The sequence below is a fragment of the Nymphaea colorata genome, chromosome 8 (assembly GCF_008831285.2).
Source record: "Nymphaea colorata isolate Beijing-Zhang1983 chromosome 8, ASM883128v2, whole genome shotgun sequence".
In the NCBI taxonomy this organism is placed as follows: domain Eukaryota; kingdom Viridiplantae; phylum Streptophyta; class Magnoliopsida; order Nymphaeales; family Nymphaeaceae; genus Nymphaea; species Nymphaea colorata.
The window spans coordinates 2464684-2536772 of record NC_045145.1 but is presented as its reverse complement, the minus strand read 5'-3'; the positions used below and the strand labels follow the sequence as shown (position 1 = coordinate 2536772).

At 37.1% G+C, this 72089-nt stretch overlaps 2 protein-coding genes and 1 long non-coding RNA gene across 7 annotated transcripts in view; all 3 read right to left on the bottom strand.

The window, feature by feature from the left end:
- Positions 1 to 15902: 15902 nt before the first annotated feature.
- LOC116259112 (indole-3-acetic acid-amido synthetase GH3.8-like) lies at positions 15903 to 29483 on the bottom strand. 3 transcript variants are annotated; one of them, XR_007574118.1, is made up of 5 exons: positions 29083 to 29480; positions 25974 to 26078; positions 23939 to 24741; positions 19339 to 20139; positions 18963 to 19234 (listed from the first exon to the last, which is right to left on the bottom strand). XR_007574118.1 is itself a non-coding variant. In XM_050079275.1 (5 exons), exons 1-5 carry the CDS (start codon positions 29400 to 29402, stop codon positions 20094 to 20096), a joined length of 1374 nt encoding a protein of 457 aa, XP_049935232.1. In that variant the 5' UTR covers positions 29403 to 29483; the 3' UTR covers positions 19954 to 20093. The 3 variants fall into 3 exon arrangements, 2 of the variants coding, with proteins under 2 accessions (XP_031492615.1, XP_049935232.1); XM_050079275.1 differs by lacking the exon at positions 18963 to 19234 and adding an exon at positions 22179 to 22278 and having other exon boundaries at positions 19954 to 20139; positions 29083 to 29483; XM_031636755.2 differs by lacking the exons at positions 18963 to 19234; positions 19339 to 20139 and adding an exon at positions 15903 to 16199 and having other exon boundaries at positions 29083 to 29473.
- Positions 29484 to 47552: 18069 nt separating this feature from the next.
- On the bottom strand, positions 47553 to 64494 carry LOC116258689 (probable indole-3-acetic acid-amido synthetase GH3.1). 3 transcript variants are annotated; one of them, XM_050079274.1, is made up of 7 exons: positions 64262 to 64494; positions 63825 to 64156; positions 61590 to 61694; positions 59554 to 60298; positions 59161 to 59224; positions 55515 to 58045; positions 54790 to 55233 (listed from the first exon to the last, which is right to left on the bottom strand). In XM_050079274.1, exons 2-6 carry the CDS (start codon positions 64142 to 64144, stop codon positions 57513 to 57515), a joined length of 1767 nt encoding a protein of 588 aa, XP_049935231.1. In that variant the 5' UTR covers positions 64145 to 64156; positions 64262 to 64494; the 3' UTR covers positions 54790 to 55233; positions 55515 to 57512. The 3 variants fall into 3 exon arrangements, 2 of the variants coding, with proteins under 2 accessions (XP_049935231.1, XP_031491852.1); XR_007574117.1 differs by lacking the exons at positions 54790 to 55233; positions 55515 to 58045; positions 59161 to 59224; positions 59554 to 60298; positions 64262 to 64494 and adding exons at positions 47553 to 47799; positions 47880 to 47976; positions 48054 to 49346 and having other exon boundaries at positions 63877 to 64014; XM_031635992.2 differs by lacking the exons at positions 59161 to 59224; positions 64262 to 64494 and having other exon boundaries at positions 59538 to 60298; positions 63825 to 64252.
- A 5735-nt stretch (positions 64495 to 70229) lies between these two features.
- Positions 70230 to 72089, bottom strand: part of LOC116259230 (uncharacterized) — a 6936-nt gene continuing 5076 nt past the window's right edge. Inside the window, exon 3 of the long non-coding RNA XR_004173891.1 lies at positions 70230 to 70719. This is a non-coding gene — a long non-coding RNA (uncharacterized LOC116259230). The remainder of the gene's footprint in view (positions 70720 to 72089) is intronic.

Genomic DNA, 72089 nt, shown 5'->3' with positions numbered 1-72089 from the left:
TAAAAAAAAAAACATAGGTTTAAGCAGAGAATTAGAGGGATGTCGACTCCAAATCTGCAGGTCTGATATCCTAGTGATATCATATTATCACAGATCTGAGATGGTGAAACAAACACATCATTAGTGAGAAAGAGTGGGGAGGAACACCCAATCACATCATTAGTGAGAAAGAGTGGGGAATGGCAACCCTCAACCCAAATAAATATTCTTTAATAACCATGAAGGGAGCATCCTCCAAAAATTGAACCAGGTGCAATTTAGAGAGAGAGAGAGAGAGAGACCAGGTTAAAAGCTCGGTGACAGGTTGGGCGGAAAAAATGGGTGAAGGATCACCATTTGATATCCTTTGTACTGTTGGGCAGAATGTCTTCGTATTCGCTGATTGGCTGCTTGGACTTAGAGGTTTTCCTGTCTATACTTCCACCGAATATCCCATGCCTCTGTAGGTAGTCAGCATTGGCATTGGTGGAAAGGATGTCGTTCAGCACCATCTGCTGCACCTCATCCACATGACTCCTCATCCCTTCTATGAACTCCAATGCCTCCACCTCCTCCTCCTTCATCGCAATTCGCTTCAACCTCAGGCTCCCTTCTTTCTCCATTTCTTTCTCTCTCCCTCTGAAATTTGAGCGGAAAGGGCAGTTGATATAGAGGAAAGGATATTCCAAATATGTAAGAAGATCAGCACATGGTACTGCCACAAGCGTCAAAAATCATCCAGACAGCTTCACCTTTTTTAAAAAGACGGGTATAATATGGCAAAGTTGTATATCTCAAGAATAAAACGGGGGAATCTCAGCAAATTTAAAAAAAAATAAAACATTTAAAAAATCCTAAAAAATTCTAAAAAAATAAAAATCATAACAATATGAAAAAACGCAAAAAAAGGGTATAAAACAGGTATTATACGGCTGACTGTGTTTTGCCATATTATACATATCTTTTCCCAATATGACGTGTTTTTTATGACAATTCGTAAAATGCAAGATTGAAGATAATAAAGACGCCCACAATGTTTTGACAATTTACAGTAGGCTTGGGTGTTATGACTAGTGGTCCACCTAGAAGAAGATAAGATCAACGTAAGGGGAGCTTGTTCAATGCTCGTATTGGGTTCCTTAAAACATGCAGATGGGCAACCAAGCTTTTCCTTTTACACTATTTTTTATGGCCCCTCTAGCGAAGCCAAAATTTTTTTTTGTTGGGGACACTCATTCAATACCTTTAATTTCCTTGGAGCACTTATATGTATAACAATCAAATATATCAAAATATTAATATATATATCAAACTAATTTTGTCAGGATGGTGTGGCCAACTGCCCCTATCTCTGACGGCTCGAGCTTGATTTTAGAACATCAGGTTTAAAAATGTATTTCCAAAACCCCTTGTTTGAAAAGGCTCTCAACTCTCACTCTCTCACAGATCGTCAGATTTAAAAATGTAGTTCATCAATCTCTTGTTTGAGAAGGCTCTCAATCCTTTCTCTACTTCACCTCCTTGTCAAGGTTTCTCTCTCTCTCTTTACACACACACACGGCCAAAAGTTTTGCAAGGGATTCGGTTACCCGCCTGATTGAAATTTTGACAGCCCGGGCCCAGGCCCAACCATCATGGGTCAACCTCAGTCGGCCCGCACCCTGTTTTGACAGCCCAGGCCAGGCCCAGCCTATAATAGTCATGCCTATCCCCACCTTGGGATGATAAAAGATATTTAAAAATAAAAAATAATATTTTTATTGAACCCGACGCAGCCCAGAATGACGTCTACTCCGTCCCGTCCCAAGCCCATTGTTATGTCCCCGACCAAGGGGCCTTGTAGCTAGAATGTCCCCTGACCCAGTGCCCAGCATTACTCATGTTGACCCAATAAGTCTTCCCTTACTATCTCTCAACCGGCATTGGAAAAAGAGGGATCAAAACCCCCTTCCCACCAGAAAACAGAGGGCATCAATGCCCTCCTCTTTTCCGGTAGAAAATAGGTTCGAGCCCATTTATCTTCCAGCCATTCTTTTTTGCTGGAACAGAGAGACAGAGAGAGAGAGAGACAGAGAGAGAACCCTCAGTTGTCTGTGGGCCATGGTGGGGTAGGTTCAATGAGTTGACTACCTAAAGTTCCTCTCCAGTTTGATTCAGATACACTCGGCTTGAATTCCACTTGTTTAGTCAACGAGTCCTGTTCAAGTTGAAAAATAAAGTTGTATGGATAAATGGGCCGAGCTCGACCAACGTACGTTAGACAATTAAAAATTGGCTCATCGAAAGTGCACACAGCCTATCATGATGGAAACACCTGTCCCTGTTTTTTTCCTCTTTTTACAATACTTGTTTAATCCAATGGGGTTTTACTCCTTTCATAAGTTTTCAGGGTTCTCTTTTTCGATACAAACACTATCAGTCTTCCACTTTGTGTCATGTACTTGCCTCTACTTTAGTAGATGGAGGCCTTGTTCTCACGATTTTCTCATGTATAGCTGGGATGAAATTTTCAGCATACATTTAACAGTTTTTTCTAATAGAAACCAAGCAAAGCTATTGGTAAAGTAAAAATAAGCTATGTTATGGATTCATAGCTCAAAATAACAAAGCTTTGTCTACAGGCATGGGGAATTATTTGCATTCAAAAAGAAAAAATGAGGCTCACATACATTCGTTTTCAGTATTTTGGTACAATCTGTACTTTGTTTCAGGTGAAGGGTGACAGAAATGTTTGGAATTGTCCATATCATCAATAACAGAAAACAGATATTTACTCATGAGGTGTGAAAAAAGTCATGCCAGTAAATATTCATCTTTACTGGCACTTGAGCCAGAACGTCAGTAAATAGTGGATCCCCATCACTGAAACTTTCATATATTATAGGGTCAAAGTTAAACCTACATTAAGATGTATTTCCATATATTTAGTGATTTTCTCTTTCCCAACTCTCTCCTGCACTGCAGTTGAACTAGTAACAAATTTTTCCCCCATAGTCAACAAATTTGCACGTCTGCCTTATGCTACATCACCAAATAAGACCTTTATTTACTAATAACAGATAGCAGATATGAACTTCAGCCTATCTTGTCATAATTCCAACCAACACACCTCAGTTAATCATCAAACAATGCACATGCCACCATAGTGGTAAGAAAGTAATATTATTAGTCCTCTAAGATATTATTCATTATTCTCTTGGCAACTTTTTAATGTGCCTGTCTAATATATAATTGTGACCAATTATATCCCAACTACATGACATATAGTAGGTAAGGTACAAATCATGAAACATGATTGAAATGCCTATACACAAGAATATGGTATACATTGGACATTATGTTCACATATGGCAACAGTAAGTATAGACTTACTCCACGACAAACAATTTCTTGCTAAACTTTGAAGCTGCATATGCCAGAAAAAATTACTGTGAGGGCATACACTAGATGGATGCATAAAAACTTTTTTGCCCGATTCAAAATCATGAGTTATTTGCCCTAAGAAGCCAAAAGTCCCTTTTCTTTTATTCAACAAAGAACAACCAGATGAAGGCACCAGCTCTTGCTTCAATAAGAGCCAACGGTAGAAGGAAGGCCACATTGAAGGCACCTTGCTGCACACACCTCAGTTATCTCCTTCACCTTTCCCAAGTGCCAGAATCCGATAGTTTACAGTCAGAATCTCTAGTGTGACAACTTGAACTCATGACTTATTGGCAAATTTTCATGTTTAATTTCTTTCCAGTTAATATTTGTTGTTACTTGAGGAAGAAACACTAAGCGAGCTGCAATGGTCCAACCTTTTGTAGAGTTCTTTTGCTAGCATTTGAAGGAGAGAAGCTATGCTTTTGGTTCCATGTGTTGTATCAGAGCACAATTTTGTCAATCTTAGTGCATAGCAAAGTTTTTGGGCATTTTCACATTTGTGTTTGTCGTCATTTGAAGGAGAAGGGATATATCTCTTGAGTTTTGCTGTGTTTTGTTAGATGTTGAATGAGAGAACTCATAGCTTGATTCTAGAAGTTGCCAGTAGATCTCGATATTTTTCATGCTTTTATTTTCATCATCATTTGAAGGAGACACTTTATTTTTTAGTGCTTTTGGTTTGCTGTTCTCTTCAAAAGTTTAAAGCGTAGTTATTTATCTTCTCTTCAACAGTGAATTGAAGTTAATAATAATGTTAGGTTTGTTGATTGATAAACATATTTAGCTTCTTAGCTATTTGGCTATCCAGGTATAGTTATATATTATACCAGTGCAAATATGACTTTTTGAAAAAAAAATGCAGTATTATAAGGTGGAAGTAATTAGATATTTTATTTGATTACAACCAAAAGAAAATCTATTTCATTCATAGGATGTCTAATATGAAAATACACTATAATATGTTTTACATCCTACGAAAAAGGGATTGCTTGTCCTTTTCATCATAACACATTTAACATCCTAATTAATGTAGTAGAAAATGACAATATCCAATAAAAAGTATGAAAAAGGATCGGTGTTTTTTTTTTAGATTTACACAAAAATGCACTAAAAACTATATTGAAGGGAATGGGATTTGATTTTACAAAGAGAATTGGGTCTTTATCTATAGCCTACAAAAACATCTGAATAGCTATACCTTGCAAAACGAAATGTCATACCATTCTGTAAATTCCAAAGATGCATAAAGTTGCAAGCTTTTGCTGCAGGAGGTGTCTCTTGAAAAACACTTTACATATCCCTTCATTTTTTGGGTTAAGGTTTTGTGTACTAAATCTAAAACAATAGATTACCGATTAGTATTAGCACATGCTACCATTGGGCACCCTCTTGGCATCAAGCAAGGGTGCATCTAGTGAATAAGGAAGAGATGGTTATGGTGTCCAAGGCATATAATGAATAAGCATTGTTGTTATTCCACATTTATTTAAGTAATACACATTATGGTGATCTTTATTTGTCCGTACGTGATTTTTCCTCTCAGTGCATGCATATATGAATTTCAATTTGTTACCTGGAACTTCTCTTGCAAAGGGGAGTCCCTTGCATAAATGGTCAATTGTTCATTTTATACATCGTTCTTCACATGTGATCTTGTGCTCAGATCTTCAGTTTCCCAGCATTTTCATAAGAATTTGTTGCATGATGTTCCATGCACCTTTAGGCTTTTAGGAGAAGCAGTTGTGTCCTTGAAGGCTAGTGGCACAACTTCAGGCCTTTCACTTGAAATTGCTTTTTCTACCTGGTTTATGTTTCGTAGTGCTATAGGAACCTTTGGTAGGCAACAACCTGCCAAGAAGGTTTCTCCTACTGACTGATACTTTTTTTATCAATCACTTAAAGTAAGCAAATCATTTGCATTTTAATTTAAAATAAAAATATTAGGAATCTGAAAATTTTACTTGTGGGCCTTCCCCTTGAAATTTCTCTTTCTAGTTTCTATCTTTTTATTGCGTTGTAGGGCTTCTGATGGCCAACAGCCTAACAAGGTCTCTCCATGGCTTACAAATCAAACAACTTGAAGGAAACAAACCATCCTTGCTTTAAGTTAAAAGAAAAAAGTGTTGCTAAGCATCATGATTGTAGGTTTCACTTCTTTCATATTCAATAAGCCTAAGAAATGGTTCTGCCTTTCAATTGATGTAATATAGTTCTGCAATGTTGCAATCTAATTGAGCACAGTCATGACAATGCCTATTGCTTCCATTCCTTCTAGTTCCAAACCAGCACAGATGAGATTTCCGTACTCCATATCTTGTTGGTCAAACATCATGTATTATTGCAGTAATCATATCCATATTTTGAGATTCAAGAGATTTTATAGGATGTCAGGATGGTAGATGAAGGCTCATTGGTAGCCAGATGAGCGTTTTCAAATGTCATATATGTCTGTCAAGGAAAATTTTCTGCCATGATTGGTGTTGCAGAACACTCTTTTGCAAAACCTCCTGATCAAAATGTATAAATGCAAATAGATATCAAACAAGTTTGAGTAAACTGACCAATCAATTCTCAAGCTTGAGAAGCTGAACTCAGGCCAGATCCTTTAGGCTTGGGGGCAGGGCTGAGCAAGATTTGAACCACTTCGTGCAATTCCCATGCTTAATCCTTGGTTCATTTGCATTGAATGAACATACTCAATGTGAAAGAACAAAGTTTTTTTCTTTCAAAGTGAACTCACAACAACAAAATATACTTTCAGGAATGGACGGAAACCATTCCTAAATGTATGAACAGCCATTCCGAAGAGTAATTAGTGTAACACCCCAGAAGTTTAGTCCCGTATCGAAGATTGTGAGGGATCTTCAAAGACTTATAAATGGAGGCTTTAATGAGATGATTGTCCTGGTTCCTAACCTTTTTAGGATTGGAACCGAAACTGCTAGGGGGCGGGTTGGGATCCGTCGAACCAGGGGCCCGAGCCCGGGAGTGGGTCGGGTTGTTACAGTGGTATCAGAGCCGGTTTCAACACTCGGACCTGGGGTCCCACACGCGCGGACGCGTGTGCCTTAAGGGAGGTGGATTGTAACACAGCAGAAGTTTAGTCCCGTATGGAAGATTGTGAGGGATCTTCAAGGACTTATAAATAGAGGCTTTAATGAGATGATTGTCCTGGTTCCTAGCATTTTTAGGATTGGAACTGAAACTGCTAGGGGGCAGGTTGGGATCCGTCGAACCAGGGGCCCGAGCCCGGGAGTGGGTCGGGTTGTTACAATTAGGATGGCTGTAGGATCGTTCCTATGACATTCCCAAAAGTAGTGTTGCTAAGTACCTTTAGGAACAGTCTTTGCCATTCCTAACAATGACTTATTAGGAACAGTCCATAATATGTGTTCCTAAATGCTCCAACCAAAATTACATTTGAACTTATGTATAGGAACAGTCACCCTGACCATTCCTAATAACTCATATATAGCTTTTAGTAATGATATGTCCAACTGTTCCTAAGAGTGACACACACACACACACACTAATAAGCCATATATATGAAGAGAGAATCATTAAATAAAAATGATGAAATTGATAATTGACAATAAAATGTTTTCATGATTAAAAAAATCATTACAACTAAACACACTATACAAAAAAATTATAACTTCATCATGACATTAGCTCTAGCTTTAGCTCCTTCATCCTTTTCCGCTTTCATGCCTTCCCACCTACAATGACCATTGAAACCTCGTAGCTGCCCTCCTCTATCATTCATGAAACAAATTATTAAGTTGAAGGAGATCATGAAGAGTTTGATACCCTAAAACATATCTTAGCATAAAAGAAATTTAGTTTCACAATAAATATATTAATCAACAAATACTGCACATAGTACTGTGTGCAAGTTTACACATGCAGCATACTGTTTAACAACTTTAATGTGCTTTCTAAATTTGTAAGATATTCGTCACATACAAATGTAAGCAACAGGAACGCCTAAACAAATAACACATTAGAAACAATGAGAAAAAAATTATTCTTAGGATCGTGACCTAGTGTTTGCATCACCAAAAATCTTTTGGTTTGTTTTTGGTGACTCACCCGTTGGTATGAGGATTGACCGTTTCCGGTGATTTTACCAGGGTAATCAATCCGAGGGCTATCTTTATTATTGATGCATTTTTGTTTTGCCTTGAACATCATTTTCATTCTAAATGTGGTGTAGTGTTTGAAAAAATATTGAAGATTGATATTTCAAGATTTGGAGAAAGTTTTGAAGATTCATTTGAGAGTGTAAAACATTTTGATTTGGGAAATCTTGAGTTGGAAGATCACTTTGGAAACCTTTGAAGATCACCATTTAGAAATCATTTTGGTGTTCTCTAAGACTTTAATAGGTTTAACGTTTTGCTCTAATTCGGTTACTACTTAATTAGAGCTCCATCTTATTTTGCTTAAATTTTTTTAGAGATGTGCTTGTGATCATTTGAGAGGTTAAGAGAATGTAAATGTATGAATGCATTGATCTTACATTATTAGAATGATATCATTCACTCCTACCATGACATTCATCTAAAAGCATTCTTACCACCACATACATATAAGATTTTTGCTTTTTTTTATTTATAAGATTGTCATAAATATTATTGTAAAAAGGGAAGAGTGTTTGAAAATGAAATGGGGTTATAGACCATCAAGCATGATTCTAATATTGGGTTATTACTTGAGTTTTGGTCTTGATAAAGCTGGCAAATAAGAAATTAAAACCATAGCGACTCCGATCACTTCATGCCCCTTCTAGCCTCTTCATCGACTGGCGTCACCAGCTCACTGATTACCGGCGTCTGCTCCATGCTTTCTCTGGCAAACGACGGACCAGACAGCATCACCATCGTTCCACAGTTGCCTTTGAGTAATCCTTGGTCAATTCAAATATGAATCGGCCCTGCATTTAAGCTTGAAACAAGTTCTCTGTTTCTTAGGCAAGTGACCTCCGGTAGATCTGTTTATTCTTCAACTGTTCTTTACTCCGGTGGTATCTCTGGATCCCTTCGTTGGACATGCGCAAGAGTGGTCTCTCTGTCTTGGCATATGAGCCATAGATCGTGGAAATCCAAACTGGCAGCAGAAAACTATTGCGTGGTAAAGGTGCCCCTGTCATTCAACAGGCTCAGTAAGTAGAACCAACGACTACCATGGGAACAGTACCTATTTTGCATCCCCTACGACCCACACCTGTCTTCGATTCACTCTCTCGTTGACTCCATGACGTACCTGAAGATCTTGTGACTCCAACAAGCCTAAGTGCATCCAAATCTGAGCTCTATGAGGAGAGAACCAGCCTCTAGTAGCTGCTGCTATCCATTGGCTACGACAAACAGGAAGCAGTCAGGCGCCCGAACAATGTTGCCGACCCAGTTGTTGTCTCTCCTCGGCATTTCAAATAGACCAGCGGATGAGAGGCATTGTTTTTCCTTCAATATCTCTAGTCACCGGCAACCACTTTAAGATCTTCCGAAGTATGAATTCCTCTTCTAAACCATTATCATTAGAGGTATGTGACCAATATCTCATTCCATTGATTTTTCTTATTTCCTCTCTTCTTCATCTCCCCATGGCCATATGAGATAGCTCTCAAATCTTCTAGTTGGAGTCAGAAGCTATTCTTGAGTGTACTGGGAGCATGAGAAGATAAGATGATATTTCATTTTATGATTAAAACATAGTCTCTCTTTTCTTGAATGTCGCTTTGTTTTGAAATATTGTTCATGCATAGTCGATTAATTTTTCCTATTTATATGTGAATGTACAGCGAGAATGAGGGGTATGGTTTGGGATTCTTCTCTTTATTCTTATGTTAATTTTGAGGTTGGGGCTTGTCCAACCCGATAAAAACCTTCATGAATATATACATGTTAATATGCATTCTCATGTCATTCTTGCGGTTAGTTTCCTTTTTAATCACGCAATTAAGAACCCTAATGAGTGCTTTATTATGTAGTTAGATTTAAGATCTTCCGAAGTATGAATTTCTGTTCTAAATCATTATCATTAGAGGTACGTGACCAATATCTCATTCCATTTATTTTCCTTATTTCCCCTCTTATTCATCTCCCCATGGCCATATGAGATAGCTCCCAAATCTCCTATTTGGAGTCAATAAGCTATTTTTGAGTGTACTAGAGCATGAGAAGATTAGATGATATTTCATTTTATGATGAAAACATAGTCTCTCTTTTCTTGAATGTTGCTTTGTTTTGAGATATTATTCATGCATAGTCGATTAATTTTTCTCATTTATATGTGAATGCACGGCGAGAATGAGGGGTGTGGTTTGGGATTCTTCTCTTCATTCTTATTTTAATTTTGAGATTGGGGCTTGTCCAACCCGAGAAAAACCTTCATGAATATATACATGTTAATTTGCATTCTCATGTCATTCTTGCATTTAGTTTTCTTTTTAATCACCCAATTAAGAACCCTAATGAGTGTCTTATTATGTAGTTTGATTTTCTTCCATAGCCAACGGTGGAAGAAATATATTCCTTTGTAACAAACGAAATAATTATGTTTTATGTTCATATATAAAAATACTTGAAATCAAGTTCTTCAAAAGATTTTCAAAAGAAAGAACCCTTTCTAATGAGGCTTTGGACACTTAGCTTAGGCTCTTGCATGAGCCCAAGTTCCTCTTCGGCCTACATAAAACTTAAAGTCAAATGTTTTAAGTTATTTCTTGATGTTTAATCTCATGAAGGCACATACGTATATACATGTTATATATATATATATATATATATATATATATATATGCACATGATGATTTTCTTCATCCTTCTCTCTCTGTATGTTTCTACATTTTATTTTACAAATTTTCATAACATATGAATACATGTATATATATATGTGTGTGTGTGTGTGTTCTATTTCTAGAATCTTTTATTTGTCTTTTTAAGTCAAATGTCTTCACCTATAAATTATTTCTTATATATATATATATATATATATATCGTATATGTATATCTCTCTCTATTTCTCTCTTTTTCTTTACATTAGTATCTTTTTTTTTATAAACTTTCATATACGTGTATATGTGATAGTACGTACATGTATATGTACATCTTTTTCTTTCTCTCAAATCACTAACTCAGCGAAGGAAGATTAGCTATGACAGTTAGGGTCTCCATCTGAGCCACACATGCAGCTAGGATGAAAAAGATCATATGCATGCTATCAGCACCTAAATTAATAAGATCTAGTTTTAGGAAGAGGACCAGTAGTAACTACATATCCTTCTATATTGGTAAGATAAGGAGACTTGTTAGACGATCAGTAATGACAGCAAAATGATGCCAGAGTTTAACACTCACCCTTGATTGATGGACTTCTTTCCTTTCTCAAGTCAAAAACAAAAGAACAAAAGATTTCTGTTGCATGGATCACATACAGAACTTCTCCAGAAAAGTAATTAATCTGCTGAATCTGATTTGTTTTTGGCCCTAGGTATGCATCAGAAAAAGCATCAAATGAAGCATGTAAACTGAGAAATTTGATGACCAGTCGTTATACTAGCAGAACTATCCACCCACTTTGTTGTGATAGTTGTCACAGGGAGTCTCATTTGTCCTTCAGGGTTCTGGTAACTGAATTAAGACTGCACAATTTAAACCAAGGTAAAAGGAATAGAAAAGGTTAGAAATGCATACGTTGTCTAAAAACTGAATATACACTTGCTGGCTTGCACCTGGTGGCTGCAGGGCTTGACTATTCACTTGGCAAAACATCAAAGAAGGCAGTCAAACAAGTCTTTTTATGAAGACCACACATTTTCCAGAACTTTTTATTCCCTTGCCCAATGACAACATCTGCACACAATGACCCTTTCTGCAAAGTATGTACATAACAAACCAATCAATGTAAAGGTCCAAAATTTATAGTTGGTTATACAAAATTTAAAGGGTCTGGTTTTTGTCCCCAACTTCTGGTTTCTACTAATTTCTCTCTCTCTCTCTCTCTCTATATATATATATATATATATATATATATATATATATATATATATATATATATATATAGAGAGAGAGAGAGAGAGAGAGAGAAAGAGAGAGATTTGCAGAAACCAGTAGGTATATGACCTTTAGGTGTAAGACGACAAAGAATCATCTTGACCATTGATTTTTTTTTTTTTAAGATGAAAAGTTGAGAGAAAGCCAAAGAGAAAAAGTTATTAATTAATGGTAGAATATATACAAAACTAAGCTTAAAATAAAAGTGGATTAGTCATTTTTCTCCTTAAGACAGCTTCTAAAAAAGTGGAGATGATGGTGGTAGAAAAAAAAGGAAATAAAGAATTTGTAATAAAAAAGAAAGAAAGAGGAAATTTGTATGAGATATATAAATACCAATCTTAGGGTGGAGATGGTGATGCTAAGAAGGAGATGGCGATCCTAAGAAATTGAAGAGAAAGAATACAGAGAGGAGACAAGAATTATGTGATGTGATTATAAAGGGTAACAGGTTTCTTCTGTGAATTGTGACCACACGAATCACTTAAAATATTTAAAAGACGAGCATACTTGGAAATTCTTGTTTGAACGTGCAGTGGGGCTAGGGCCGAACATATAACCTGCTTCCAGACTTTCTTGGGGTTTTTGGACTCCTGGATGCTGGTCAGGCAATGCAGACCCTATCCACCTTTCCTTGTGTTTATTGATTAACCTCATCCAGTTTATTTGATGCAGATAATAAAAGTGTTGCAGTGAAGGTGCATGCTACCAGTTTGAAGGCTGATGAATAGAGCTTGATTGCAATTCACCAACCGTTAATTTTGATTAGTAAGATAAAAACTTGAGTTTGTGAAAGCCGTATATTGTATAAAACTTTTATTTTATATACATGTTGTATAATAATATTAGATAGTTTTTTATTCACTGAATTTCAATTTATGAAACTTTCACAATACATAGATAATGCTGCAACTGGAAAGTTTATGCAAGTGGTAATGCATAGCGCCATTTTTTTTACTTTTGTTGCCAATAAAATATGGAGCCGTGCCCAAAAAGTTTTTTGGCAACGGCCACTCTTGTTGCCAGCAAAATATGTAGTCATGCCGAAAAACTTTTTCCCAATGGCTCAGCCCTTGCCCAATGGCTTTTGGAAGAAAGACCTATGTCAAGGGTGACCCTAAGCAATCGATGTGGTATAGGTTATTGTCAAAAATGTATTTTTGGCAATGGAAAGAGCCCTAACCAATACCCATGTTTGTTGTTGTGCATGCAGTTCTTGAAAATGCGTTGACTTCCCATGCTTATTGTCTTCATCATACCATGCTCCATCTGTGTCGTGTACTAAGTAATATGAACATCCCAAACTGAGGAGACCATGTTATTAGGTGAATTGTTCCTCATATTTTAGCATGTGGGCAGAAGGAAGATGCTAAAACACCTTTGTAGCTAGATGCAAACGTTGAATATGGCAATTGGTGAAATCATTGATCAGGAATCTGTGTGGCTATATAGAGTGAATTGAAGCTGCATATATAAAAAACCAGCATGAGATATTTCATTGGGTTGCGGACCAGGGTTTAACAGATCATTCGGATATTCCTATTATAATTTGGTCATCGCCTATCCATTTGAGAGGAACTTGATTTATCTCCAAGAGTCCACATATCAAAATTTCAAGCTGTGTTGTTCCCAATATCAGTTGGCTTGCTCTATATGGGCTAATGTTACGTTGGTTTTCAGTTTTGCTCCATCCTCCTAAATGATACTAAACTAACAAGTAGGATGTGAAAAGAGCTGCAATGTCAGGAGATTTTTGAAACTTTGATTAATTTCTAAGAGCGTCTCCACGAAGCTACTCGTGTAAATAAGGCCGCTTACTGGTTGATAAACACGGTACCAGATGGCCTATATCCGCCAATATTCATCGTTTCACCTCTCTCTCTCTCTCTCTCACTCTCTCTCTCACTATATATATGTCAGACTTGATAGAAATTATCTAAGACATCGATTATGATAAGAATAAATTCCAATGATTAGGTTATAGATATGAAAACCAAGATGTTTTTTTCAAAAGTTTGAAATACTCTATAAAAAAGACAAGTGATTTCATTTAAGAAAATTCATTTTTTTCTTGTTTTGAAGGTTGTTTTAGACTTTCAAATAAACCATTTGACTACCATCTTTGCAACTGAAGATCTATCATGTGATCTCTTTAGAATCCATTGACAAGTTTGGTATATGAGGTTCGTATGTGTGTGCCCATGTGTGTCAATGTATATTGTATAGGCTTCCGTGTGTGAGACATCTGGAAGGCTGGAGAAATCCAAGAACTATATATATATATATATATATATATAGTTAGGCGAAGGGTTAGGGTTGCATCATAGTGTAAGTACAGAAATCGAGAGAGAGAGAAAGGGAAGTTAGTGTAAGTAGAGAAATCGAGAGAGAGAGAAAGGGAAGTTAGTGTGGGATGACCAACTTTCGGGAGATGGAAGCTAAGGAGCGCGGAATCAGAAAGAAACTGGTGAGGGAATTGTTTTTAGTTAACAGAGGGCATGGGACTAGAGTTTTTATTCCAACGGGCAGATTCAATTATTCTATGTTGAACGATGGCGGGCAGGGGAATGGATGTGTTATGTGATTGGTCCAGTCCAGGCTGTTAGATGCTACCACTGTACTAGGGCTCCTCACCCCGACCCCACTCTGACCTCATCTCCAACGCTACAATAATAAAAAGAAGACTGAAAAAGAAGAAGAAAAGCTACCTCTGTCCTCAACATGCTGGAGGTAAAGAGTAAGTAACACACGGGCCCCGCCATCCGTTTCCCATAATCCTTCCTTACAATTAAGGTCGGGAATGGGCTGGATGTCTTGGGGTTTAACTCTTTTTTGGCTTTAGATTCAGTTTCTCTTTGGCATTTCAGCTAACGCAGGTATCTTAGATGTGGAGATTTTTGAAACTTTGATTAATTTCTAACAAGAATTTGAAAATAGCTGACGATGGGCGACGGCCGCCAGGAATATGAGGCCTCTCTCTTCATATCTCAACCAGTTGACTGTATGTGAGTTTGCAGCCTTTTATCATCTTTCATTGAGTTGGTTGATTTTGCATCCTACAAATTTCTGAGGAATGCACTTTGCATTCTTTGTTTGCGAAAGCTTCATGTTTTTGCAGGTTGGGCATTCCTGATTCTTTAGTACACAGGCTAGTTCCACCTCAGATTAGAGCTAGGGGACTGGAGCTCAAGAGGGATTAATTCCTGCAAGGGCTTCATGCAAATGTAGATCTGGTTGGATTTGTTTCTCAAACTATGTTGTTATATTGGACAGGTTTATTTTGAAGTTTCCAGAACATCACAGTGGGATAATTCCGGTCAAACTTTACCCAGAGAAAGAGATTCTGAATGCTGGGTTTTTGGTAAAACAAGAAAAAATATGTTAGGTGTCCTAGGGAGAAGATTTCTAGCATTTTTTGAAATGAATATTCATTTTTTTGCTTCACGGCGGTATCTACTTCCAAGGGATGTGGCGGTAATCATTTTCAATATATGTCGATGATTTAGACAGTACAGTTGTAAGTCTCCTCTCTGACAGTGAGATCAAGTCTTTTATAGTCCAACCTTAGATCATTAATCTTAGGATGGACTGCAGTATGTGAAAATCTGGTTAAACCAATGTACGTGTGTGTGTATTTATTATTTAGCATCCTCTGGTCATCGTTGCCAAAGAAAGATGGGTGATCGCCGTGGCAGCAGTGATGGAACAGGAATTTTGTTTTAAAGAGCACATGCATATATTTCACACAAATGAGTACTGTCATAAGAAAGATGCTTGTACTTTTTATTCTTTTTATTTGCAGATATGTCTTTTTAAGTTTATACAATCAATGTTCTGAAAAAAAACTTAAAGTGACAATGAAATTTAGCACCTTGAGGTTTTATGAAATTGAATTTTGGAAAAATAACTATTATAAATATTTTCTTTAAATTAAAAAATAGACTAATGGCTTTATGTAAATATTAAGAAAATGTTAACCATAAATTTTTAAAATTGATAATATTAAAAAATTATAATCTTAACAAATTGGCAAAATAGTAAGGTATTCAAGTGGATTTTGGTAAAAGGTAGAACTGAATTTAAAATCCAGAAAATGTGTGACCAAAGCATTTAATGCTTCTACTTTTCATTGAAATCAAATGATATTTATATTTATATACATTTCTATGAAATGAAATCAAAATTAAAATAGACAAAATAAAAAATAAAAAGAGTTAAAGGGTTCTGCCTCACCATCATTAAGGCAGTCCCCTACAAGATTGAACGTTTTTCGTTCATTTTCTCGTTCTAGCTTTAAATATGAAGCTGCGCATGCTGTGTCACAGAACGGACGTGGCTACCATTTTGGTGGGCAGTAGTTTGAATGTTTTCTTATATGTGCATTATATGTGCATATGTGTGCGCGGGTAAGAAGGGAAGATGTCCATGTTCATTCATAGATAGAAGCAGACGAAATTGTGTCCAAGTACAACACATACAGACAAGCAGACGAAATATAATGCCATCTTCTGCTGTGGTCAAGGCGACCAAGTTGGAACACCTGGACTAAAATGAGTTGACACAACCCTCGCCTCCAATATCTCCAGCATCCAAGTAGATTTGACACACTTAGGAGGCTTGTATTGTGTAGCAGAAGCACCTCTAGCTATAGCATGGTCCATTACTTCATGGAATGTGCCACCTTTCACAAGCTTGATCTCCAATGGTCCTATTGTTTTGTCGTAGGCACGCAGAGACCTGTAAACAGAATTTAGTGACCGTTCGATAGTGAGACAGCATTGGTCGATTACCCGTGGGAATGAAGAGTTCTCACTGTGATTGATTGGAGAAAGTTCACAGTAAATAACATAATGCCCTGGAATTGTCTTAACATCAGTATAGCAACTGTAGTCAAGAACTCTTGCATTATGTGGCCTAAGGTGAGCCAGTTCAGCTGCCGTTATGGCCTTCTGTAACTTTGTCTCTTCTGTTTTGTCTATATCAATGCTAAGGCAAACATTTTTTCGACCAACAATGTGGAATTGGGGAGCTTTGTTGTAGAATTTGGCAACTCTTAGTACGTCCCCAATCTTATATCGGTAAAGACCTAGTGTGATGAGGAAAAGAAATTCATCTCGTGAGCAATGAGGAAAAGACATTAATGTTGGGATTTCTCCCCATAACGCATATACAAAACCAAACGTATATACCCTAAAACAGCATCATGCTCATGCTAAATCATTGAAATAAACGAAACCTTAAACTGAAGCGGAAGCGTACCTGAATCCATCTGATCTGGTGCACGGGAAGATCGCAGCAGGGTCTTCCAGGGTACGTGCGGCTCGCTTGAGGCCTCTCTCAGATGGGGAAGAGGAAAACCCTAGAAACCAATGTTTCAGGCAACCCTTGCACGACCCCAGGGACCACTACCATTTTATAATAAGGACAATTACGGATTCAACCCATCAAAGAGTCCGTAATTACGTACTGGTATCTATACATTTCAAAATTACCCCATACCATCTAAAATGACGTAATATCCCAAAATGCAATCACTTAAGCGGATATTTACGTTAAGACAGTCATAATGTCTGAAATTCCTCATAGACATATGCCGGCCCACCACATGATCTTACAATCTCCCACTTGGGCCAAATATGTCTTTATACATTCAGACATTACATAAAACCTTAGGAGCTCATAATTGCTATCTTATAAACGTCATTTTCACCAATTTCGTCCATGACCATATCAACACAGAACCAAAGCGGCTTTCGCTATAATAAAAATTAGCTAAACCTTCAATGATCACAAATGTTAACATAATCAATGACATAGATCTGATATGGATGTATAGCATGAGAATTACATGTAATGTGATTACAACATGTCTATTCTCAACTGGTCCAACTTTAAAACCTTACGGAGATCAAAACATAAACACAAAATGGAACCAAAGAACTTTAAACTTTATTCTGCAGAAAACTGAATATGTGTCCATATATAAGAGCAAACAAAATACAAACTCCCACTAAACCAGCACATCATCCAAGGATAACACCCCCATATGAACAACATGTTCATGAAAGACCTTATGTGTTAAACCCTTGGTAAGCGGATCCGCAATCATAGAGTTTGTCCTAATATGTTCTAAAGACACCTGACCATTCTGTATCTCCTCTTTAACAGCCCAAAAACTTAATGTCGATGTGCTTCAACTTTGACAAATTGTGGCTGTTATAAGAGTACATGACTGCTGAATTATTGTCACACAACAACCTTTGTGGTCTTTCTACACCATACATAATGCGCAGCCTCGTGACAAAATTCTGCAATCACAAAACCTGATTGAATGCCATTATCTTGGCACCCAGCAAAGTCAGAATCTGAATACCTAATGATCTCCCACTGGTCTGACTTCCTGTATGTGAGCATAAAATCTTATGTTCTTTTTAAGTACCTCAAAACTCTTTTGGCTGTTTTCCAATGACCCATACCAGGATCACTTAAGTATCTGCCTAACATTCCAATGATAAATGCAATATCCAAACGAGTACAAACCTGAACATACATAAGGCTTCCCACAACAGACAAATAGGGAATCCTTTCCATTTCTTTAGATTCGATTTTACTTTTAGGGCACTGTTTGAGACTAAACTTGTCTCCTTTAGCAACTGGAGTCTTTCATGGTTTACAATCATTCATGTCATATCGCTGAAGCACCTTATCAATGTAGGCCTTTTGTGATGATCCAAGAATACCCCGAGAACGATCTCGAAATATTTGGATCCCCAATACAAAAGATGCACAACCAAGATCCTTCATGTCAAACTTTGTTGACTAAAAATCTTAGTTTCATGCAATATGCCAACATCATTACTTGCCAACAATATATCATCGACATATAAAACCAGAAAGATAAATTTGCCCCCACTGAACTTTTAGTATACACATTCATCAACCATATTAATTTTGAAACCAAATGAAACTATAACTTGATGAAGTTTGTAATACCATTGACTGGAAAACTTGCTTTAGTCCATATATGGATTTCCTTAGTGACACCTCTACTTAATTTTCTTGAGGTTGTTGAGTTTGTTCTTCAGTATGGAGATCGACATCATTGTCTTCTTCTGAATTGAGTGGACTCAGGTCCCTCTTCAAAAGCAATGTTCATAACCTGATCACCTCCCAAACTCAATATCATCAAAGAAATGGGCGTTTTCTTTTCAAAGAAAGACTTACTGAATGGATTAAAAAAAAACTTATAACCCCTTAATGTTTGTTCATTTTCCCTTTATACATTCAGTGCAGACATTAAAGTTTGCAAAATCAAGGGACTCAAGAATTCCTTTTGACATAAGCCTTTATATTCTCTTTTCAGAGATATGTCCTAAGCGCCAATGTCATAACATAGCAGAATTCTCTTTGGCTAATTTTTTTTTAGTACCACTAAACGTAACATGCAAGGTTTCATTATATGAAGCAACCATATCAAGCAAATAAAGGTTATCACTACTAGACAAAGAACCAGTGGAAATCAAATTTGAATGCAGAAACAACTTGAATTTATTTCCTCCAAATGAACAATAGTAACCAAATTTGTCCAATGAGGAAATAGAAACTAGATTCAGTCTAAAAGACGGCACCACATAAGTTTCTGTCAAATTCAAATAACAACCAGTCTTTAACAATAACCGAAAATCTGCTATGGCTTCAATCTTCGCCTTCATGTTATCGCCCTCATAGATGAATCTTTCAGCATCAATTGGCGTCTTACAATTTAGGCAGCCCTGCACAGAAACACTTATGTGAGTAGTAGCAACCGAATCTACCCACAAGTGCCTTGGTACTAAAATTAAATTAACCTCAGAACAAACCAAAGTAAGAATCGTACCTTTCTTTTCATGCCATGCATGATACTTAGTACAATCCTTCTTCATATGACCTTCATCCTTGCAAAAGAAGCAGCTTGATTTGCCTTCCTTATGCTTTTTCTGTTTCTTAATGGATGCGTGATCAACTGCAATTTCCTTAATAGCCTTCCTTTTCTTACTTTTAGGCGTAGTAGCCAAGTGAGCACTTTCTATCTTATCATGCTTCAATCTCTCCTCTTCTTCCACACAGTGCGAAATGAGCTCATTAAGAGTCCATTTCTCCTTCTGACAGTTATAACTAACTTTAAACTTTCCAAACTGTGGTGGAAGAGAAAGAAGAACCATATGCACTATGAAGTCTTCGGGTAACCTCAGACCTAGCGCCTGTAATTTTGAAGCAAGATGAGACATTTCCATAATGTGCTCCTGTATGTTCCCCTTATTTTTATACTTCAGCGTCACAAGTTTACTCAAAAGAGTGCTTGTTTCAGCCTTTTCATTTTAAGCAAAACGTTTTTCAATCTCTTCAAGGAACGCCTTGGCACTAGCCTTTTCAGTAATAGATCCCCGAAAATTTTCTGGGATTGATCTCTTCATGATCATTAGACACATGCGGTTTGAGAGTTCCCACCATTCAAAGTACCGCTTATCCTGATGGGAACTTTGATCTGTTGGATGAGGTGGACACAACTCCCTAAATGCAAGGTCAAGATCCATACAACCCAGAACAGTCATAACAGTTTCTTTCCAGTCCTTAAAATTCGAACCATTTAACTCAGGAACAGTACTCAAATTTGCAGATATCATAGAAGCACAACTCACTGTACAAAGAACAACAAAAATACCAAACATGCTCACAATCAATACATGTACAAAGATGAAATAACAAATATAAATGAATTTAAATACAATGGCCTGAATCTCATGACAAGGTACCGGTGCAACGTTAATATCCAATCTTTGGATTGAAATACTAACTGCAAGTGGTATTCTTGGTCAACAATGAATATAAATAATTAACCCTGTCAAACAACGAGCCTATCTTTGGATTGACTCGCTATTCACATGGAAACCTGAAAAATTATCATATATTCGTTGCCCTGTATACTTAAACCTGACCAAACAACAATCCTCCTTTGGGCTGATCATTGTCCGCATGGATCAAGTATACTATCATCTAATGTTTAAAACAAGCAAATTCGTACAACAGAGGTCACTTTGGCGACATAAAGTACAAACGTACTCATTTCCAACAACAGACATGGCCAAAGATCAAAATTCATAATCCAAACATTCATCTAAAGTACACCCATAATTTTAATAACATGCAAAACATGATACATGAATTAAAATTTACATACAAAATTTGTCATTTATTGAATCCAAAACCTGATGCATAAACCAAATTACATACATGTATGCCCTACATTAAATCCAAAACCAAATGATTCAATGATATGGGCCCAAAAGAGTCCAAAATTTATAAACCGATACCATAATTGTGCTTAAGTGGGTCAAGAACCACTGAGTCGGCCTTAAAGTGGCCCTTATCGTTCTTAAACCGCAACTAGAACACCCACATGCCCTTAAATAGGGTTGAACTGGTCTAAAAATTGGACAAACCGGTCAAAAAATAGACCGTATCGGTTCTAAAACCCACTGAACCGGTTAAAATTGGCTAAAAACGGTTCCAGAACTCAATGAACCGATCTGAAAAGCCCTGAATCGGTCTAAATATAAAGTGAACCGGTCTGAAAATGCCCGCATCGGTTCGAAAATGGTTCGAATCGGTTCTGAAATGAATGAACCGGTTCGAGTTTTTAAAACCAGGCCGTATGGATACGGGTCGGGTCCTACCGGCCCCGACCCGGTCCAAAATCTTTTAACTACGAGGCGCGGGCGTGCGGCAATTTTTTTTTTTTTTTTTTTTTTTTAAACTGATGGATCCGAATCGGGTTTCTCAAGACCCGACCCGGGCCGACCCGCCCGCTCGACCGCGCGAGCGGTCGTGGGCGTCGTCTCCACCGCTCGCCTGCCGAACGGCAGGCGGGCGGTGAAGCTCCACCGGCGGGCCACCCAACACCGTGGGTGGCCACCGGCGGGCCACCCAACACCGTGGGTGGCCACCGGCGGGTGCCGCCAGCGTCGGCGGACGTCGGCCGCCACGGTGGCCGGCCGACGCCCGCCGTAAACCGGCCGATTCTGGCCGGTTTCCCCCCATCGACTTTATGCCCTTTTTTCTGGATGGTCGGGCGGCTGTAACAGCCGTAGGGAGGCCACCGGCTGGCCATGCAACGGCGTGGGTGGCTGCCGGCCGGTCGCGCCAGGACACGGAGGTCAGCCGTCGCCTGCCTGGGCGGCCTGAAATCTGCCACCCCTCGATGCCGTCGCCTTCCCAGCCGTCCCCTTTTCGTTCTTCTTCCTCTTTCATGTCCGCGACGGAGGCGCGGAGGGCACCCAACGGCGTGAGTGCCGCCGGTAGGAACGCGCCGGAGGCTCGCCGTTGCGCAACGGCAACCGACGACTACCGATCCAGCGTCTCGTTCTCCGATCCTCTAGAGTCCACAGACGGCTGCAACGGAAGCCCGACGGCTTCCGTCGCACGCCCTCAACCAAATTTTTTTTTTTTTTTTTTGAAAAACTTGCAGCCGAAGAACCAAATGGGGAACATCCGAGGGAAGAACGCACAAAATCATCCAAAAATTCAACGATTTAACGAAGAACATAGGCTCTGATACCAAATGTTGGGATTTCTCCCCATAACGCATATACAAAACCAAACGTATATACCCTAAAACAGGATCATGCTCATGCTAAATCATTGAAATAAACGAAACCTTAAATTGAAGCGGAAGCGTACCTGAATCCATCTGATCTGGTGCACGGGAAGATCGCAGCAGGGTCTTCCAGGGTACGTGCGGCGCGCTTGAGGCCTCTCTCAGATGGAGAAGAGGAAAACCCTAGAAACCAATGTTTTAGGCAACCCTTGCACGACCCCAGGGACCACTACCATTTTATAATAAGGACAATTACAGATTCAACCCATCAAAGAGTCCGTAATTGCGTACTGGTATCTATACATTTCAAAATTACCTCATACCATCTAAAATGAGGTAATATCCCAAAATGCAATCACTTAAGCGGATATTTACGTTAAGACAGCCATAATGTCTGAAATTCCTCATAGACATATGCCGGCCCACCACATGATCTTACAATTAATCCCTTCTTTGCATGGCTTCATCTATCTGTCTATATAAGTTAATCTCCTGAATATGATTAAACAATACATCTATAAAGTAGATCATAAAAAAAAATGGAGAATGTTTCGAAAAAAGGGCGTGTGGTTGTTCCAAAAGTTACTTTCCATAGTTGAAGACTATTTCATTTACACATCCCAATAGACGCAAACTGTCAAATTTGCCATCGGTATGGGGAAAGGCATGGTTACCAAGCTGGTAATCAAACTGCAACACAAAGATCACTAATTGAGTTTAACTGGCTATTCTTCGCCTAACGCATTTTAGTTGGGCCATTTCCAGGTGAGCGCAATTAAACTTTTTCTCAAATTTAAGCCTGTATTTGATTCATCAATGTTTATTTTCCTAAAGGTAAAACATAGACCGAATTAGCTCAGCCAAAACACTTGCTTTCTTCACCTTTTTTGCAAAATGAACAACCATAATGCTTTCACTTCTTCAGAAACATACATATATCAACACTATTAGCAGTTCAGAAGCTGTCATGTATAGGAACAGCTACTCAGTATTTTGACTTTGAAATGGACCGATATATATATATATATATATATATATATATATATATATATATGAATACACAGTTGTGTGTGTGTGTGAAGAGAGAGAAGGAGAGATCAGTCTCATAATTTATGTTCGAGGCAAATCCAGACATGCTTTAACATGATTTTCATCTGATCCATCTATAGCATAACTTATGTTAGATATGGTGGACCTCTTGCTTTGGTATTTTTATAATTTAATGAAAACCTTGGCTTTAGGAATCAAACTCTTGGCCCTAACATATTTTATACGACAGAACAATTAAAGCATTATATCCATACTGTTAACTTGCTTAAAGAAGATTGTAAATCAATGAGGGTTCTCTATCACTTTCACCATTAAATGTTTCCGAGAGAAAAGTTAGATTGCTTGACCATGAAGCGCATAAAAGATCTTGTAAAATTTCATAATAAACAGCCAAAAATTGTTATAAATACTTTATACTCAACAAATCCTGTTTTCCGGAAAGAAAACATAGTCAAATTGTCTGCACCTGGCAGAAGAACAATGGCCTGGGCATGTACATTTAAAATTTTAAAAGCAAAACAGCCAAAAGCCTCAGCTAGTGGGTACATTAGGGAGGTCATGATAGAGTTATTATATGTGTCTTTGTGCTTGTGTTTCTGTGTGGATGTTTGTCTGGTCAAATCTTGCTGAGACTAAAGGACACTCTCTCATATGATTCATGTTTTATGAAAACCACCAATTCTCGATATTGTTGGCCCCAAGACTAGATGGCAATGCACTTTGCACATAAATACATAGAGGAAAATGCATGACACACAGCCATGTGACTGAAGAAAGCTATATAAAATTTTACCAGAGTAAGTGGTCACAATGATCTCATACTCTTTACCGTCCTCCACGTGAGCCAAATCCACAGGGTCCAGCACTTGCATTGCACTTATCTGGCCAATATCATCTGCAGGCTTGATAGGCAAAAACTCAAAGTAGGCCACGCTAGGCATAATGGTGTAGGCAATGTCCTCAGGCTTAGTAAAAGGGTATAAGTTTAGCCCAAAGAAGCACTCTGATGATCCATAGGCAGTGCTGACCAAAGGCAAGTCTCCACTGTAGAAGTTCAAGCTTGGAATATACTGTGCCATTGATCCTGTCACTACAAGATTCAGGAATTTTGTATTTGGCCAAATCCTCCTTATGATACCCTGAAAATCCCCACTTGAACATTCCTTCCTTATGTGTTCCGCATTTTCTGGGTCAGGGGTTAGAGCGTTTCCTAATGCTGCTCTAACTGCTGTGTCAGTCACTTGTGGATTCACTGTCCCATGCTCAATATCTACGGCAAGTTCTTGATAGTGATGCTTGAGGAAGCGGATAGCCTGGAGAAAGCTTGGTGCAAAAGTTGAACCTATCTGAAAGATAGCAAGCCGGTCAGCCAGGCCAGCAAGCATTTGAGCATACAAGCTTTGGAAGACATCTGTGCAATGGATGGAGGGGATGGAGCTGGTGTAGTTGATGTTAGCATAGTGTTTGCAAAGAAATTGAGGACTTTTATAGTAGCTTGTAAGTGCAGGCCGCATGATAATTCCAGCGGGACTCTTGGTCTCTGTTCTAGTAGAGAAGAAGAATAGGACTTTTCCTTTATCTAATCCTGACATATTCCTGTTGGTCATAGAAGAACCTGGCCATTATCAATATGCTGTAAAGGTTTAAGCTGTAATGAACTTTTGTCCTGTGTAAACCCAAAAATACATGAAGAAAAAATGTGGATAAAAACAGTACCAACAATGGAAAAAGTGAAAAAGAAATGCAAAAAAAGCGTTAAAAACGTGTTTTCTTAATGTTTTTTTTAAATGCATTTTTTTCGTTTTATACGGCAATTCAATTTATTTCATTTTTTTTAAAAAAAAACATGTTTTTTTTCAACTACTTTATACATTCTTTGTATAAGTGACTAAAAAACAACATTAATTTGTTTATCTTATTTGAAGAACATAACAAATCTTTTGACACTCCAGTTATTAATTTTGCAGCAAATCCACCATTTGCTTTTCCTTTCCTCTCTGGCTCATTGTTCCAGAGTCAGGCAAAACTACTTTGTGGCCTTTGGAGGCAAGGTGCATAATGAGAGGTATTGTCTCCTCATTAGCATTCATTTATTTTTCGGTTGTTTTCCTCCTTGCACTTGCAGTAGGTTCCTTCTAACCCAAGGGTCAATAACCAAGAAATGAGCAGAATAATGTGCTTCATTGTCAGCAGTTCTAGTTCAAAACAGAATTTTTCTCATTCAATTCCCTGGTTTGTGATCATTCTCATATTTAGCAGAATACTGTCGGGAATAACAATACTTATTGAAGTGAAAATATAGTGACTAAAGTTCTTTCTCTTTTTATTTATGATCATCCTTAGATTCATTGTTGGTGTTGTTTGATTCAATGATGAATTTCATTTAATTTGAGATCATTATATAATACATGAATTAGTACCATGATGTTTCACATAGTTTAAAATTGATTCAAAATGTCTACCTGAAATAGAATAATCCATGCATATTTAATTTATGCAAGAACGTCAAATGTTACTAAACTTTTGTTTTCATACAAGATCTCGTATAGTTAGGACGACATTGTTTAATTTAGGTCCAAATATTCAAATACCTTAATGTATCTTACTTTAGTCATCAAAAGTTGTTTTTTGATCAGAATGAAATTGGTTAATCCAACAGCATATTGCTTATCAATTTGAAATTCACTCAAATGAATTTTTAAAACGTAGAAAAAAGTAGTGAGGCTACAATTTTGCTTGTAGACTAAGAGGTTGATGACCCATTTCATTCACCAAATAAATGATATGTACTTCAAAGGGAGAATAAAAATGCCAACTTAATCTGTTACTTGTTCATGACTGTGGGAATGAGCCATCCGAAGATTGTATAAATCCCTTCATGATGGTTGGCAATCACCGGGATCATTTTCTGCTCACCGCCTGAAGTTCCGGAGCTGCCAAAAGAAGGGACAATCAACTGAACTGAGAATTTACAATGATGCACTAATGCGCACATAGTTTGGGGAAGGAAGAAGAAGAAAGAGGTGAGACAGGGGTTTTGGTTTCCATTTCCTTTCGCCCTAGGGTTTGAGAGCAAACCTACAGAATGGGTTTGGGAAATACCAAAAGTGAAGCGATATTCAATTTTTCAAACTATACTCTCTCTAATTTGTAAAGGAACAAAATTGTTGTTTTACTGTTAGTTATCCTGAACATCACAGTAAATACGAGAACAGCTCATTATAAATAATTAGCACGAAACTATTAATGATTGTATTTACGCTTTGTTTGGATGGAGGGAAAGGGAAGGAAAGGGAGGGAAAGGGAATGGAAAAGGAAGATAATGGAAAGAAAATGAAAGGAAAGAGGTGATTATAAAGCTTGTTTTGATAGAAAGGAAACAAAATGATAGAATTTATAAAATTTTACAATAATATCCCTAACATTCAAAATGTTTAAAAAAATTGAGAGGGGTATAGATGGTAGAAAGAGGTAGAGGTTTCCTTTCCTTGCCAATCCATCCAATTTTGGAGGGATTGAACTTACATAACATTTTCTTTTCCTTTCCCTCCGTTTCCTTTATCTCTCTTTGCAACCAAACAAACTTTTAATTTTCTTTCATTTCTCTCCTTTCTAATTAATCAACCAAACAAATGATTGATTGTTGAACCCCTCCCTTACCCTCCATCCAAACAGGGCTTTAATTTATGTTAATTATGCACATTATGGTCATGTGGGTTCTATATATTTTTTTACAGGTTTATGGTAAGTAGGTTTTCATTACACCCTATCTTTTAGGTATAGTTTGATCCCTTCAAATTATGGAATTGGAACGTTTTTTAGGAACTTCATTCCAAAAATTGTAGGAATGGAAATGAAATCCACATTTCCAAAACTCTAAATCACAACGGTTGAAGATTAATTAGGAATTTTTTCAAAAATCATAGGGCAGCTAGGTAATTTTGTTAAAAGACAACACGTCATCATTTTGACAAATGAGTGCAAATTGTTGGGGCTGAAATGCAATTTGCCAATACAAGTGTGGAAAAGAGGTTCAGACGCGGCGGATTCATTTTCACCTGCTTCTTCTCTCCACACTTCTCTTCTTCACCGTGAAACTGAGTTGCCGCTGTCAACCAGCAACTGCCCAGCAGTGATACTTGTATTGTAAGGAGGAAACCCAAAAGCATTTGTGGTGGATATATAAATATTTTTAGTTTTTAGTTTTTTGTGACACCGGAAACAACAGTGTTGGCCAGAAGTCGTTTGCGTCGGCCTGTGATTCTCTCTCTCTCTATTTTGTCCTTTTATAATCCTCTATGTGGTTGGTTGCCCTCTGCGTCGGCCAGGTTTAAAAGCCTCGACGCCGAGGCTGGATTTCATCTGAATTCCTCGGAATCGAGGTAGAGGATAACAATAGGAGAGGTGGAGTGAGAGTGGAAGCCTCGAAGTAGAAAAATTGGTTCCAAAATTCTCGTCCGACCCCTCAGGGTGGAACAAGAGTTCCATAAACTTGATTCTGGAATAGCTCGTAATGGGCAAAAATTTGGTTCCTAGTTTGATGCAACCCAAATGAAATTCGGATATTTGAATTTTAATCTCTTGTCTACAGTGACATTCCTGGAAAGCAAACTTGCCCTTAGGATATTAAAAAATAATATGGGAAAAAGTTCATAGTTGTTTGATACAACCATTAAATATATATATGTTATTATTCCTTGATTAAATTAGGCCTGGGCATCGGGCCGGGCTGCCGCCGGCCCGGCGCGGCCCGACTCCCACCCTCGGGTGGCCTCCGGCGCTCGCTCCCCTCCCTCTCTCTTCCCGTCTCCCTCTCCCTCTCTGCTCCCTCTCCCTTCCCGTCTCCCTCTCCCTCTTCCCGTCTCCCTCTTTGCTCCCTCTCCCTCTCCCTCTTCCCGTCTCCCTCTCCCTCTCCCTCTCCCTTCCTGCTCTCTCTCCCTTCCCATCTCCCTCTCCCTCTGCTCCCTCTCCCTCTCTGCTCCCTCTCCCTTTTCCCGCTCCCTCTCCACCTCCGTCCCCCGCTCACTCCCCACCCTCTCTGCTCCCCCTCTCCCTCTCCCTTCCCGTCTCCCTCTCCCTCTCTGCTCCCTGTCCCTTTTCCCTCTCCCTCTCCGCCTCCGTCCCCTGCTCGCTCCCCCTCTCCGGCTCTCCCTTCCCGTCTCGTCTCCCTCTTCGCGGCGGGCCGGGCGGGGCCTGACTTTTGGTGGCCTGGCCCGGTACCCAGCCCGGCAATATTATGGGGCCGGGCCCTGGCCCGGCCCGATGCCCACCCCTAGATTAAATCACAAGCATTTGTTCCAACTCATTTTATAGCGAAAAACGTGCAAGCACCGAAAACGCATTCTTAGGAAAACCTTTTCCATTTTTTGTTTTTAAAGCGTGCACAGGTAAGTTAGATTTATTGGGTTTTGATCAGGCCAATTAGTTCAAACTTGACTGCATGTACAAGAAATCAAGAGAGAGAAAGAGAGAACTAAAACCCAATCAGAACGACCCTCAACTCAAATTATTTTCCCTTGAGGAGTGAGCCGTCTAAGAATGGAACCAAGGTTAGTGGTAGAAAAAATTAAGGTAATGGTAGATAGCTTTGGACCTCAGATCTTGGTCTTAGTAATGTGGATCTTAAATCCACCTTACATGTAAAAACAAAAACATAGATTTAAAGTTCGATGCGGAGCATTACAGGGAGGTCGACTCTAAATCCACAGGTCTGATATCCTAGTGATCTCATATTATCACGGGTCTAAGGTCTGTGGTGAAACAAACACATTCTGAGTGAGAGAGAGAGAAAGAGGGTGGGGAGGAATACCCAATCAATTAGGCTCAAGAATCCCAACCCTCTACCCAAATCAACGTTCGTTAATAACTATGAGGAGAGCATCCTCCAAAAAGTGAACCAAGTGCAATTTAAAGAGAAAGAGAGAGAGAGAGAGAGACCTGATTAGTAACTCGGAGATGGGTTGGGCAGAAAAAATGGGTGAATGATCACCGTTTGCAATCCTCTGTATGTCGGGCAGGATGTCTTCGTATTCGATGATTGGCAGCTTGGACTTGAAGGTTTTCCTGTCTATACTTCCACCGAATATCCCATGCCTCTGTAGGTACTCAGCATTGGCGTTGGTGGAAAGGATGTCGTCCAGCACCATCTGCTGCACCTCATCTACATGACTCGTCATCTCTTCTATGAACTCCAATGGCCCCACCTCCTCCTCCTTCATTGCAATTCGCCTCAACCTCAATCTCCCTTCTTTTTCCATCTCTCTCTCCCTCTGAAATTTGATGAAAAGCGTGGCTGATATAGGGAAAAGAACATTCCAAATATATAAGAAGATGTGCACATGCCGCCATGCTTGGCCATGACAATAAATGAGTACCACAACATCAAAAGAGTTAAAAGGAAGGACGTATGGTAATATGCCAACTATTTCACTCAAAATTTTCCCCAGAAAAGAGCCGTTCAAGAGAGAAACAGCATGGTTTTCTGTAGCTCACTTGGTCATGTCTTGGTATGAATTGATTTATTGATCCCCTCAACTTTATTTTATAAATGTAGATATTTTTAATATTCATTTAGGGTAAACCGTGCTTGTTATGAAACCCCCGATGCGATGCTGTATCCTTGTGATTTTAATTGTTTTGGAACATGGGTGGGTAGACCTATGGTACAACTTTCAACTCAGATGTTAAACTTGCCACTGTTTATATCCTAGAGAAATAACGCACTTGACAATAATAGCTGCCTGGATTCGAACCTACGAAGTTTAAGCAAAACATTTTTGGTAAATGATTCAAAGTCAGTGAAGCCAAACTGAAATTTGGGGGGCAGGAGTGGGGCTGGGGTCGGGTCCGGCAGGTTACAGGCCTCTCATCAGGCTGGGTACACCATTTGTAACCTTTCCTGGCGTTTGGAAGTGTGGCAGAGGTGATCAAGGAGACCAGCCTTTCACAAATGTTGGAAAAAGTCACCCCAACCCACTACTACAACTCTGTAGGTACTAATTCTTCAAATTTATACTTAAACTGTCCAATAAATGCAGAAATCTTTAAGTAGTCTTCCATGTTTAAACTTACAACAAGATTGTTCTCTTCAAAAGCTTGTGCATTAAAATTAAATGCCACATCAAAAAATCCTGAGATAACTCCAAAAACCTATTTTTACAAACCACACCCAACTACTCACGTGCCTTCCACTTGAATATCTCCTCAGGTCACGAGAATTGGAAATTCTTACCCCAATGCCTACATCCTTTTTGCCTTATATCCTTTATCTATAACATAATTCCAGCAACAATAAAATGAAATTCGCAGACACAGATAGTTTAATTTAAGGACTCTGAAGCCCATAGAGCTATTGCATTAAGTTGTTTGAGTGGAGTAGCTCAACCTCGATTTGTATACACTCAGCTCAACCTCTACTAGTTTAATAGATGTGTTAAAAAATAAGCTGGTTTAAATAAATAAGCTGAGCTCGAGCAAGGTAAGCTCGACTCAGTTAGTCTCGATTAGGCTCAAATGGTTTTTAGCTAATTATAAGTTGGCTCATTAAAAGTGCAGATCTATCACAATATTGGGAACGCGTGACCCTTTTTGCTTTTCCTGATCCCTCCTTTTTCAAAGCTTGTTGAATCTAATGGGTTTTAGCTAATTATAAGTTGGCTCATTAAAAGTGCACATCTATCACAATATTGGGAACGCGTACCCTTTTGCTTTTCCTGATCCCTCCTTTTTCAAAGCTTGTTGAATCTAATGGGTTTTACTCCTTTTATAAGGTTTTTTGGGAACTTTTTTTCTTGCAAACTTTTCGGTACAAGGACTATCAACCTTCCACTTTAGTACTGTATGAAAAATTTATTATGAAAGCAGCTTAACAATGATTATAAAAAGGAGTTCGGTTGTCGACTTTAGGTCAAATTATTTTATTCAACCCCTTTCAATTGCCATTTCAGGACTTGAGCGAATCGAGTTCGAACTCCATAACTTCAACCGAGCTGAGTTCGAGCTACTGCATTTGGAGCATGACACTCTCGAGCTGGGTCTTATAGTTCAAGATAGACTAACTTGGCTCTTGAACACTCCTATGGTGGGGTAGTGGAGGACCTACTGCCATAGCTTCCTAGATCTCCGAACTGCTGACTCCATCTCTTCTCATATTTGTGGATCTAAGATTCACAACATATTATACCATACAGATCTCCATAGGACAGTGAGGCAATCTCAAACATGTACCCAAATAGATATGTATATATATGTTTTCATGAAGAAAATTAAGAAGAGATAAAAGGAAAATTACGTTACTTATTTGAACAATATTAAGCACAATCAAAATCATGTGTCATCTCACCCATAGTCTATTTCAAATATATGTAGATTGATGGTGAAATGTCGTCCTGTGTAAGACATTAGCACATGGAAGGGGCCTTGCTCTCATCATTTTCTAGTTAGAGATAAAATCATATGCATATTTATCGGTGATGAATTTTTCAGCGTATATTTAGCAATTCTTTTTTATAGAACCAACTAAAGCTATTAATAAAAGTAAAAATAAGCTATCTTGCTGATTCATAGCACATACAAAAGACAAAGCTTTGTTTATAGACATGGGGAATTATTTTGCATTCAAAAGAAAAAAAAAACGCACAAGTACATCTTTGTTCAGTATTTTGGTACAATCAGTACTTAGTTTCATGTGAAGGTTGATAGTGCTGTTTTTTGAATGAATTGTCCATATCATGTATGATGTACGTAGTCATTGTCATTAATAAAGGTGCAGAAATGACTGGCTCTTGATAGTGTTGTTTTTTGAATGAATTGTCCATATCATGTATGATGTACATAGTCATTGTCATTAATAAATGTGCAGACATGACTGGCCCATACTTTGCCTCGAAGGGATCCAATGGTAACAGAGAACTTCTAAAATCATCCATCCAATGTGGGAACTACTTTTCAAAACTAACTTATAATCATTAGGAGTCGTTACCAACTAGCTTTATGCTGTGAATGTTAATCATAAATTTAAATTATACCATCAAATCAATGTTTCATAAATGTAGAATATCTCCAATGTCATTTGAAATTTTTAAATCACAAAATCTAAATCATAAAAAAGACCAGCCGGGCAGCATTAGATCATCTCACAATGCAGCAACTTCATCACCATCACTTCACAACAACAATATCCCTTTTAGGAATGGCTGAAAGCTGTTCCTAAAAGCACATGTTGTGGTTCCTAAAAGTAATTAGCAATGGTCAAATGGTTGTTCCTAAAACATTTTTCTACTGCTCCTAATTACTTTTAGGATCGGTTGCGATTGTTCCTTAAGATTTAGTAGCACCAATTTTCCATATGTATTCCCAAAAGTTCAAAACTGGTTATATATTAAGGTCCATATTGGAACAGTCACCCAGGCTGTTCCTAATAGTTGATACACCATTTGTATATACACATATATATATGTATATATATATTGTATGTGTATGTGTGTGCGTGGAGAGAGACAGAGTCATTAAACAGGAATATTTAAATTTATTGATCTCATATATAAACTTTATATGATTAAGAAATAGATTACAATTAATAAAGGTATACAAAAAGAATAAAGAAAAATTAGCTTTATCACTAGCTCCATCTACATCATTTACTCTTTTCTTCTGCCCACACTTCCCTACTTATGAGAGTCTCAACACATGAAACATTTTCATTGTCAATGTCCCTAAAAAAAGAGGTTCTGATAGAAGAAAAAACTACAATGCAACATGTGTATATGCAAATATATGAATAAATGATGGCAATGTCATTTGTCAACAATTTAAATACAAAATCATAGTCCTTATCACAAAATGACATGAACAACTACAATAAACCAACAAAGTCTTTGGTAGTAACCACAACATAAAAAAAAAGGAAAATGCAGTGATAAAATTTATCTATGAAGACAAATTGAAAAAAAAAATTCAGTTAGCTAACTGAAATTATAAAGGAATATACAATCGTGCAACGAAGATTCAGCTTGGAGGTAAAAGATTGTGTGATCTTGTGCATTAACTATGTGGTTTCAGTCCTCATGAAAGGTTGATAATAGAATTTCTTTACTAACTAATCAAACTTTCTTATGTATCCCCATGGTACTCAGGTTGTCAATAATGAAATACAAATGATCAAGTGTAACCCTTATCCATTCTTGAACGAATCTCGAATCCGATCACCTTAACCATATACCCAATGAAACCATAGAGTGATTTGATAATTTTTCAAATGGCTTATATCTCACTTGATTTGGAGTTGGATGCTAGACAGAGTCTCATAGAAGTCAAAAGGAAACAGACATCAAAGCCATTTAGTTTTGATTCTCAGTTTCATGATCCTGTTTCTCAAGGTATTGTTGTTAACTCTCTTTTCTCATTATTTTGCTTGATTAAAAGCTGTTGGCTTGATATGTTGTAATTTTTTAGGAAGTAACATGATTCTCCAAAACCATAACAGAAGCACAATAACACAAACAACAAACTGTTCTAGGGAGGAATGGTTTCACCTTTCCAGCTTTTTCTCTAGCATTTGACCGCATCACTTGCTATGTTGAACTGCCGTCAGTATTCTCCTTGCTCATTTTTTTCCCTGACTGGGTTATGTCTTATGATATAAGCAAAACATTAACAAAAGTATTTTTCATATTAAATCATAATTCCTTGGTAGAATAGCTTTTAATATCTAATATCTCCTATTTTTCTAAGTGCTCTTAATTTTGCCTAAGAAAAAGATGATAGTTTCTCAAGCAAAAAAACTAAAAAAGATAAAAATCATGAGGATAATACTGCGATAATAAGAACATAAAATTGAAAAGATCAAAAGTGACAACTTTAAGCAAAAATGTGTGGCCATATTATGATGTCATCACAACACTTGACTGAAGTAGTCACATTGCTATAAATGAAAATTCCCTAGAACATGAAAATATAAAACAACTAGTAAAATCTCCTGCATAATATCTTTGTAAATTGAAACTATTAGACTGATCAGAACTAGCATAGACCAGTCATGAGCTAAATCATCTCCATCTCAACTACTTGCAACTTCAATGCAAATATCTTTGAATTAAAGGTCAAAAGTTGATCCACAGATTTATGCTTGATGAGAGCAGCATTCCACCAGTAGAATGAATGCATGTTGTAGCTTTATAATTCAGTGAAGGATTATACAATGTCATGTACCTCAGAATTAGGACAGAGTGGCCAATTGGGATGCATCTTGACATCACTTTACATTTACTGTTCCATTCCTGTTGTAATGTTTGTACTTACTGCAATGTAGACTGGATGGTTTTAGGTGCACCTACAGCAAAGTAATTTGTGACCAAGTTTGGAGAAGATACGTGAATGGCATTTCCCACAACAATTAACACTTATCTTTATGTGGTTTTTACATAAGTATGTCGTGTTGCATTGGCTGAAGCTCTTCTCATTGTATGTGATTTTACGATTTTTTTTAATGCTCCCATTCACTTCTCAAGTCAGGTGTAATTTGGTATGGATGTCACTCTACTTTGAGGTTTCCTATTTTGCTAATTCCAAGGTAGTGGAGAGTTTGAGCATTTTCTTTTAACTTTTAATTGTTCTCCTTTATTGTATTTTCTCATTTTTTCCTTCACTAAAGTTAGATTTCTCTTGAAACCAGACTGGAAGCCTTTGATTGTAGTTGAATTTTTGCATCATGTTGCATTTTTCTACAACACATTAGCAATGCTGCTCTTTAAATGTTTTCCTTGACCTTATGTTCATTTTATTTTACCGTTTACTGTCAATTTTAGGTAGGTGATGGGACAACTACAGTACATTTACTTTCCATATTTAGTTTTCCTTAGAGATCTAGACTTTTTTTTGGAAGGAAAATTTCTAAAAAAGGTGAAGCCACGTAGATATGAAACAACATGTAATTTGTGTGTAAGAGAGAGAGGGAGAGAGAGAGAAAATTTTATACTATGAGTGGTTCTTTAAATTTCACTTCATTTGCATAGATGGATGGTGAAGTCTTGTCATGAATAGAGCTTTGTTTTTTGCCTTTCGTTAGATCAGCTTGATGGTTTTGTTGGGCATATGGTTAAGGTGACCGAATTCAAGATTCGTTCAGGAATAGATAAGGGTTACACTTGTTCATTTGCATTTAATTATTGACAACCTGATTTCCATGGGGATATATAAGAAAGTTTGATTAGTTAGTAAAGAAATTATATTATCAATCTTTCATGGGGACTGAAACCACAGAGTTAACGCACAAGATTGCACAATCTTTTACCTCCAAGCTGAACCTTCATTGCAAGATTGTATATTCCTTTATAATTTTAGTTAGCTATCCGAATTCTGTTTTTCAATTTGTCTTCGTAGACAAATTTTATCACTGCATTTTCCTTTTTATTGTGTTGTGGTTACTACCAAAGTCTTTGTTGGTTTATTGAAGTTGTGCTTGTCATTTTGTGATAAGGACTATGATTTTGTCTTTAAATTGTTGACAAATGACATCAGCATCATTTATTCATATATTTGCATATACACACGTTGCATTGGATCTGGCACTTGGGTGTAAAACCTTCTTCATCTTAAGCAGCTTCTTGGTCTTTAAACCTTTTTGTTATCAAAGTAATTTCTTGGTGTCTAATTTTTTGGTGTTTGAATGTTTTTGGTCGCATAGTTTTTTCTTCTATCAGAACCTTTTTTTTTTAGGGACACTGACAATGAAAATGTTTCATGTGTTGAGGCTCTCATAAGTAGGGCAGTGTGGGCAGAAAAAAAGAGGAAATGATGTAGATGGAGCTAGTGATAAAGCTAATTTTTCTTTATTCTTTTTGCATACCTTTATTAATTGTAATCTATTTCTTAATCATATAAAGATTATATATGAGATCAATAAATTTAAATATTCTTGTTTAATGACTCTATCTCTCTCCACACACACACATACACACACATACACAATATATATATATATGTATACATATATATATATGTATATGTATATATATATATATATGTATATATATATATATATATATATATATAAATGGTGTATCAACTATTAGGAACGGCCTGCGTGACTGTTCCTTTATGGACCTTAATATATAACTAGTTTTGAACTTTTGGGGATACACATGGAAAACTGGTCCTACTGAGTCTTGAAAAGGAAAAGTCACAACCAATCCTAAAAGTAATTAGGAACCGTCGAGGAATGGTTTAGGAACAACCATTTGACCGTTGCTAATTACTTTTAGGAACTACTACATGTGCTTTTAGGAACAGCTTTCAGCCACTCCTAAAAGGGATATTTGTTGTTGTGAAGTATTGGTGATAAAGTTGTTGCATTGTGAGATGATCTGATGCTGTCCGGCTGGTCTATTTTATGATTTAGATTTTGTGATTTAAAAATTTCAAATCACATTGGAGATCTTCTACATTTATGAAACATTGATTTGATGGTATAATTTGAATTTATTACAGCTTAAAGCTAGTTGGTAACAACGCCCAATGATTATAAGTTAGTTTTGAAAAGTATTTCCCACATAGGATGGATGATTTTAGAAGTTCACTGTTACCATTGGATCCCTTCGAGGCAAATATGGGCCAGTCATGTCTGCAACTTTATCAATGACAATGCCTGTGTACATCATACAAGATATGGACAATTAATTCAAAAAACGTCACAATCAACCTTCACGTGAAACTAATTTCTGATTGTACCAAAATGCTGAACAAAGATGTACCTGTGCTTTTTTTTTCTTTTGAATGCAAAATAATTCCCCATGTATGTACATAAAGCTTTGTCTTTTGTATATGGTACGAATCGGTAAGATTGCTTATTTTTACTTTTACTAATAGCTTTTGTTTGTTTCTATAATAAAGAATTGCTAAATATATGCTGAAAATTTTATCACTGACAAATATGCATACAATTTTATCTCTAACTACAAAATCATGAGAGCAAGGCCCCTCCATGTGCTAATGTCTTACACGGGACCGCATTTCACCATTAAGACGTAATTTTCCTTTTTTCTCTTCTTAATTTTCTTCAAGAAAACGTATATATATAAATCTGAGTAAAATGTATTTATTTGAAAAATAAGCAACTTCAAGTATGTATGTATGTGTGCGCATATATATATATATCATCATGTTTGAGATTGCCTCACTGTCCTATGGAGATCTGTGTGGAATAATAAACTGTGAATCTTAGATCCACGAATATGGGAAGAGGTGGAGTCAGCAGTTTGGAGATCTGATCTCCCCACCATGAGGGAGGAGATCTAGGAAACTGTGGCAGTAGGTCCCCACTACCCCGCCATAGGTGTGTTCATGAGCCAAGTTAGTCTAGCTCGAACTATAAGACCCTGCTCGAGAGAGTCGCACCAACACCGTAGTTCGAACTCAGTCATGGCGTAGAACCATTTTGGGTGATCAAGAACTTCAAGATGATTTCTAGGCTCATGTTTGTCTAATTCTTTCTTGGCATAATATACTTTTGGGATTTTAGTGCCATCCATTGATCTCGTCACCATAATGTGAGTACATTGCTTTTGATCTCTAGCGTGAAGGATAATGTCAATGACCAGTTGTTGACTAGTAGCATCTGGTTGAGAATATTCATGCACTGAAGATGGTTCAAGTCCAGATGGAGAAATGTAAGGACTATTTTGATTTTTCTTCCCTGTGGTTATCTTGCTGGCCTATGGAGGCCGACTGCGGCTTGTTTCACAATTTGAAACAATACTAGGCAATACTTGAAATAAAGGAGGTGATACCTTTTGAGGCTGATTGTCTCTTATTTTAGAATCCATTGATGTTTGTTTTTGAATCCATGTAGATATTTCTTGCTCACTGTGAGGAGCTCTCGATCCTTGAAAGAGAAAACTGTTATCATGGAAAGTAACATGTCTAGAAATGTAAGTTCTTTTGTCAATAGAGTCAAAACAAATGTATAATTTTATGTTGATGACCGTAGTCAATAAATACACATGGCCTCCACTTTGTTTGCATTTTATTTTTCCTGTTGGAAACGAGCAAGGGGCAGCAAGTACACCCGAACACTCTAATATGGTTATAACTCGAAGGAATTTTATGAAGTAGTTCATAAGGGGTCATGTCCTTCAAGGTTTTTCCTTAGATTCAATTAATATGTCATCGATATATGCATCCATGATTTTGTGCATTTGGTTGCAGAAGATAGCGGTCATAACTCTTTGATAAGTTGTTTTAGCATTCTTTAACCCAAATGGCTTTACCATGTAATAGAAAGTGCCCCACGGGTGGTAAAAGCAGTCTTAGGTTGATCATTGACTTTTAATTTGATTTGGTTGTAACTCGAATATCTATCCATAAAAGAGAACATGGCATGGCCCATGGTACAATCTACCAATAAATCAATGTTTGGAAGTGGGTAATCATCTTTTGGTGTGGCTTTATTCAGGTTTTGAAAGTCAATACACAACCTAGATTTGCCATTTTTCTTGAGAACCACCATAATATTAACCAACCATTCGAGGTAATCGATGGCACAAATAAATTTGCCTTTAGTGGGTTCTGTAATCCATCTTTTACGGGCCCTTATAGTTGAGCATCAAACTTGGACAATTTTTTTAAGTGGCTTGCAATTGGTACTTAAGGGGCAAACAATGTTCAACCAACTAGGGGTCTAAACCTGGGCATATCTTCATAGGTCTATGCAAAAACTTTTGGTGGCTTATAAGAACCTGAGCTACTAACAAACTGGTGTCAATTTGAAGAATCTTAGGATTCTCATTGGTTCCAATGTTAATTTCTATAGTTGGATCATTAATTAAGAACGAGGGATATTCTTGTTTTTGAATCTGAGCAAATTCCGGTAATTTTGACTCAAGTATTGTCATAGGTTTAATTTTACTAACTACTTGTTTGATAAATGCTTTTTGGGGGAACTTTCGAAGAAAAAGAAAAAACTGAAACATGTTGAGCTCTGACATTCTGTAAAGATGAGGATAAAGGAAAATTGAACAAAATTAAAATTGATAACAAAAGATTACTTGCATTGCATATCAAAAGTTTTTAGTTCATAGGGGGGCTTCATGTGACCAGACAAGTACAAGTTAAGATTACAAAATTCATGAGAGTGTTTGAAAACAAAGGCAAATACCATTAGCTAAAAAGGTCATTTTCAGACTTCTTTAAGGTATCCCAATCCTCTGATGTTCATCTAAAAGGGGATACTGATTGGATGCAAGATGCCACCATCTTCAATCTTTCCGAGGCCAGTGAATGGACGACAACCACCTTTGAAAAGTAACTAAAATCCTTTAGGTTTTCTCACAAAATGAGCATACAAGGGATGTTCTGCATCTATTACTCCAAACGTCCTTCCTTCACTGCTCTTATGTTGGGACGTCCACCGAATCAATTGGCCCAAGTAGCATTGGTTGTACCAACCTCTCGACCGGATCCTCATTGAGTAAGGTGATGACCGATGAGCCAAAATTTCATTTGAGACATTGATGAAGAGTGAATGGGATACCTCGTACATCATGAATCCAAGGTGGTCCTAAGAGCAAGTTATATGATAGTGGTACATCCACCACGTAGAATCGAATGCAATGACTGGTGCATTCAATGATCGCATCCATGATGAGGGTACATTTGCTATTCATGCTTCGGCCGTCATCTCTATAGATCTTGGTATCATCAAGGCGATATTTGTCTTTGCAAAATCCCAAAACTTTGGCTGTGAGATCAAAACAAATATTTAAACCACTTCCTTTATCGATCAATACACGTGGCGTAGCCACTTAATTATCTTGAATGAAGATGTAAGGAGCATCTTCATCATAACATGCCCATTTTGAGATATCCTTTTCTGTAAGAGTGGTAGACTAGTCCTTAGAGGTAAGGAGTCATTTGACGACTCATCATCGCCGCCTCATAAAAGAAAAGTCGTTGGAATTATGGCAGATTTTTTTGATGAACTTTCTGCCTCGCTGTTCATCATACCAATAAAATCTAGAGGTTTCTTACCTCGATTTATTCATCATGACTTGGTGTAAATTGCTTCCATCACAAGGTTGGATGTGCTCATGCAAATAATACGCAAGTGGAGTGCCTGTGGTGATCGTGGCTGTTGCTTCCTTCCCGTGATTAAGAAATGGATTTAATATCTCAGGGATGTTGTCATCATCAATCTTGAGATCCTTATGGATGAAATCTTGGATAATGTTTTTGAGGACAAAACAATCCTCGGTGTCATGACTAGGGGCTTGATGAAAGTTACATAGTTTTTCTTTATCACCTCCCATCATTTTTGGAGGTTTTAAAATTTTAGGCAAGGTGACAGTTCCTTTGGCGAGGAAGTACTCTAGGATCTTTTCATGAGCTTGTCTGTAATGAGTGAACTTTCGATTATGACTCTAGCTTGGGTGTTTGTTCATTCCTTATTTATTTCCTTTGGGCAGCTGTGTGTTTTTTTTGTGATTTGCTTCTTCGTCATGTTTTTAACTGTTGCCATTGTCCTTTCGAGTGCTGACATTTTTTATGAAGTGTTATGGCAATTGTGTCCTTCTTCCTTTCTTACCCTCTTCTTTATACTTGGTTGCAATGATTCCATCAAAATCGTCTTCTTCAATTCCTTTCTCTATTGAATTTGCTTGTTCAATCAACTTTACAAATGTCTTGATTGGAGCACTGTGGATGAGACTTTTCAAGGGTTGGGCAAGATTTTTCCTTTTGACTGATAGAGCTTGTGTTTTAGAAATGGGATCCTTCATCTTGTTGCATTGAATTCTTTATTTTTGAATGAATTCTCAAGTCTTTTCTCTTTATTTCTGACAGAAACTACAAAGGGTACTGATGGTTGGAGGCATGAGAACATTTTGCTCAAATTTCTCAACAAACATGTTAACCAACCTATCAAATTCCTTCAGTTTAACTAGGTTAACATTTTCCTTATACCATTGCGCTGCAATGCCTTCAAGTCTTCGTAGAAAGTAGCGAAACAATGCCTTGTTATTCGCCTAGATCTTGTAGCAATTATTGATGAAGGTTGAAAGGTGAGCATATGGGCAGGTGGTTCCATCATATTTGATGACCTCCTTGGGCAAGCCCTTCATGTCTTCATCTCGTTCAATGCCCAAGTAGTAATCCTCGCATAAGTATGAACATTTTCCTTTTTCTCTAAGTTCAATCCTTTTCTCTATTTTATAAAATTTGTGCTTAGTTGGACTTTTGTCATCACTTGATTTTACTAATTCTGGCTTTGTCGTTTTCTTCTTGCCATTGATCTCATTTACTTTCTATTTAGAACTTTCGCTATTCAAGCTATTGCTTGGGATGTACTTCTTTGTCTTTCTGCCCTTATTGGCATGCTTTCTTTTTCTTTTTTTGCTTCTCCTCCAGACTTTCGCTGGTGATAGGGCTAGGTGAACTACTTTTCTCTACGATTTTTTTCCTTTCTTGCTTTTCTTTGTTGTCATTTTCTTTTTGAGCGGAACCAATTCAGATTTTTTCTCCTTACTAGTTGTTGAGTCTGAATGTAGATGGTCTTCATCTCAATGCGTAGGAAAAGATTGGTTGTTTTTATTGTTTCTTTTTTATTTGGCCGGCTTTTCAGTTGCTGGTTTTGGAGTAACCATCAAGGCCTTTTGTTTTTCTTTCTTCCTCATGAATCGCTCCATAAACAACCGAAACATATGATAGCCTTCTGGCTCGATTGCTAGGAAGCCATGTGTTTCTGGCATGAGATGAGAAGATGAAGCCTTCTTCTAAGAAATCTGCTTAGCTTGTGTTTTGCTTTCAAACATCCTGTTTGCTTTCAAGTATTCACCTTATGAGACAGAAAAATGAAGAGGTATTGAAAGAAAATGATAAGAAAATGAAGGTTCATATTTCTTTAAGAATTTCAAATGTTACATCGAAAGAAAACATTAACAAAGATGACAATGACTAAAGACAAAATAAGGAGTACAAAGTTGATCACAAAAACTTTTAGGGAATGATGGACGGTGGTCGGTTGGCATACCACCACTCAGCATACTCCTTATTTACCCTTAGGCCTGTGAACCAAGTGTAGGGTATCTGTGTCTTCCGTTCTTGTCGAGCTACTATTATTAATGTTGCCCATTGAGGAGAGCTGAGGTCAGCTTTGGGAATAGCTCCAATTGGGGTATGCTCAGAAACCATCTTCAGTCTCTGAGATAATTGTTTCATGCATCTATCAACACAATAATCAACTATCAAATAAGGGTCCAAGAGTGTGGTATGACCATAGTAATGGTGAGTATATCTAGGTGAATTCTAGCAGCGATCACAAAAGTCTCAAATGATTTCCTTTTCGTCTAACATCTGGATCAAATAGCGGTATGGTTCTAAGACTGTCAATGCTCCATCAGTGTTTCTAAATAAACTGACTTGGGGTCCCGTGTGCTTGAGGAACCACAATTGTAAAGTATATGTGCATCCTTCTACAAAGTCAAAGTCTCCAATGGTGAAGTGGGTGAGTCCTCAGTAAAGCAAAGCAAACGCTGTCATTGCTACTAGCAAGTGTCGGGTCCTGCTATGTCCCCATATCTGAAAAAGTTTGGCGATATGAACACCTAGGATGTCAGTTTCTTTGGTGAAAAATGTCATTCTGTCTATGCAAAGCATCATGTAGTGTTTAACTCTTCATATGTTTTTTCAAGATAAAGTGGAAGGTTCAACATAGGCTCCAAATTCTTCATATAGATTTTTTAGGTTGATGCTTTGACTTTCATGATTTTCCACTAGGGGCCACGTTTTTCGCCCAGTAAAGTGAGCTATAAGGTTATTTGCATTAACCTTAGTTGGGTTTTTGAGGAATTGTTTCTCCAATTGGTTATTTGGATCACAAGTGATCACAAAGCATAATACTCTCATTTCTCCCCACGAAAACCAAAAAGATGAAGTCCTTGGTTTCCAATGCTTGGCAATTGCATGCACCAAATTCTTATCCACTTATTGCATTCCTCCGGCTGCCACTATCTCTAGCCCACATTCTTTAAAGTAGGAAGGAAACATCCAATAGAAGGTGGGATGCCAAGATCGATACCATTCAGGAGCCAAAGGTTTAGACCTAAGATAAATATAAATAGATCGTTCGGATCCTTCCGCAAAGAGGATGTATCATAAAGGAAGGTGACACTATGTTGGAAAGAATACATCTTGAGTAAAAAATCTGAAGGGCATAGATTAAATTAGTGGAAAAGATTGACAAGGTTGACAATGACAATATGAGGTAAAGGTATATAATGAGCTTGTAAATCATCACATAAAGTTTATGCGCATCCTACATTCTCTATATGTGAAATAATTTGGAGAAAAGGGGGTATAGGGACCGAATTGAGATAATTTTGCATCACAATAATCCAATGCCAAGTTATACTTATATGCTTTAGTGAAATGGCTTAGTACTAGCATAGATTTTTCCTTAGGCAACTAAGGGTAAGGTTTATCTACTTCTTCTTGGACACTCGTCATATACCACAAGTTACCACTCATGAAATTAATTACGCACATTCTACATATATTTTTTACAGGTTTATGTTGAGTAGGTTTTGATTAGAACCTATCTTTTAGGTAATAGTTTGATCCCTTGAAATTGTGCAATTGGAATGATTTTTAGGAACTTCATTTCAAAAAATTGTTGTAATGGAAATAAATTCCACATTTCTCAAACTCCTTGTCAAGGGCTGCCCTTTGTGTCAACCATGTTTCAAAGCCTCGATGCCGAGGCTGGATTTCATCTGAAATCCTCTGCATCATGGTAGAGGGTAATAGTAGGAGAGATGAAGTGAGAGTGGAAGCCTCGAAGTGAGCCAACAGTACAAAATTGGTTCCCAAATATCTGTTCGACTGCTTAGGGTGGAACAAGAATTCCATAAACTTTATTAATCTCTCGTAATGAGCAAAATTTTGTCCTTAGTTTGATGGAACCCAAATGAAACTTGGATATTTGAATTTTAATCTGTATCTACAGTGACATTCCAGAAATGCAGATTTTCCCTTAGGATAGGGAAAAACATATGGGAAAAAGTTCATGTTTGTGGTTTTGGTGGTGGAAATGTAATATGTGAATGTTCTGTTTGTAGAAAGGAGCTCAGTGGGACATATACAAGAGTTAAAGCACATCTACTGCAAATAAAAATTTATGGTATTAAAAAATGTAAAAAGATCAAAACTGATAGTGTGAATGAATTGAAGAAGGGGAAAGAACAATATGATATGAAGAAAAGTGGGAAATTATTTGGTTTTATTGACGCTCCTTTAGTACTCTTATACAGTGATGCGTACGAAGGCCAGAAAAAAAGAAAAGTGGGCATTTCCCAAAAATCAATTAAGCAAATGTTGGTTTTATAAAAAAGACAAGAATTAAATAGAAAAGTTGGAACATTCTTATTTTTTAGCTAATTAAAGAGAAAAGTTGGAACATTCTTATTTTTTAGCTATATACTATTTAATGCAGCTATAAATCCATATTGAAAGGATCTAGTTATATATTTGGCAAATAACATGTCTGGATATGTTACACCAAGCTCTGAAAAGCTTTGAACCATCATCCTACAACAAAAGAAGAATTAAACAGATAAATTGCTACAAAAGTTGACATGGGAGCAACATGGAGTTTAAATTGTATCTGATGGCTGGACAGATATTCAAAGACACCCACTTATTAACTTTATTGCAACTTCAGCTAATTGACCAATCTTTTTAAAAGCAATAGATGCATTTGGTGAATTTAAAAATGTCGAGTATTTGTAATTTGTATAGTTGATTGAAGAAGTTGGAAATGATAAGGCTGTCCAGATAATTACATATAATGCACTTCTATGTAGAGTTGCAAGTCTTCTAGTAGAACATGAATATTCACACATTTTTTGGACACCTTGTGCAGTCCATAGTTTAAATTTGACATTGAAAAGTATATGAAATCCACCAAGCAAAGAAAAAGATCTTCATGCTTATGAATTGTGTTTGTAGATTGAAGACTTGTAGAAAGATGTTAAAAACATTAGAAACTTCATAGTTAAATCATCAGCATGCGCTTTCCATTTATAATAAATATACAAATTTGAAGTTGTTAAGAATGGCAGACACATGTTATCCTTCTATCATTGTTATGATGAAGAGAATCAAGAAGGTTAAAATTGCACTAATCAATATGGTGACAGATGATGATTGGAATTTCTACCATGCTGATGATGATGACAAGGCTCAAACCATCAAGCGATTGCTTGTTGATGACATTTTTTGAGATAAAATCTCTTATTTTCTTGCATTCACAAAGCCTATGTGTGAGATGTTGAGGCCTCTTGATTGTGATAAGCCAATGCTTAATTGTGTTTATTAGATGTAGGACAATATGATTGAAAAATTATGGGATGTCATTTTGAATCATGAGAAGAATGACTTTGTACTTGAAGGTTCATTTTTTTTTATCAAGTGCACAATATATTAGTAACAAGCTGGGATAAGAGCGACACTCCTTTGCAATGCATGACACACTCATTGAACCCTAAGTATTATGTATTAAATTGGCCCTCTGAAGGTGTTGGAAGAACCCCACCACATATTGATCCTGAATTATCAAGACATAAGTTCACAAGTTTTAATAAAATTTTTAGAGATCCATATCAAAATGAATGAGCTCACAATGAGTTTAGAAGATGAAAATATGGCTGCAATGGTAGACAGGGACATATATCTACCTATTCCTTGGTAGGTCAAACATGGACATGCTTTTCCCACTATTCAATACCTTGCTTTGAGGTTGTTAGTTTAGCTTGCTACATCTTCATGATCCAAAATGAATTGGAACACCTATTCACAACATTAAGAGAAATAAACTTACAAGCAAACGTGCAGAAGATTTAGTTTATGTGCATTCTAACCTTCAGTTACTTTCATGAAACAATATGAATATAGGTAAATCAACACTTATTGTCTTGTAATTTTTTTGTATCTATATATTTGAAAACTTGGTAATTATATTCTTAATTCTTATCCTTTTATAGGGAAGAAAGCAATACAAGTTGGGATGTAAATAGTGAGAACTTTAACTTCAAAGGAGAGGATGATGTAAACCATCTTAATTCGGGGTTAAATGAACCATGTACACTGCAAGAGGTAGAGGAGGATGAATAGGAGGTTGCGGAGGTAAACATGGAAGAGGAAGAAGAATCGAAAGAATGATCTCAGTTTATTTGTGTTTTTTTATGAGATTATATGTAGAAACTGTGAAAGGAACGTTTTATGTTTTTTTTTTTTTATGAGACTACATGTAGGAACTATGAAAGGAACATTGTCTTAATGATGTGATGATATCAATTTTGTTTTTTCATTTTTTTCATTTTACTTTTTGGAATTAAAAATATATTATTATTGTCGTCCCGCCATACCAAGATTGGCGAAAACACCATACGTGTATCACAATTGTACCCATACCTATATGACATAGGCTCTAACTAGATAGTATTGAGAATGACAAGCTTGAACTTTTGGTTCCAATCAAATATCCTTCAACTGATTGAGATTGAGAAATTTTATAATCTGAAGTGCTTTCTTCATACTTGAACTTGAATTAAGTTATTCTAGATATCTCTTACAAGCAAAGCATTCTAAAGCTTTTATGTCTAAGCTATCGGACTATCTCTGCTTTCTTTCCCCCCTACTTTTGGGTCAAAGGGCCTAATTCATTTGTTGGAAGTGACATACTGGTGAAGCAGATCAATTTGGACTTCAAAAACAAGATATATAGTGGTAGACTAGATGCTAATGAGCAGGAAATAAACACAATTTTCAGTACAAAAAAATTCAAAAGAACACCATGAAGGCAATTGATATCTGCAGTACTCTCTACTGTTGACCTTAGCCAGTCCAAGACAACCAGCTTTTCTCTGCAGGTTGTGGAAGGGTTCAATAGGTTTCAAAAAGAACAAGTATCAAATGTCACGTCCAATCGAGTAATGGGTTTTGAACACGACATACATATATATAACATATACACATTGCAATTGGACTTTACACATAACAATTAACCAAACTATTATCTTTTGATAAAGTCCATCCTTGACAAGCTTGGAACAATCCAATCTATGCAGTAAACTTTTTTGTATGAGAACTTCACAAGTCCACGAGGATATGAGCAGCTGGAGCACAATTTTGATCTTTATGATCAGTATGTATATTGAATACAGAGATGGAGACCTATAACTCATTAAAAAAAAAAAGCTCAAGAAAAGGCAACAACATGTAAGCTACATTTTCCTTTGAAAATAGCAAACCCATTTCATTAGTTTATAAATGCTTGACATTATTGCCATTATTTTGACTGCGGAATGAGAAGTAAAAAAAAAAAAACTGAAAACCAAATAATGGTAGCCAACACAAGATAATAAGAGATAAGAGATCAATAGCGGAGTCTATAAAAAATGAAAAATTGCAACAAATTCTGTAAAAGTTCTTGCTAGTGAAGGGTCCACAAGAAAATTTTAAAAATTTAAATTTAAATGAATTAAAAACTACAGTGTCTAAGACATCAAATTTTATGGAAGTATCATTGGTCATGCGTCTTCTGCTTCTCACTTCTTTAACTTCATTACAGCAGGGGCAAGAGGCAGGAGAGGAAGCTTACCTTGATAACTAAGATGGCAATAAACAGCTGGTTAGGACATCACAAGCATAGACACTAAATAGAAACAATCAAATTTTCTGCTTCCTACCATGCTTGGTGCTGCATATCTTGATCAGATTTTTGTCGATCTTTCCTTGTCATTGATCTTGGCTGACCACCACACACGAAAGGTTGATTGAAGCCCCCTATTAGGAAAACTCATTAAGCATAAAATTAAAAGCAAAATAAATTAATTAGAGAATAATAACAGGGAATAATTTACCCTTCAATGCGGCCCCAAACTCAGGACTAGGAGTTACTTGCTTCAGGATTGTAAAGAAGAGGAGTTACTTTTCTTCCCTGCCAAAAATTGAATTGCATCTCTAAATAAGGTAAATTACTATACAAGGGTTATGTGTTACACGTAAGAATTTCAGTTAATGAGAATGGCAAGAATAAGAAAGCAGCTCATCAAAAGAGCTGGATAAAAAAATTCTGATCATAAGAAGAAAGAAAAGCTGGATTAATAAATATCTGAACTTATTGAAATTCCTGTCCATGTGATGCCAAAGTTCACTACCATTGCAAGCCCAGTTGACAACCTAGCAAAGTAAGAATTCTTGTCAAGGAAAGCAGGTTAACGATTGAAAACGTCAGAAATTATGGTTTCATGGACACAAAAGGGTTATTAGCAGATCTTTTAAGATGTGAACTGAAAGGAAAAAAAGAGAGAAGAAAAACAAAAAAAAGTTGATAATAGAGTGAAATTTGGTGGTCATGCTTCATGGAGATAATGCATGCAGGAGAATTCAAATCACTAACTCAGCCAAGGAAGACTAGCTATGACAAATAGGGTCTCCATCTGAGCCACACATGCAGCTAGGATGAAAAAAATCATATCCAAGCTATCAGCAGCTAAATTAATAAGATCTAGTTTTAGGAAGAGGACCATCACTAACTACATATCCTTCTATATTGATAAGATAAGAGGCCTTGTTAGATGATCAGTAATGACAGCAAAATGAGGCCAGAATTTAACACTCACCCTTGATTGATGGAGTTCTTTTCTTTTCAAGTAAAAAACAAAAGAACAAAAGATAATCTATTGCATGGATCACATACAGATCTTCTCCGGAAAAACAATTAGGCAGCTGAATCTCATTTATTTTTTGCCCTAGATATGTGTCAGAAAAAGCATCAAATTAAGCATGTAAACTGAGAAATTTGATGACCAATCATTGTACTAGCAGAACCATCCACCCACTTTCTTGTGAAAGTCGTCACACGGAGTCTCATTTGTCCTTCAGGGTTCTGGTAAATGAATTAAGACTGCACAATCTAAACCAAGGTATTACATATAGCAACATTGGAAAGGAAAAGAAAGGATAAAAATGGCATATGTTGTCTAAAACTGAATATACACTTGCTGGCTTGCACCTGGTTCTGCGGGGCTTGACCATTCACTTGGCGAAACATCAAAGAAGACAGTCAAACAAGTCTTTTTATGAAGACCACACATTTTCCATAACGCTGTATTCCCTTTCCCAATGACAACGTCTGCACACAATGGCCTTTTCTGCAAAATATGTACATAACAAACCAATCAATGTAAAGGTCCAAAATTTATAGTTGGTTATACAAAATCTAAAGGGTCTGGTTTTTGTCCCTGACTTAAGTGTCTTGTTTGTACTAATCTCTCTCTCTCTATAATAAAAAAACGAGGAGGAAATTTGTATGAGATATATAGATGGTGATGCTCAGAAGGAGATGGTGGTCCTAAGAAGTTGAAGAAAAATCATGCAGAGAAGAGACAAAAATTATGTGATGTGTGTCTAAAGGGTAACAGGTTTCTTCTGTGAAGTGTGACAACATGAATCACTTAAAATATTTAAAACATGAGCATATTTTGATATTTTTATTTGAACGTGCTGTAGCGCTAGGGCCGAAGATATAACCTGCTTCCAGACTTTCTTGGGGTTTTTGGTCATCTAGATGCTGGTGAGGCAATCCACATCCTATTCACCTTTTCTCGTGTTTATTGATTAACCTCATCCAGTTTCATTCATGTAGATAATAAAAGTGTTGCAGTGAAGGTAAAGGGTACCAGTTTGAAGGCTGATAAATAGAGCTTGATTGCAATTCACCAACTGTTAATTTTGGTCAATAAGATAAAAATTTGAGTTTGTGAAAGCTGGATATTTTATAAAACTTTTGGTTTTATATACATGTTGTATAATTATATGAGATAGTTTTAATTCACTAAATTTCAATTTATGAAGCTATCACTTTTATATATATATATATATATATATATATATATATATATATATATATATAATGCTGCTACTGGAAAGTTTATGCAAGTAGTAATGCATAGAGCCATATTATTGGTTAGTTTCAGATGTAGCCATTTTTTGCAATGGCTACTTTTGTTGCCAATTAAAAATGGAACCATGCCCAAAAAGTTTTTGTGCAACGGCCACTCTTGTTGCCAACAAAATATGTAGTCATGCCCAACAACTTTTTCCCAATGGCTTTTGGAAGAAAGACCTATGCCAGGGGTGACCCTTAGCAATCGCTGTGGTATAGGTCATTGCCAAAAAAATATTTTTGGCAATGGAAAACTAATTTATCGGCCATGGAAAGAGCCCTAGCCAATACCCTTTTTTGTTGTTGTGCATGCAGTTCTTGAAAACGCATTGACTTGCCATGCTTATTGACATCATCATACCATGCTCCATCTGTGTCATACACTAAGTAATATGAACATTTCACACTGAGGAGACCATGTTATTAGGTGAATTGTTCCTCATATATTAGCATGCGGGCAGAAGTAAGATGCTGAAACACCTTTGTAGTTAGATGCAAACGTTGAATATGGCAATTGGTGAAATCATTGATCAGGAATCTGTGTGGCCATATAGAGTGAATTGAAGCTGCATATATAAAAAACCAGCATGAGATATGTAATTGGGTTGGGGACAGAGTTTAACAGCTCTTTGGGATGATCCTGTTATAATTTGATCACAGCCAATCCATTTGAGAGGAACTTGATTTATCTCCAACAGTCCACATATCAAAATTTCAAGCTGTGTTGTTCCCAAAATCAGTTGGTTTGCTCTATAAGTCCTAATATTTACGTTGGTTTTCAGTTTTGTTCCATCCTCCTAAATGAGCTGCAATGTCAGGGCACTCTTTCTCTTTCTCTCTCTCTATTGACAATGGCTGACGATGGACGAGGACCACCCGGAATAATGTATGAGACCTCCCTCTTTCTCTCTCAACCAGTTGACCGAAGAAAAAAGGGTTTAGAAAGCTGCCTGTTTTTCCTGTGTCCCTGTAGTGACTAGATGACTGTATGTGAGATTGCAGCCATTTATGATCTTTCATTGAGTTGGTTAGTTTTCCATCCTACGAATTTCTGAGGAATACACTTTGCATTCTTTGTTTGCCTAAAGCTTCTTAATGTTTTTGCAGGATGGACATTCCTGATTCTTCAGTACACAGGCTAGGTCCACTTCAGATTAGAGCTAGGGGACTGGAGCTCAAGAGGGATTAATTCCTACAAGGGCTTCTTGCAAATGCAGGTCTGGTTTGATTTGTTTCTCAAACTAAGATCTTATATTACATAGGTTTATTTTGAAGTTTCCAGAACATCACACTGGGATAATTCCGGTCAAAACTTTACCCAAAGCGAGAGATTCTTTATACTGGGCTTTTGGCAAAACAAGAAAAAATATGTTAGGTGTCCTAGAGAGAAGATTTCTAGCATTTTTTTAAATGAATATTCATTTTTTTGCTTGACGGCAGTATCTATTCCGGGAAACGTTCTCCCCACTATAGCTTCTCAGTCTCATCCTCACTTCCAAGGTTAGTAGCTGTAATCATTTCAATGATAAGGTATATGAGGATGATTTAGACAGTACTGTTGTAAGTCTCCTCTGTTACAGTGAGATCAACTCTCTTTTAGTCCCCCTTTGGATCCAATAATCTTAGGATGGACTGCAATAGTTCTGTAAAAGAAAAATGGAAGGAATATCAGAAAAGTATGTGAAAATCTGGTTAAACCCATATACGTGTGTGCATTTTTCTTATTTGTCATCCTCACCAGAGGGCTATAGGTGGGACTCATCTTTGCCAAAGAAAGATGGGTGATCGCTGTGGCAGCAATGGGCAGCAGTGATGGAACATAAATTTTATTTTAAGGAACACAGGCATATAGTTCAAACAAATTAGTACTGTCATAACAAAGATGATTGTACTTTTTATTCTTTTTATATGCAGATATGTTTCTTTATGTTTATTTCTGAAAAGAAAATTAATGTGACAATGAATTTTAGCATGTTGAGGTTTTATTAAAATGAATTTTGGAAAAAATAATTATTATAAATGTTCAATATGGGAGGAAGAGAGGAACAAGAAAGAGAGAGAGAGAGAGAGAAAACATTCAGATTCTCATTCACGTAACCCAAATCTCATATTAAAAGAGATTAGGTTGTGTTGACAACTTTACAAAATTAGTCCACAAGAAATAAGATAACAATAAAGTGGACCCTTCCAACTTTCTAAAATTTTAGAAAACCTCTAATCAACTTCTAAAAGTATTTAACAACCCCCCTCAAGCTGGAGCATAGCTATCAATCATGCTCAGCTTGTTACATCCTCTCAAGAAATCGTTGATGGGAAGCGCCTTAGTAAACATGTCAGCTGCTTGATCTTCAGAAGAGACATGAACAGTGCTAATGACTCCTTATACCAAGTCCCGAACATAATGACAAGCTACTTCAATGTGTTTTGTCCTCTCATGAAAAACACGGTTATTTGCAATATAGGTTGTTGCTCTTTTATCGCAATACATCTTCATTGAAAGGTTCACTAAAATCCCCAATTCTATAAGCACCGATTTGATCCAAGACATTTCAGCTGAAGTTTGGGCCATAGCTCTATACTCAAACTTAGCACTAGATCTAGCAACCACATTTTGTTTCTTCTTTCTCCAAGAAATAAGATTCCCTCCAACAAAGATGTAAAAACCTGTAGTAGATCTTCTGTCATCTACTGACCATGCATAACCAGCATCACTATATGCTACTATGCCCACACTTTCTCCCCTTTTGAATCATAACCCCTTTCCCGGGGCTGATTTCAAGTATTTTACCACCATTAAGGTAGTCTCCGAATGAACTTTCTGAGGATTGCATGAATTGACTTAGCTTATTCACAGCAAAGCTAATGTCTGGATGAGCGATTGTCAAATATAATAGTTTTCCGATCAGAGATCTGTAAGATCGAGAGTCAAAAGTCTCTGATTCATCATCATAAATATGAATTCGGGGATTCATACGAAGTGTGGTAGGTTTGGCCCTCAATAATCTTTTTTACTGCAGAAGATCAAGAACATATTTCCTCTGAGACATCACAACCCCTTTACTACTACGAGCCACTTCAATACCAAGAAAATAATGGAGTTGACCAAGGTCTTTTGTGACAAAGTGTTTCTGTAGAAACTTCTTTGTCTTAGCCATCTTTTGATTACTTTCCCTTGTGATAACAATGTCATCAATATATACAATCAATATCACTATACCATCTGTGCTGCACTTGATAAACAATGAATGATCAAGTTGAGATCTTTGAAAACCACACTTAGATAGAATCTCACTAAGTTTATGAAACCATGCGCAAGGACTTTGTTTAAGTCCATAGATAGCCTTTTTGAGTTTGCATACATTGGAACACTCCCCCTAACTTTCAAAACCAGGTGGTTGTTGTATATAAACCGTTTCAGAAAGATCACCATACAGAAATGCATTTTTCACATCAAGTTGGAAAAGAGGCCAATCCTGCTGAACTGTGAGAGAGATAAATTAGGCAAATAGTACCTAACCTTACCACTGGTTAAAACGTCTCAAAGAAGTCAACCCCTTAAGTCTATGTATAACCTTTTGCAAGAAGGTGGACTTTGAATCGCTCGACGGAACCATCAGAATAATATTTGATAGTGAATATCCATTTCGAGCCAACAACATCACAATCTAATGGGGGATCCACCAAGTCCCAAGTCTCCCGAGAGAGAAGATCCATTTCCTCCTGCATAGCTTGCTTCCATTGAGAATCTAACAAGGCTTGCTGGTGAGATGATGGGATAGTGTGACTAGACATAGCTCGATCAAATTGCACCAAACTTGTACTCAAATGATTTATAGAAATAGAGTTAGAGATCGGGTGCATGGTGCACTGTCGTCGGCCCTTGCGAATGGCGATTCGTAGATCATCTCCTGAGAACTCATCATTTTTACCTGGGTCAATCTTATCAGTGGAACTTACCTCATGAGAAGATGCTGGTGGATGGTTGGGAGAGGGACTTTGACGACGAGTATAGACAAGGGGAGGATCACAGAAACTATCACAAGATGACAGTGGAGAAGAAGGCAAAGACTCAAGTGAAATTGGGGGAATAGGAAGAGGAATAGAAACTGGATGCTCAAACATGGTAGAACACAAAGTGGAAACGTATGGACGAGACTCAAAGAATGTAACATCCACACTGACAATCTCTTTCTTGGTATGGGGATCAAAGCACCAATGCCCTTTTTGATTGGCAGAATAACCAATGAACACACATTTAATAGTCTAGCCAGCAAGTTTGTTTCTATTTGGGCCTAAGATGTGTACAAAGCAGGTGCATCCAAATACTTTGGGAGGTATATGAAATAATGGTCGATCTGGGTATAGTAATTGGATGGGGATGCATTCCTGAATGGCAGATGAGGGCAATCAGTTAGTAAGATAGCAAGCTGTAAGAATAGCATCACCCCAAAAGTAGGCGGGCATATGAGTGTGCAACATGAGGGTATGAGCCACATTTATAAGCTGACAATGTTTACGTTCTGCAACACCATTTTGTTGGGACGTGTGGGGACATGTATATTGTGGTCATCCCATGATTGGCATAAAATTGAAGTATAACAGAATATTTAAATTCAAGAGCATTATTAGTGCGAATATTTTTTACAATGGAACCAAACTGAGTTTTTATTTCCTTGATAAATCTCTAAAGAATACAAATGACTTCAAACCTTTCTCGTAACAAAAATACTCAACTGACTCTGGTAAAATCATCAACCAAAACAAGGTAATACCAAAAACGCGAACGAAAAGAAACCCGACTTGGACCCCAAACATCAACATGAAATAGATTAAAAAGACTCTAACTCGAGGGAAAACTACTACGTGTATGCTTGCCTAATTGGCATGCTTCACGTAGGAAAGACTCTGATGCAGGAATATCTGGAAAGAATGCGACGAAGTTTGGACACAGAGGGATGACCCAGTCTGAGATGCCACTGCAGAGGAGTCGGCTTCGATGTGAATGATGATACAGCAACATTGACTGGAATAGACAGAAAGTAGAGTCCCTCCCATTCATGGCCGCTACCAATCGTCTTCCCAGTTTGTAAGTCCTGAAAAGAACATGAACCAGGATAAAAAAATGACTCTATGTTGTAAGTCTCTAGCCAATTGCTTAACAAATAACAGATTAATAGGAAATTTAGGAGCATATAGCACATGTGTAATGGTGCCCAAAAATGTAAGGTAGATATCCCGCACCCCATAATAGGTGATAATTTGCCATCAGCCAATCTGACGTGTTGTGGTGTAGTGAACCTGGTTAATGATAAAAACATATGCGGCTGATTACAACAATGCCTAGAAGCTCCTGAGTCGATCATCTATATCATACCTGGGTCAGTTGTAGGGGCACCAACAGTGAAAGCCGACTCTACTGCAACAGTGCTAGTAGATGCAGGGGAGGACCTCTGAGCAAGAACTAGATCATATTCCTTCTTACTTAAGTTGAGTAAGTATGATGGAGCAGAGGTAGGGGACTCAACCATAGAAGCTGTAGCCTGTGAGGAAGTTGCATTGGACGAAGAAGGCCCCTTTCCTATAATGGTTCTCCCTCCACCACGGCCTAATGACCCACCAGAACGAAGATGAGGATGCTTATCCCAACATCGGTCCTCCAAATGACCTAGCTTGGCACAATAAGAGAACTAAATTCTGCCACGTCCTGCACCATGGCCTGTGCCACGTCCTCTCGTGCTAGTAAAAGAACTATGGCCCCGTCCTCCTGATGTCACAAGTGCAAAGACTCGTGTATTATGTGTAGACTGAGAAAGAGTGACAGCAAGGCGACTCAGCCTATTATATGTGTCTGCTAAGTCTGGAAGATCACTGCCTGTGAGGATTTGAGACTTTGCCACAGAGTACTCTGAAGATAACCCAGATAGAAACTTTGCCACCATACCAGTTTCAAAATGAGATGCATAGCAGTGCTTGCATGATGGGCGAAGAGCTTTTAACCTCTCATATGCAACAGTCAACGTAGCAAAATATTGTGATAGATATTGATGACGTTGCCGTATATTACAAAGCTCTTCTTCCAACTCTAAATGCGAAGATCCATGAGGCAGCACCCAACCGAGCAAATCAGCACACCCTTGTCAATGGACCTTCTTCCACGGCAGCAACATACACGACATCAGATTTGATCAGCATACCGTTGTCGATGGTCTGATCTTCTTCCATGGCAACAACATACACAACGACATCAGATTTTTTTTTTTCTGCAGCTTAACGTCTTCAACAGCCGCACTAGGGTGCTAATCACGTCTCTACATGTTAAACGTGATTAGCCCCTTTCCACTAACCAGTCTGATTGCTTCTTTTGTAATCAAGAGGAATTTCAGATGTGAAACCCTAGCTTGACAGGAGAGATGAGAAAGGAGGATAGGAAGGAAGGAGCGTGGAACCCTTGATCTTACAGCCCTAGGCCCGTTGCTCTGATACCATGTTCAATAGGGAGGAAGAGAGGAACAAGAGAGAGAGAGAGAGAGAAAGAGGGAGGGAGAGAGAAAGAGAGGAAACATTCAGATTCTCATTCACGTAACCCTAATCTCATATTAAAAGTGATTAGGGTGTGTTGACAACTTTACAAAATTAGTCCACTAGAAATAAAATAACAATAAAGTGGACCCTTTCAACTTTCTAAAATTTCAGAAAACCTCTAATCAACTTCTAAAAGAATTTAAAAATAAATATTAACTATACTTCTTTAAATCAAAACAATAAACTAATGGCTTTATGTAAATTTAAGAAAATATTAACTATAATTTTTTAATATTGATAATATTAAAAAATTATAATCGTAGCAAATTGGCAAAATAGTAAGGTATTCAAGTGGATTTTGCTAAAAGGTCGAATTGAATTTAAAATCCAGAAAATGTGTCACCAAAGAAATGCTGCTACTTTTCATTGAAATTGAATGATTTTTATATTTATGTATATTTCTGTGAAATGAAATAAAAATTTTAAAATAGACAAAATAAAAAATAAAAAAAAGTTAAAGGGTTCTGCCTAACCATCATTGAGGCAGTCCCCTACGAGATTGAACGTTTTTCGTTCATTTTCTCATTCTAGCTTTAAATATGAAGCTGCGCATGCTCTATCACTGAACGGACGTGGCTACCAATTTGGTGGGCAGTATTTTGAATATTTTCTTATATGTGCATATATGTGCGCGGCTAAGAAGGGAAGATGTCCATGTTCATTTATAGATAGAAGCACCAGACAGTTGTGTACAACACATACAGACGTGCAGACAAAATATAATGCAAGTAGATCTCCTCCCAGAAGCTTGAGCTTATCCGATTGAAGCCATCTTCTGCTGCGGTCATGGCTACCAACTTGGAACACCTGGACTAAAATGAGTTGACACAACCCTCGCCTCCAATATCTCCAATATAAAATGTGCAGCAGAAGCACTTCTAGCTGTAGCATGGTCCATTACTTCATGGAATGCACCATCTTTCACAAGCTTGATTTCCAATGGTCCTATTGTTTTGTAATAGGCATTCAGGGTTCTGTAAACAGAATTTAGTGACTGTTCGATAGTGAGACAGCATTGGTCGATTACCCGTGAGAATGAAGAGTTCTCACTATGATTGATTGGAGAAAGTTCACAGTAAATAACATAATGCCCTGGAATTGTCTTAACATCAGTATAACAACTGTAGTCAAGAACTCTTGCATTATGTGGCCTAAGGTGAGCAAGTTCAGATGCCGCTATGGCCTTCTGTAACTCTGTCTCTTCCGTTTTGTCCACATCAATGCTAAGGCAAACATTTTTCCGACCAACAATGTGGAATTGGGGAGCTTTGTTGTAGAAGTTGGCAACTCTTAGTACGTCCCCAATCTTATATCGGTAAAGACCTAGTGTGGCATGAGGAAAAGAAATTATCTCGTGAGCAATGAGGAAAAAACATTAATCACTTGTTTGCATGGCTTCATCTATCTATATATGTTCATCTCTTGGATATGATTAATAACTACATCTATAAAGTGGATCGTAAAAAAACAATGGAGAATGTTTTGAGAAAGGGCATGTGGTTGTTCCAATAGATGCAAATTGTCAAATTTGTCATTGGTCATGGGGAAAGGCATGGTTGCCAAGCTGGTGGTCAAACTACAGCACGAAGACCACTAATTGAGTTTAACTGGCTATCCTTGGCCTAACGCATTTAAGTTGGGCCATTTCTAGGTGAGCACAATTAAACTTTTTCTCAAATCTAAGCTTCTAATTGATTCATCAATGCGTATTTTCATAAAGGTAAAACATAGATCAAATTAGCTCAGCCAAAACACTTGCTTCCTTCACCATTTTTGCAAAATGAACAACTATAATGCTTTCACTTCTTCATAAACATACATACATATCAAACTTAACTAATCTAAGTTTGTGCTTCTTATAAAACAGAACATAAAAAAACCCACCAATGGACGGCAGTCACTTTTTTCCAATGACATGGTGATCCTACTTAGAGACGGTTGGTCAACACTGTTGGGGTTCATAGGCTGTCATGTATAGGAACAGCTACTCAGTATTTTGCCTTTGAAATGTATATATATATATATATATATATATATATATATATAAAGAGAGAGAAAGTGAGATCAGTCTCATAATTTATGTTCGAGGCAAATCCAGACATGCTTTAGCATGATTTTCATTCGATCCATCTATAGGATAACTTATGTTACATATGGTGAATCTCTTGCTTTGGTATTTTTACAATTTAATGAAATCCTTAGCTTTAGGAATCAAACTCTTGGCCCTAACATATTTTGTACGACAGAACAATTAAAGCATCATATCCATATTGTTAACTTGCTTACAGAAGACTGTAAATCAATGAGGGTTCTCTATCACTTACACTATTAAATGTCTTCGACAGAAATGTTAGATTGCTTGACTATGAATCGCATACAAGTTCTTGTAAAATTTCATAATAAACAACCTAAAATTGTTATAAATACTCTATACTCACTAGATCCTATTTTCGGGAAAGGAAACATAGTTGAATCGTCTGTATCTGGTAGAAGAACAAGGACCTGGGCATGTACATTTATCATTTTAAAAATAAGATAGCCAAAAGCCTCAGCTAGTAGTTACATTAGGGAGGAAATGACAGAGTTATTATATATGTGTGTGTGCGTATGCATGTATTCTTGTGTGGATGTGTGTTAGGTCAAATCTTGATGAAACTAAAGGACACTCCCTCATATGATTCATGTTTTATCAAAGCCATCAATTCTCAATATTGTTGTTCCCAAGACTAGATGGCAATCTTGCACATAAATACGTAGAGGAAAATGCAGAAACACACACAGCCATGTGACTGAATAAAGCTATATAAACTTTTACCAAAGTAAGTGGTCACCATGAGCTCATACTCTTTTCCATCCTCCACGTGAGCCAATATCATATGCAGGCTTGACAGGCAAAAACTCAAAGTAGGCCATGTTAGCATAATGGTGTAGGCAATGTCATCAGGCTTAGTAAAAGGGCATAAGGTTAACCCAAAGAAGCACTCTGATGATCCATAGGGAGTGCTGGTCAAAGGCAAGTCCCCACTGTAGAAATTCAAGCTTGGAATATATTGTGCCATTGGTCCTGTCACTATAAGATCCAAGAATTTTGTATTTGGCCAAATCCTCCTTATGATACCCTGAAAAACCCCACTTGAACATTCCTTCCTTACGTGTTCTGCATTTTCTGGGTCAGGGGTCAGAGCGTTTCCTAATGCTGCTCTAACTGCTGTGTCAGTGACTTGTGGATTCACTGTCCCATGCTCAATATCTGCTGCAAGTTCCTGATAATGACGCTTGAGGAAGTGGATAGCCTGGCGAAAGATTGGTGCAAAAGTTGAACCTATCTGAAAGATGGCAAGCCGGTCAGCTAGGCCGGCAAGCATTTGAGCATACAAGCTTTGGAAGACATCTGTGCAATGGATGGAGGGAATGGAGCTTGTGTAGTTGATGTTAGCATAGTGTTTGCAAAGAAATTGAGGACTTTTAAAGTAGCTTGTAAGTACAGTCCGCATGATAATTCCAGCTGGACTCTTGGTCTCTCTTCTAGTCAAGAAGAAGAATAGGACCTTTCCTTTATCTAATCCTGAGATATTTCTGTTTGTCATAGAAGAACCCAGCCATCATCAATATGCTGTTAAGGTTTAAGCTGCAATGAACTTTTGTCCTGTGTAAGCCCAAAAACACATGAAAAAAAAATCTGGATAAAAACAATAACTGACTCCATATTTATTCTCTTTATTAGTCTCGTTCTTACAGAAGTTCTGTTTTTTAAGTGATATTTGTTGTTAAGGAGCCTTCCAAGAAGCTCCACCAGTGCAATTATGTTTCCTTGATCTTCTTTTGTTTTTTGTCCATATGCATCATCTTTTTTTATTAATGTTGATACATAAACCTTTCTACAATATTGCATGCTATAGGAACTTTTTTCCACATATTTGTAAAACTTCAGCATGGTTTATACATTCTTTGTGTAAGTGTACTTTACTAAAAAAACCATTAATTTTGTTATTGCACAAGTGCGCTTGTTTATCTTAGTTGAAGAACATAACAAATCTTTTGACGCTCCAGTTATCAATTTTGCAGCAAACACTGGATATGTTATCCATCTTTTGCTTTTCCTTTCCTCTCTGACTCATTGTTCCAGAGTCACGCAAAACTACTTTGCACCTGCAGTAGGTTCTTTTTAACCCAAGGGTCAATAACCAACAAATGAGCAGAATATGGTGCTTCATTGTCAGCAGTTCTAGTTCAACGCAGATTTTTTCACATTTAATTCCCTTGTTTGTAATCATTCTCATATTTAGCAGAATACTGTAGGTAAAAACAGTACTTATTGAAGTGAAAATATAATGATTAAAGTTCTTTATCTTTTCATTATTGTTCATCCTTAGATTCATTGCTGGTGTTGTTTGATTCATTGATGAATTTCATTTAATTTGAGATCATTATATATTACATGAAGTACTACCATGATGTTTCTCATAGTTTAAAATTGGTTCAAAATGTCTACTTGAAATAGAATAACACATGCATATCTGATTTATGCAAGAGCTTCAAATATTACTAAAGTTTTGTTTTCATACAAGATCTCGTATAATTAGGACGTCATTGTTTAATTTAAGTTCAAATATTCAAATACCTTAATGTATCTTGCTTTAGTAACCAAAATTTGTTTTTTGATCAGAATAAAATTGCTTAATCCAACACCATATTGCATATCAATTCGAAATTCACTCAAATGAATATTTAAAACGAAGAATAAATGTAGTGAGAGTACAATTATGCTTGTCGACTTGTAGACTTGTCAATTTGATGACCCGTTTCACCAAATAGATGATATGTACTTCATAGTGAAAAAAATAAAAGTACCAACTTAATATGTTACTTGTTCATGACAGCGGGAATGAGCCATCCGAAGTTTGTATAAATCCCTTCATGATGGTTGGCAGTCACCGGGATCATTTTCTGCTCACCGCCTGAAGTTCCAGAGCTGCCAAAAGATGCGACATTCAACTGAACTGAGAATTTACAATGATGCACTAATGCGCACATAGTTTGGGGAAGGAAGAAGAAGAAAGAGGTGAGACAGGGGTTTCGGTTTCCATTTCCTTTCACCCTAGGGTTTGTGATCAAACCTACAGAAATTAAGCGTCTAATTTCTCTGATGATACTTCAAAGAAAGGAAAGAATGGGCTTGGGAAATACCAAAAAATGAAGCGATATTCAATTTTTCATACTATACTCACTCTCTAGTTTATAAAGGAACAAGTTGTTTTACTGTCAGTTATGCCCAACATTGCTGTTGATTATATTTAATTGATGTTAATTACACACATTATGGTGATGCTGCGTTCTATATATTTTTTTGCAGGTTTATGGAGATTAGGTTTCATTAGACCCTATCTTTTAGGGATAGTTTCATCCCTTGAAATTGTGGATTTGGAACAATATTAAAGAACTTCATTCCAAAAATTGTTGGAATGGAAATAAAGTCCACATTTCCAGAACTCCAAATCGGAACGGTTAAAGGTTAATCAGATATTTGGAATTTTCTAAAAAAACATGTGGTAACTAGGTAATCTTGTTAAAAGATTCATAGTCATTTTGAAAAATGAGTGCAAATTGTTGAGGCCGAAATGCAATTTGCCAATAAAAGTGTGAAAAAGAGGTTCAGAAGCGGTGGATTCATTTTCACCAGCTTCTTCTCTCCACACTTCTCTTCTTCACCATGAAACTGAGTTGCTGCTGTCAACCTATGACGAACATGATGCTTGTATTGTAAGGAGGAAACCCAAAAGCTTTTGCTGTGGATTTATAAATAATTTTGTACTTTTTGTGTTTATGTTTTTTGTGACACGGAAACAACAGTGTTGCCAGAAGTCGTTCGCGTCGGCCGGTGATTCTCTCTCTCGCGCGCGTTCTTGCTCTCTCTATTTTGTCCTTTTCCCTTCACGTTTCAATAAAAATTAATATTAATAATATGTACTCCAGAGGAGGGAACAGATCTTTTTTTTAATGAATATTTGCGCTACGATATGAGAGAAAGCCTCTGTTTTAAATTTTAATTGATCTTTATTTAATTTATTTTGAAGTGTAGAAAAGATTCCATTACATCATATATAGTTATCATATATAGTGATACTCTGGCTTTTGTAAGACAAATTTTAAACCCTTTGCCAAGTCTCAAAGAAAATTTAGAGGCATTTCAAAACCCTTGCTTCGAGCAAAAACCCTCTGTCTCGAGGGAACCCTCCATGTCGAGGGCTGCCGTCTGCGCTGACCACGTTTCAAAGCCTCGACGCGGAGGCTTGATTTCAAAGCATCGAGGTAGAGGGTAACAGTAGGAAAGATGGACAGAGAGTGGAAGCTTGGAAGTGAACCTACAGTAGAAAAATTGGTTCCCAAGTTCTCATCCGACCCCGACCCCTCAGGGTGGAATGATAGTTCCATAAACTTGATTATGTAATCTCTAGTAATGGGCAAAAATTTGGTCCTTACTTTGATGGAACCCAAATGACATTAGGATATTTGAATTTTAATCCCTTGTCTATAGTGACATTCGGGAAAAGCAAATTTGCGCTTAAGATATTAAAAAAAAAATTTTGAAAAATGTTCATAGTTGTTTGATACAACCATTATATATATATATATATATATATATATATATATAATTCCTTGATTAAATCACAAGCATTTGTTCCAACTCAATTTATAGCGCAAACGATATCAAAGCACTGAAAATGCATTCTTAGGAAAACCTTTTCCTTTTTTTGTTTTTATGGCGTGCACAAGTAAAAAAACATAGATTTAAAGTCGGATGTGGAGCATTAGAGGGAGGTCGACTCTAAATCCACACATCTGATATCCTAGTGATCTCATATTATCGCAGATCTAAGATACGTGGTAAAACAAACACATTTTGAGTGATGGAGAAAAAGAGGGTGGGGAGGAATACCCAATCAATTAGGCTCAAGAATCGCAACCCTCCAATGTTCCTTAATAACTATGAGGCCCTCAACCTAAATCAATGTTCCTTAATAACTATGAGGAGAGCATCCTCCAAAAAGTGAACCAAGTGCAATTTAGAGAGAGAGAGAGAGAGAGAGAGAGAGAGAGAGACCTAGTTAGTAGCTCGGAGATGGGTTGGGCAGAGAAAATGGGTGAAGGATCACCGTTTGCTATCCTCTGTATGCCGGGCAGGATGTCTTCGTATTCGATGATTGGCAGCTTGGACTTGAAGGTTTTCCTGTCTATACTTCTACCGAATATCCCATGCCTCTGTAGGTACTCAACGTTGGCATTGGTGGAGAGGATGTCATCCAGCACCATCTTCTGCACCTCATCTACATGACTCGTCATCTCTTCTATGAACTCCAATGGCTCCACCTCCTCCTCCTTCATCGCAATTCGCCTCAACCTCAAGCTCCCTTCTTTCTCCATCACTCTCTCCCCCTGAAATTTGATGAAAATGGTTGTTGATATAGAGAACAGAACATTCCAAATATATAAGAAGATGAGCACACGCTGCCACGCTTGGCCATGACAAGAAATCAGTACCACAACATCAAAAGAGTTAAAAGGAAGGATGTATGGTAATACGCCAACTTTTCCAGTCAAAATTTTCCCCAGAATTGAGCCATTCAAGAGAGAAGCAGCACGGTTAACTGTAGCTCATTTGGTCGTGTGTTGGTATGAAATTGATTTATTGATCCCCTTAACATTATTTTAGATATAATATTCATTTAGGGCAAACCGTGTTGGTACAACGTTCAACTCAGATATTAAACTTGCCACTGTTTATATCCTAGAGAAGTAACCCACTGGACCCAATACCTGCCTGGATTAGGACCTACGATGTTTAAGCGGAACATTTTAGGCAAATGATTCAAAGTCATTGAAGCCAAACTGAAATTTATACTAAAACGCATCTCATCAGGTTGGGTTGCACTATTGCAGAGGTGATCACGGACACCGGCCTTTCATAAAAGTCTGAAAAAGTCCCTTCCAATCCACTACTGCAACTCCTAGTTCCTAGTTCTTCGAATTTATACCAAAACGGTCCAATTCTTCTAACAGAAATACACAAATCTTTATTTTCTTTAATTAACCAACCGAACGCATGAATGACTACCCTTTCCTTTCCTTTCCCTCCATCCAAACAGGGCATAAGTGAAGAGGAAGAATTTCCTTCATTTCCCTCCATCCAAACTGGGCATAAGTGAAGAGGAAAAAGGAAAAGGGAAGAGAGGGGGAAGGAAAGAAAACGTACTGCCAGCAAAAATAAATAAGATCGTTAAGATCAAATCAGTTTCCAACTGAGACGCTTGTTGAACTACAGTAGTCTAAACTCATTTCATACTATTAACTATTCAATTAATCCTACAGATACAACTTATAATTATTTGTTAAGCCAAGTCCAAATGAGTTAACAGCCTCATTCTCAGGTTAGGTGTTGAGATTACCGTGCAAGTGACCTCACATTTAAGTGGATGATGGTTGACTCTAGGAAGAAATCATGTAACAGGAATATCGAATGTAACCGGAATATCACATGTAAAATGCATTTAAAGAAACTAGTCCAACTAAGAAAACAAATGCAAGAAGAAGGAATAATACTTTAATTGGTGGAAGGCAGTATCAGTTTAATTGGCAAGATACGTTAGCTGGTTCTGCTAATCATGTTTAGAATATGTCAACTTCAAGGCACTATTGACTCGTGTCAACTTCAAGGTACACCATTTATAGCTTTTCCCTTTGGAAATTATCACGGAGACCGGTCTTTCATAAATGTCGGAAAAGGTCCCTCCCTATCCACTACTGCAACTCCTAGTTCCTAGTTCTTCAAATTTATACCAAAACGGTCCAATAAATACACAAATCTTTAAGCAGTATTCTATGTTTAAACTTACCAACAAGATTATTGTCTACAAAAGATTGTGCATTAAAATTAAATGCCACATACAAAAATCTTGAGATAACTCCAAAAACCAATGTTAACAAACCCCACCCAACTACTCACGTGTCTTCACTTGAATATCTTTTCAGGTCGTGAGAGCTGGAAATTCTTACCCAAACGCCTACATCCTTTTTGACTCATATCCCTTATCTATAACATAATCCCAGAAATCAATAAAATGAAATTCACAGACACAGATAGGTAAATTTAAGGTCTTTGAAGCCCATAGAGCTACCTCATCCCTATTGTGTTAAGTTGTTTGAGTGGAGTAGCTCAAGCTCGATTTGTATCCACTCAGCTCAAGCTTGACTCGTTTAATAAAAGAGTTAAAAAGTAAGCTTGTTTAAATAAATAAGCTGATCTCGAGCAAGGTAAGCTCAACTCAGCTAGTCCCGTCTAGGCTCGATTGGGTTTTAGCTAATTAAAAGTTGGCTCATTAAAAGTGCACATCTATCACAATATTGGGAACGCCTGACCCTCTTTGCTTTTCCTGATTCTTCTTTTTTCAATGCTTGTTGAATCTAATGAGGTTTTACTCCTTTTGTAAGGTTTTTTGGGTAACTAGCTTTTTCTTGACAACTTGTTGGTACAAGGACTATCAGTTTTCCACTTTAGTACTGTATGAAAAACTTGCAAGGAAAGCAGCTTAAGAACGATTATAAAAAGGAGTTTGGCTGTCGACTTTAGGACAAATTATTTTATTCATCTCCTTTCAATTATCATTTCAGGCCTTGAGCGAATCCAGTTGGAACTCAGATAAATTCAACCAAGCCGAGTTGGAGCTACTGGGTTGGAGTACGACTCTCTCAAGCTGGGTCTTATAGTTCGAGCTAGACTAACTTGGCTCGTGAACACTCAGATGGTAGGGTAGAAGGGGCTGCCACGGCTTCATAGATCTCCTCCTTCCTGGTGAGGGGATCAGATCTCTGAACCGCTGTTTCCACCTCTTCCCATATTCGTGGATCTAAGATTCATAGTTTATTATACCACACAGATCTCCATAGGACAGTAGGCAATCTCAAACATGTAGAAAAATAGATATATATACTTGAAGATGCTTACTTTGACAAATAAATACATTTTTTCTCAGATATATACATATATAATATATATATACATATATATATATATATATATATACAATACATTTTACCCAGATATATATATATATATATATATATACACACACACACAAGTTTTCCTGAAGAAAATTAAGAACAGAAAAAAGGAAAATTACATCTTACTTATTTGAACATTTGAACAATATTAAGCATAAGCGAAACTTGCAATAAACTTGAGATTCAGGTGTCATCCCACCCGTAGTCTATTACAAATATATGTAGATTTGATGCTGAAATGTGGTCCCATGTAAGGCATTAGCACATGGAGGGGCCTTGCTCTCATTATTTTCTAGTTAGAGATAAAATCGTATGCATATTTTTCGGTGATGAAATTTTGAGTATATATTTAGTAATTCTTTCTTATAGAAACCAACAAACGCTCTTAGTAAAAAGTAAAAATAAGCTATGTTACTGATTCATAGCTCATATAAAAAGACAAAGCTTTGTCTGCAGGCATGTGGAACTATTTTGCATATAAAAGAAAAAAAAAAGCACAGGTACATCTTTGTTTAGTTTTTTGGTACAATCAGTACTCAATTTCAAGTATTTTGGTACAATCAATAATTAGTTTCACGTGAAGGGTGATAGTGATGTTTTTTGAATTTATTGTTCTATGATGTATGCAGACATGACTGGCCCATACTTTGCCTCTAAAGGATCCAATGGTAACAGAGAACTTCTAAAATCATCCATCTTATGGAATGGCCCTAATTTGAGGCCCTTTAAAAAAAATTCAAAAGTCAATTTAACTTCAAAATCAAAGCACGTGGGAACTACCTTTCACAACCAACTTATAAAATCATTAGGCGTCGTTACCAACTAGCTTTAAGTTGTGAACATTAATAATAAATTTAAATTATACCATCAAATCAAATGTTTCATAAATGTAGAGGATCTCCAATGTCATTTGAAAATTTTAAATCACAAAATATAAATCATAAAATGGACCGGCTGGGCAGCATCAGATCTCACAATGCAGCAACCTCATCACCATCACTTCACAACAACAAATATCCTTTTTACAAATGGCCGAAAGCTATTCCTAAAAGCACATGTAGCAGTTCCTAAAAGTAATTAGCAATGGTCAAGCAGTTGTTCCTAAAACATTCATCGACCATTCTTAATGAAGGCTCATTAGGACCAGTTTTCCATATGTACATATAGTTACAGTCACTAATGGCGTTCCTAATAGCTCATACACCACTTTTAGAAATGGTAACACCAGCCTTTCATATATATATATGTGTGTGTGTGTGTGTGTGTAGGGAGAGAGAGAGAGAGAGTCATTAAACAAAAATATTTAAATTAATTGATCTCATATATAATCTTTATATGATTAAGAAATAGATTACAATTAATAAAGATAAACAAAAAGAATCAAGAAAAGTTAGCTTTATCGCTAGCTCCATCTACATCTTTTCCTCTTCTATGGGTTTTGCTGCCCACACTGCCCTGCTTATGAGAGTCTTAACACATGAAACATTTTCAGTGTCCCTAAAAAAAGGTTATGCTAGAAGAACAAACTATGCCATAAAAAACATTTAAACAGCAAAAGATTAGACACCAAGAAACTATTTTGATATCAAAAAGGTTTAAAGACCAAGAAACTGCTTAAGATGAAGAAGGTTTTACACCCAAGTGCAAGATCCAATGCAACATGTGTATAGGCAAATATATGAACAAATGATGGCAATGACATTTGTCAACAATTTAAATGCAAAATCATAGTCCTTATCACAAAATGACATGCACAACTACAATATACCAACAAAGATTTTGGTTGTAACGACAACAAAGTAAAAAGGAAAATGTGGTGATCAAATTTATTTATGAAGACAAATTGAAAAACAGAATCAGGATAGCTAACTGGAATTATAAAGGAATATACAATCTGCAACGAAGGTCCAGCTAGGAGGTAAAAGATTGTGTGATCTTGTGCATTAACTGTGGGATTTCAGTCCCCATGAAAGGTTGATAATATAAGTTCTTTACTAAGTAATCAAACTTTCTTATGTATCCCCATGATAATCAGGTCGCCATTAATTAAATACAAATGATCAAGTGTAACCCTTATCCATTCTTGAAGAATCTCGAATTCAATCACCATAACCGTATGCCCAATGAAACCTTCAAGCTGCTTCTAACAAAAGGCTAAAAACAAAGCTCTATTCACGACAAGACTTCAGCATCCATCTATGCAAATGAAGGCGCATTTAAAGAACCACTCGTAGTTATAATTTGATCTCTCTCTCTCTCTCTCTCTCTCTTTCTCTCTCTTACACACAAACACAAATAATAGAGGTCATTTTAAAGTAGAGTGACATCTTTACCAAAGTACATGTTGTTTTGTCACTACGCAGCTGTGCCTTTTTTATAAATTCTCCTTCCAAAAAGAAGACTAGATCTAAATGTAGTGTAGTTGTTCCATCACCTACCTACAGTCAACAATAAATGGTAAAAAAAAATGAACATAAGGTCCAAGACAACACTGAAAGAGCAGCATTGCTCATATGCAACATGATGCAAACAACTGAACAAGCATCTAAATGCTAAAATGTATACAACAATAATACCAAAAAATGGGACATATTTAGACCGGACATGGGTTGACCGCACCCCACTCAAGTTTGAAGCGAGTCGGGTGCATGTCGGAAATAGACAAATATAGTCTGGTGTGGCTGACCACACAAGTCTCACGTTGACTGGGCTCGGGTGTGAGTCGAAGCCACACCCATGTCTGGTGCGCACCTGACTCAATGCAACTCGGGTGGGGCAGTAAAATAGAAGAGTCCGTGTGACCTAGGTTAGTAGCAAACATCTGCCATTGACATATCTTCTCCAAACTTGATCACAAATTACTTTTGTGTAGGTGCACCTAAAACCATCCAGTCTACCTTGCAGTAAGTACAAACATTATAACAGGAGGAATAGTAAATGTAATGTGATGTCAAGATGCATCACGGTTAGCCACTCTGTCCTACTTCTGAGCTACATGACATTGCATAATCCTTTAATGAATTATAAAGCAACAACTTGCACTCATTCTGCTGGTGGAATGTTGCTCTCATCAAGCATAAAATATGCGGATCAACTCTTGACCTTTAATTCAAAGGTATTTGCATTGAAGTTGCAAGTAGTTGAGATGGAGAAGAATAAGCTCATGACTGGTCTATGCTAGTTCTGATCTGTTTAATAGTTTCAATTTACAAAGATGTTATGCAAGAGATATTACTATTACTTCTAGATTTTCATGTTCTGGGGAATTTTCATTTATAGCAGTGTAACTATTTCAGCGAAGTGTTGTGATGACATCACAATATGGCCACAGATTTTTGTTTAAAGAAGTCACTTTTGATCTTTTTAATTTTATGTTCTTACTATCATAGTTTTTATCTTTTTTAGTTTTTTTTTTTTTATTTTGAAACTATCATGTTATTCTTGGGCAAAATTAAGAGCTCTTAGAAAAATAGGAGATATTACATAATAATAGCTATTCTACTGAGGAACTATGATTTAATAAGAAAAATACTTTTTTTAATGTTTTGCTTATGTCATAAGACATAACCCAGTGAGAAAAAAAAAAGAGTTAGGACCATACCGGGGGCAGGACAACATAGCAAGTCATGTGGTCAAATGCTAGAGAAAGAGCTGGAAAGGTAAAACCATTGCCCTCTAGAATAGGTTGTTGTTTCTGCTATTGTGCTTCTGTTATGGTTTTGGACAGTCAAGTTAGTTCCTAAAAAATTACACCATATGAAGCCAACAGATTTTAATAAAGCAAAATAATGAGGAAAAGAGTTAACAACAATACTTCAGAAACAGGATCAAGAAACTAAGAATCAAAATTAAATGGCTCTGATGTCTGTCACCTGAATTATTTTGACTCCTATGAGACTCTATCTAGCATCCAACTCCAAATTAGGTGAAATGTAAGCCATCTGAAAAAATATCAAAGCATCAGTACACAACAAAGGGAAAGATTACCAAATTTTGTTGCCATAACATGCTCAACCATAGTTGAAATCAAAGCTGCCAGCTGTCCATCAAAGACATCCACAGCGGAACTTATGCTCATGTTCCTAGAAAAGTTCAGATTATGTGGCTTAGGGATTAACATCAGTTTGTATCCTTTCACACACATATGTGAAAACTAAAAGGCCATGTTTATTCACCACAATCAAATTTTGGTATGCAGTGACATACACACAAGGGCCGGTTGGAAGGTCATAACCACATATGTGCACGGTGCATAACTAGCAGATAGCACATGCTGTGGTGTCTCACCAAGTGGAAGGAGGCACATAACTGGTAGGGTGGCAGGAATGTGGTCTGTGTGCATAGGTGCATACTAAGCATGTGCAAAGAGTGTGCATGCTAGCTAATTGGTGTTGAGGATAAAGATAACGCCACCAGCCAGCTGCACGAAATCTACAATGCTACGGTTGTAAATCCACAAAATAACGAAATTATTGACCATTAAATTAAGAAGATTTGCATACCAAAACCTATCCCTCAATCAAGTGATCCTTGTAATCTTTCCTATACATAGTGGAACCTCTTCTGTCGTTAGAAAGTAGAATGAGAGATAGAGAGGAAGTGGACATAGGTCTGTCAGGCCGAACCACTATAATCTTGAGCGTTCTTCCTCTTGTTTTCTTTTCTCGAAGTTCAATATGGTATCAAAGCTCTGATCGATTCTAAGCTTTCCTTGTCGCTGCTTTCATGGATTCACAAAATTTTGTTCCTGGTGTACAATGGAATGCCATTGCTGGTTTTGTTTAAGTCAAGTTAGATGCCACAAACTATCTGCTATGGCATTCCCAACTTGAGTTGGTGATGTTTTCTCAAGACTTGTTAAAATATGTAGATGGATCATCCAAACCTCCTGTTAAATTTGTTACTAACGATGGCAAGGAATCTATCAATCCGGAATTCATTATTTGGAAGAGAGCCAATCACTTGCTCTCAGCCATGTGAAAGCTACCGTGAGTACTGTTGTACTAAACCATCTTGTGCATATAAAATCTACTCATGATGCTTCGGTCACCTTAGAATAGTCTTGTGTCTTCTTCTAATATGCGGATTCTGCAACTCAAAAGCAACCTTCAAAATATCAAAAAGGTGAGGAAATCTATGTTTGACTACTTAACTGAGGTAAAGTTACTTGCAAACTCTCTCAGTGCGGTAAATGAAGAAGTTTCTGATCAAGACTTAGTGCTGTTTACTCTAAATGGATTGTTTGCTGCCTATAAAAGCTTTGTCACTACTGTTACTGCTTTCAAATCTCTTCCAAGTTTCTCCGAAATAT

Coding starts and splice junctions, on each gene's coding strand:
- LOC116259112 (XM_050079275.1), bottom strand. CDS start 29,402: ATGGAAAAAGAAGGGAGATTGAGGTTGAGGCGAATTGCAATGAAGGAG. Junction 26,079..29,082: donor ATCTCCGAGTTACTAATCAG/GTCTCTCTCTCT, acceptor TTCTTTTGGCAG/CTCCGGAACTTCAGGCGGTG. Junction 22,279..23,938: donor CATTGTGACCACTTACTCTG/GTAAAATTTTAT, acceptor ATTGGTTTCTAG/GGTTTTCCTCTTCTCCATCT.
- LOC116258689 (XM_050079274.1), bottom strand. CDS start 64,144: ATGGAGAAAGAAGGGAGCTTGAGGTTGAGGCGAATTGCGATGAAGGAG. Junction 61,695..63,824: donor ATCTCCGAGCTACTAACTAG/GTCTCTCTCTCT, acceptor ATCTTTTGGCAG/CTCTGGAACTTCAGGCGGTG. Junction 60,299..61,589: donor ATTCCCGCTGTCATGAACAA/GTAACATATTAA, acceptor TATGACAAACAG/AAATATCTCAGGATTAGATA.